General features: G+C 45.4%; 1 protein-coding gene, 1 long non-coding RNA gene and 1 pseudogene across 4 annotated transcripts; 2 read left to right on the top strand and 1 right to left on the bottom strand.

The window, feature by feature from the left end:
• The first annotated feature begins 37,314 nt into the window (after positions 1-37,314).
• Positions 37,315-39,699, top strand: LOC125528988 (DEAD-box ATP-dependent RNA helicase 42-like). Its single transcript, XM_048693403.2, has one exon. It carries the CDS (start codon positions 37,315-37,317, stop codon positions 39,697-39,699), a length of 2,385 nt encoding a protein of 794 aa, XP_048549360.2.
• A 20-nt stretch (positions 39,700-39,719) lies between these two features.
• Positions 39,720-41,566, top strand: LOC147984076 (DEAD-box ATP-dependent RNA helicase 45 pseudogene; annotated as a pseudogene). Of its 2 annotated transcripts, none has more exons than XR_015615835.1 (2): positions 39,720-40,400; positions 40,672-41,566. The product of XR_015615835.1 is annotated as a DEAD-box ATP-dependent RNA helicase 45 pseudogene, transcript variant X2 (transcript). The 2 variants fall into 2 exon arrangements; XR_015615834.1 differs by having other exon boundaries at positions 40,532-41,566.
• A 184-nt stretch (positions 41,567-41,750) lies between these two features.
• Positions 41,751-45,176, bottom strand: LOC125528990 (uncharacterized). The gene is made up of 3 exons (XR_015615836.1): positions 44,666-45,176; positions 43,428-43,608; positions 41,751-43,161 (listed from the first exon to the last, which is right to left on the bottom strand). It is a non-coding gene; the product is annotated as an uncharacterized LOC125528990 (long non-coding RNA).
• Between the last annotated feature and the right edge of the window lie 26,913 nt (positions 45,177-72,089).

Here is a 72,089-nt window from a genome sequence, read left to right as displayed (position 1 = left end):
TAACGGTAACAGTGGCAAAAGTAACAGTAGCAGTTTTGTAGTAATTGTAACAGTGGCAACGGAAAAGTAACTAAGCAATGATCAATATGTGAAAAACTCGTAGGCATTGGATCAGTGATAGATAATTATGTCGGATGCGATTCCTCATGCATCAGTTATAACATAGGGTGACACAGAACTAACTCCAGTTCATCAATGTAATGTAGGCATGTATTCCGAACATAGTCATACGTGCTTATGAAAAAGAACTTGCATGACATCTTTTGTCCTACCCTCCCGTGGTAGTGGAGTCCTATTGGAAACTAAGGGATATTAATACCTCCTTTTAATAGAGTACCGGACCAAAGCATTAACACTTAGTGAATACATGAACTCCTCAAACTACGGTCATCACCGGGAGTGGTCCCGATTATTGTCACTTCGGGGTTACCGGATCATAACACATGATAGGTGACTAATGACTTGCAAAATAGGATCAAAAACTCACATATATTCATGAAAACATAATAGGTTCAGATCTGAATTCATGGCACTCGGGCCCTAGTGACAAGCATTAAGCATAGCAAAGTCATAGCAACATCAACCTCAGAACATAATGGATACTAGGGATCAAACCCTAACAAAACTAACTCGATTACATGATAAATCTCATCCAACCCATCACCGTCCAGCAAGCCTACGATGGAATTACTCACGCACGGCAGTGAGCATCATGAAATTGGTGATCGAGGAAGGTTAATGATGACGATGGCGACGGATTCCCCTCTCCGGAGCCCCGAACGGACTCCAGACCAGCCCTCCCGATAGAGATTAGGGCTTGGCGGCGGCTCCGTATCGTAAAACCCGATGAATCCTTCTCTCTGCTTTTTTTCTCCCCGAACGTGAATATATGGAGTTGGAGTTGAGGTCGTTGGAGCACCAGGGGGCCCACGAGACAGGGGGCGCGCCTAGGAGGGTAGGCGCGCCCCCACCCTCGTGGACAGGGTGTGGGCCCCTGGTCTTGATTCTTTCGCCAGTATTTTTTATAAATTCCAAAAGTATTCTCCGTGAAGTTTCAGGTCATTTCGAGAACTTTTATTTCTGCACAAAAATAACACCATGGCAATTCTGCTGAAAACAACATCAGTCCGGGTTAGTTCCATTCAAATCATGCAAGTTAGAGTCCAAAACAAGGGCAAAAGTGTTTGGAAAAGTAGATACGATGGAGACGTATCACTGTACTAATGTAAAAAAGAGTAGATTTTTTTTGATTTCGCGATCGAGTAGGAGGAGTCAAGGAGTACGATCCGGGATCCCGTTTCAGCGCTCGTCGCTCGATGGCCTCATCGCCTCGAGCCCTCAACTCCAGTTGTTGGGAAACCTAGCATGCAATTTAAAAAAAAAATCCTACGCTCACGCAAGATCTATCTAGGAGATGCATAGCAACGAGAGGGGGAGAGTGTGTCCACATACCCTCGTAGACCAAAAGCGGAAGCATTTGGCAATGCGGTTGATGTAGTCGAACTTTTTCTCGTTCTGACCGATCAAGCACCAAACGTACGACACCTCCGAGTTTTGTACACGTTCAGCTCGATGACGTCCCTCGAACTCTTGATCCAACAAAGGGTTGAGGGAGAGTTTCGTCAGCACGACGGCATGGTGACGGTGATGGTGAAGTGATCCTCGCAGGGCTTTGCCTAAGCACCGCGAGAATATGACCAGAGGCGTAAACTATGGAGGGGGTGCCGCACACGGCTAGGAATCAATGTTGTGTGTTCTAGCGGTGCCCCCCACATATATATAGGTGGGAGAGGGAGAGGGGCAACAAGGGGTGCCCCAAGTAGGAGTAATCCTACTTGGGCGCCTCCTACAAGTTGGCCTCCCCCTTCCATAAGTGTCAGAGGGGGAAGGAAAGAGAGGGGGAGGGGAAGGAAAGGGGGAGGCCGAATCCTCCCCTTTCCTTCTCCCTTCCCTCCTTTCCGTTCCCCATTATTTCGGCCTATAGGGGGCGCACCAGCCCCTTAGTGGCTGGTCTGTCCCTATCTTGGCCCATTAGGCCCATATACTTTGCCGGGGGTTGCCTGGAACCCCTTTCGGTGACCCGATACGTACCCGGTACCCCCGGAACACTTTCGGTGTCCAAATATTATCGTCCTATATATGAATCTTTACCTCTCGACCATTTCGAGACTCCTCGTCATGCCTGTGATCTCATCCGGAACTCCGAACAACATTCGGTCACCAAATCACATAACTCATATAATACAAAATCGTCATTGAACGTTAAGCGTGTGGACCCTACGGGTTCGAGAACTATGTAGACATGACCGAGACACCTCTCCGGTCAATAACCAATAGAGGAACCTGGATGCTCATATTGGTTCCTACATATTATATGAAGATCTTTATCGGTCGTACCTGGATGCTCATATCGCCTAAGCACTATGACGATATGACCGGAGGCCTAAACTGTGGAGGGGGCGCGCCACACACGGCTAGGAATCAATGTTGTGTGTTCTAGCGGTGCCCCCCTCCTCATATATATAGGTTGGAGGGGAGGAGAGGCAGCCAAGGGGTGCCCCAAGTAGGAGGAATCCTACTTGGGCGTCTCCCAATTCGGCCTCCCCCCTTCCATATTCATCCGGAGGGGGAAGGAAGGAGGAGGGAGGAGAGAAGGAAGGGGGAGGCCGAATCCCTCCCCTTCCTTTACCTCTTCTCCCCTTTTCTTCTCCCCTATTTCAGCCTACATGGGGCGCACCAGCCCCCTAGGGGCTGGTCTGTCCCCTTCTTGGCCCATTAGCCCCATGTAGTTGCCGGGGGATGCCCGGAACCCCTTCCGGTGACCCGATATGTACCCGGTACCCCCAGAACACTTCCGGTGTCCGAATATCATCGTCCTATATATGAATCTTTACCTCTCGACCATTTCGAGACTCCTCGTCATGTCCGTGATCTCATCTGGGACTCCGAACAACATTCGGTCACCAAATCACATAACTCATATAATACAAAATAGTCATCGAACGTTAAGCGTGCGGACCCTACGGGTTCGAGAACTATGTAGACATGACCGAGACACCTCTTCGATCAATAACGAACAACGGAACCTGGATGCTCATATTGGTTCCTACATATTCTACTAAGATCTTTATCGGTCGTACCGTAATGACAACATGTGTTATTCCCTTTGTCATCGGTATGTTACTTGCCCGAGATTCGATCGTCGGTATCTTCATACCTAGTTCAATCTTGTTACCGACAAGTCTCTGTACTCATTCCGTAATGCATCATCCCGCAACTAACTCATTAGTCACATTGCTTGCAAGGCTTATTATGATGTGCATTACCGAGGGGGCCCAGAGATACCTCTCCGATACTCGGAGTGACAAATCCTAATCTCGATCTATGCCAACCCAACAAACACCTTCGGAGATACCTGTGGAGCATCTTTATAATCACCCAGTTACGTTGTGACATTTGATAGCACACAAGGTATTCCTCCGGTATTCGGGAGTTGCATAATCTCATAGTCAAAGGAATATGTATATGACATGAAGATGGCAATAGCAATAAAACTTAATGATCATTATGCTAACCTAACGGATGGGTCTTGTCCATCACATAATTCTCCTAATGATGTGATCCCATTCATCAAATGACAACGCATATCTATGGTTAGGAAACTTGACCATCTTTGATTAACGAGCTAGTCTAGTAGAGGCTTACTAGGGACACGGTGTTTTGTCTATCAAGTTTCCGGTTAATACAATTCTAGAATGAATAATAAACATTTATCATGATATAAGGAAATATAAATAGCAACTTTATTATTGCCTCTAGGGCATATTTCCTCCAGTCTGCCACTTGCACTAGAGTCAATAATCTAGATTACATTGTAATGATTGTAACACCCATGGAGTCTTGGTGCTGATCATGTTTTGCTCGTGGAAGAGGCTTAGTCAACGGGTCAGCCACATTCAGATCCGTATGTATTTTGCAAATATCTATGTCTCCCTCCTTGACTTGATCATGGATGGAGTTCAAGCGTCTCTTGATGTGTTTAGTTCTTTTGTGAAATCTGGATTCCTTCACCAAGGCAATTGCTCTAGTATTGTCACAAAATATTTTCATTGGACCCGATGCACTAGGTATTACACCTAGATCAGATATGAACTCCTTCATCCAGACTCCTTCATTCGCTGCTTCCGAAGCAGCTATGTACTCCGCTTCACACATAGATCCCGCCACGACGCTTTGCTTGGAACTGCACCAACTGACAGCTCCACCATTCAATATAAATACATATCCGGTTTGTGACTTAGAGTCATCCGGATCAGTGTCAAAGCTAGCATCGACGTAACCATTTATGACGAGCTCTCTGTCACCTTCATAAACAAGAAACATATCCTTAGTCCTTTTCAGGTACTTCAGGATGTTCTTGACCGCTGTCCAGTGATCCACTCCTGGATTACTTTGGTACCTCCCTGCTAGACTTATAGCAAGGCACACATCAGGTCTGGTACACAACATAGCATACATGATAGAACCTATGGCTGAGGCATAGGGAATGACTTTCATTTTCTCTCTATCATTCAACTTCTTTGATTGATCCATTTTGAACTTTTTCAAAACTTTATCAACGTATGTGCTCTGTGAAAGTCCAATTAAGCGTCTTGATCTATCTCTATAGATCTTGATGCCCAATATATGAGCAGCTTCACCGAGGTCTTTCATTGAAAAACTCTTATTCAAGTATCCTTTTATGATATCCAGAAATTCTATATCATTTCCAATCAACAATATGTCATCCACATATAAATATTAGAAATGCTACACAGCTCCCACTCACTTTCTTGTAAATATAGGCTTCTCCAAAAGTCTGTATAAAACCATATGCTTTGATCACCTCATCAAAGCGTATATTCCAACTCTGAGATGCTTGCACCAGCCCATAAATGCATAGCTGGAGCTTGCACACTTTGTTAGCACCTTTAGGATCGACAAAACCTTCTGTAGGAATCACTAGAACTGATTTCTGTGATGCACTAGTTTCCAATTCGGGAGAAGGTACAATTACCTCATCAAGTTCTACTTTCCTCCCACTCACTTCATTCGAGAGAAACTCCTTCTCTAGAAAGGATCCATTCTTAGCAACAAATATCTTGCCTTCGGATCTGTGATAGAAGGTGTACCCAACAGTTTCCTTTGGGTATCCTATGGAGACACATTTCTCCGATTTGGGTTCGAGCTTATCAGGTTGAAGCTTTTTCACATAAGCATCCCAGCCCCAAACTTTAAGAAACGACAGCTTAGGTTTCTTACCAAACCACAGTTCATATGGTGTCGTCTCAACAGAGTTAGATGGTGCCCTATTTAACATGAATGCAGCCGTCTCTAAAGCATATCTCCAAAACTATAGCGGTAAATCGGTAAGAGACATCATAGATGGCACCATATCTAATAAAGTACGGTTACGACGTTCGGACACACCATTACGCTGTGGTGTTCCGGGTGGCGTGAGTTGCGAAACTATTCCACATTGTTTCAAATGAAGACCAAACTAATAACTCAAATATTCACCTCCATGATCAGATCGTAGAAACTTTATTTTTCTTGTTACGATGATTTTCCACTTCACTCTGAAATTATTTGAACTTTTCAAATGTTTCAGACTTATGTTTCATTAAGTAGATATACCCATATCTGCTCAAATCATCTGTGAAGGTCAGAAATGCCGCGAGCCTCAACACTCATCAGACTGCATACATCAGTATGTATTATTTATAGTAAGTCAATAGCTCGCTCTATTCTTCCGGAGAACAGAGTCTTAGTCATCTTGCCCATGAGGCATGGTTCGCAAGCATCAAGTGATTCATAATCAAGTGATTCCAAAAGCCCATCAGCATGGAGTTTCTTCATGCGCTTTACACCAATATGACCAAAACGGCAGTGCCTCAAATAAGTTGCACTATCATTATTAACTTTGCATCTTTTGGCTTCAATATTATGAATATGTGTATCACTACGATCGAGATTCAACAAAAATAGACCACTCATCAAGGGTGCTTGACCATAAAAGATATTACTCATATAAATAGAACAACCATTATTCTCCGATTTAAATGAATAACCGTCTCGCATCAAACAAGATCCAGATATAATGTTCATGCTCAACCTTGGCACCAAATAACAATTATTCCGGTCTAAAACTAAGCCCAGAGGTAGATGTAGAGGTAGCGTGCCGACGGCGATCATATCGACCTTGGAACCATTTCCGACGCGCATCGTCACCTCGTCCTTAGCCAATCCTCGTTTAATCTGTAGCCCCTATTTCGAGTTGCAAATATGAGCAACAGAACCAGTATCAAATACCCAGGTGCTACTACGAGCATTAGTAAGGTACACATCAATAACATGTATATGAAATATACCTTTCACTTTGCCATCCTTCTTATCCACCAAATACTTGGGGCAGTTTCGCTTCCAGTGACCAGTCCCTTTGCAGTAGAAGCACTCAATTTCAGGGTTAGGTCCAGAATTGGGCTTCTTCCTAGGAGCAGCAACTTGCTTGCTATTCTTCTTGAAGTTCCCGTTGTTCCCTTTGCCCTTTTTCTTGAAACTAGTGGTCTTGTTAACCATCAACACTTGATGTTCCTTCTTGATTTCTACCTCCGCAGCCTTTAGCATCGCGAAGAGCTCGGGAATTGTCTTTTCCATCCCTTGCACGTTATAGTTCATCATGAAGCCTTTATAGCTTGGTGGCAGTGATTGAAGAACTCTGCCAATGACACTATCATCAGGAAGATTAACTCCCAGCTGAGTCAAGTGGTTATGGTACCCAGACATTCTGAGCATGTGTTCACTGACAGAACTATTCTCCACCATCTTGCAGTTATAGAACTTGTTAGAGACTTCATATCTCTCAACTCGGGCATTTTCTTGAAATATTATCTTCAACTCTTGGAACATCTCATATGCTCCATGACGTTCAAAACGTCTTTGAAGTCCCGATTCTAAGTCGTAAAGCATGACACACTGAATTATCGAGTAGTCATCAGCTTTAGTCTGCCAAACATTCATAACATCCGGAGTTGCTCCTGCAACGGGCCTTGCACCTAGCGATGCTTCTAGGACGTAATTCTTCTATGCAACAATGAGGATAATCCTCAAGTTACAGACCCAGACCGTGTAGTTGCTACCATCATCTTTCAACTTAGCTTTCTCTAGGAACGCATTAAAATTCAAGGGAATGGTAGCATGGGCCATTGATCTACAACAACATAGATATGCAAAAACTATCAGGACTAAGTTCATGATAAATTAAAGTTCAATTAATCATATTACTTAACAACTCCCACTTAGATAGACATCCCTCGAGTCATCTAAATGATCACATGATCCATATCAACTAAACCATGTCTGATCATCACGTGAGATGGAGTAGTTTTCAATGGTGAACATCACTATGTTGATCATATCTACTATATGATTCATGTTCGACCATTCGGTCTCAGTGCTCCGAGGCCATATCTGCATATGCTAGGCTCGTCAAGTTTAACCCGAGTATTCTGCATGTGCAAAATTGGCTTGCACCCGTTGTATGTGAACGTAGAGCTTATCACACCCGATCATCACGTGGTGTCTCAGCACGACGAACTGTAGCAATGGTGTGTACTCAGGGAGAACACTTATACCTTGAAATTTAGTGAGGGATCATCTTATAATGCTACTGCCGTACTAAGAAAAATAAGATGCATAAAAGATAAACATCACATGCAATCAAAATATGTGACATGATATGGCCATCATCATCTTGTGCCTTTGGTCTCCATCTCCAAAGCACCGTCATGATCTCCATTGTCATCGGCTTGAAACCTTGATCTCCATCGTAGCATCGTTGTCATCTCGCCAACTATTGCTTCTACGACTATTGCTGCCGCTTAGCGATAAAGTAAAGCAATTACATGGCGATTGCATTGCATACAATAAAGCGACAACCATAAGGCTCTTGCCAGTTGCCGATAAATTTTACAAAACATGATCATCTCATACAACAATTTATATCTCATCATGTCTTGACCATATCACATCACAACATGCCTTGCAAAAACAAGTTAGACGTCCTCTACTTTGTTGTTGCAAGTTTTACGTGGCTGCTACGGGCTTCTAGCAAGAAGCGTTCTTACCTATGCATAAAACCACAATAATTTTTAATCAAGTGTGTTGTTTTAACCTTCAACAAGGTCCAGCCGTAGTCAAATTCAATTCAACTAAAGTTGGAGAAACAGACACCCGCTAGCCACCTGTGTGCGAAGCACATCGGTAGAACCGGTCTCATGAACGTGGTCATGTAATGTTGGTCCGGGCCGCTTCATTCAACAATACCGCCAAATCAAAATAAGACGTTGGTGGTAAGTAGTATGACTATTATCGCCCACAACTCTTTGTGTTCTACTCGTGCATATCATCTACGCATAGACCTGGCTCGGATGCCACCGTTGGGGAACGTAGCATGCAATTTCAAAAAAATCCCTAAGATCACGCAAGATCTATCTAGGAGATGCATAGCAATGAGAGGGGAAGAGTGTGTCCACGTACCCTCATAGACCGAAAGCAGAAGCGTTAGTTTAACGCGGTTGATGTAGTCGAACATCTTCAAGATCCAACCGATCTTAGTACCGAATGTACGGAACCTCCGTGTTCAGCACACGTTCATCTCGATGACGTCCCTCGAACTCTTGATCCAGTAGAGGGTCGAGGGAGAGTTCCGTAAGCACGACGGGGTGGTGACGGTGACGGTGATGTGATCCGTGTAGGGCTTCGCCTAAGCACTACGATGCTATGACCGGAGGAGTAAACTATGGAGGGGGGCACCGCACACGGCTAAGAGAACAACTGATGTGCTATGGGGTGCCACCATGCCCCCGTATATAAAGGAGGGGAGGAGGAGGAGGAGGCACGCGCCATGGGGGGGAGTCCTACTAGGAGTAGGATTCCCCCCTTTCCTTTCTTCACCGGAGGGAAAAGGAAGGAGAGGGAGAGGAAAGGGGGGCCGCGCCCCCTCCTCCTTATCCTATTCGGAGTCCCTAGGAGGGGCGCGTGCCACCCCCCACAGGCTTTCCTCTCTCTCCCTTAGGGCCCATGTAGGCCCAACACTTCCCCGGGGGGTTCTCGTAACCCCTCGGTACTACGGTAAAATACCCGAACCACTCGAAACCATTTCGATGTCCGAATACTACCTTCCAATATATGAATCTTTACCTCTCGACCATTTCGAGACTCCTCGTCATGTCCGTGATCTCATCCGGGACTCCGAAAAACTACGGTCACCAAAACACACAACTCATAATACAAATCGCCATCGAACATTAAGCGTGCGGACCCTACGGGTTCGAGAACTATGTAGACATGACCGAGACACATCTCCGGTCAATAACCAATAGCGGAACCTGGATGCTCATATTGGTTCCTACATATTCTATGAAGATCTTTATCGGTTAAACCGCAATAACAACATACTTTATTCCCTTTGTCATCGGTATGTTACTTGCCCGAGATTCAATCATCGGTATCATCATACCTAGTTCAATAACCGGCAAGTCTATTTACTCTTTCCGTAATGCATCATCCCGTAACTAACTCATTAGTAATATTTCTTGCAAGGCTTATAGTGATGTGCATTACCGAGAGGGCCCAGAGATACCTCTCTGATACTCGGAGTGACAAATCCTAATCTCGATCTATGCCAACCCAACAAACACCTCCAGAGACACCTGTAGAGCATCCTTATAATCACCTAGTTACGTTGTGACGTTTGATAGCACACAAGGTGTTCCTCCGGTATCCGGGAGTTGCATAATCTCATAGTTAGAGGAATATGTACAAGTCATGAAGAAAGCAATAGCAATAAAACTTAACGATCATTATGCTAAGCTAACAGATGGGTCTTGTCCATCACATCATTTTCTAATGATGTGATCCCGTTCATCAAATGACAACACATGTCTATGGTCAGGAAACTTAACCATCTTTGATTAACAAGCTAGTCAAGTAGAGGCATACTAGGGACACTTTGTTTGTCTATATATTCACACATGTACTAAGTTTCCGGTTAATACAATTCTAGCATGAATAATAAACATTTATCATGATGTAAGGAAATATAAATAACAACTTTATTTATTGCCTCCAGGGAATATTTCCTTCAGGTGGACTCATCTAGAATAACTTTGGGTTCAAGGTTTTTGATGTACAAGCAGAGTTCCCACTTAGTACAGGCGAAGGCTAGCAAATAGATTGAGAAGCGGCCAGCTAGAGAGCAACAACGGTCATAAACATGCATTATGCATAAGTAACATTGGACACTAGCATGAGTAGGATATGAACACCATGAACATAAATATCATAGAGGTTATGTTGGTTTTGATTCAACTACACGCATGAACATGTGCCAAGTCAAGCCACTCGAACATTCAGAGGATGATACCATATCATCATACTACATCGCAATCATTTTAACACAATGTTGATATCCAAGATAAATCATTATCCACTCCTAGCTACTTATGCATGGCATGAGAAACTATAATCTCTAATTATCATTGCAAACATGTTTAATCATAATGGTTTGAATCATGGATACTTGGTTAAACATATTTACAGAAACAGAGCAAGTTGAGTTCATGTCTGTTTCTCTCTGCCACGGCTAGTTCATCGAATATCATCATTATTTCCTTTCACTTGCATGGCCGAACGATATGAAAATAATAATAGTGCAAGAGTGCCGTGGACTAAGCTGGAATCTGCAAACATTTTATTCAACAGGAGAAGACAAGGTAAAATGGGCTCTTTATTAGATCAACAGTTATTCATATGAGAGCCACTCAACATTGTCATCGTGGTCTTCTCCTCGGTAGGACTTGAATAAAAAGAAAAGAAATTCAGAGAAACACACTGAAATATTTTTGGAGTTTTTAGTTTTTGAACAAGCAAATAAAAGGGAAAAGCAAAAATGAGAAAAACTATTTACACAGGAAAGCTCCAACAAGCAAAAGAAGCACAAGGAAATCTTTTTGGGTTTTCTTTTTAATATTACTACTCCCTCCGGTCCTTTTTACTCTGCATATTAGGTTTGTCTGAAGTGAATCTCATCTAACTTTGACCAAGTTTATATAAAAAATTATTGACATTTACATAACAACACCAATATCATTAGATTCATCTCGGAATATATTTTCATATTATATTTATTAGATATTATAGATACTAATAATTTCTAATACAAATTTGGTCAAACTTAGCTAAGTTTGACTTCCGGCAAATCCAATGTGCAGAGTAAAAAGGACCGGAGGGAGTACTAAGCATGCATAGAAAGTAAATTAACTACAACTAACTTTTTTGGGTTTTCTATAAGTTTTTTCAAACACACAAGAAGAAAGCAAGAAAATAAATCTAAAGCATGGATGATACAATGGAAAAGTGTGAACACCGACTAATGGAATAAGTGAACATGGATGTAATGTCGATGAGAACACATACTCCCCCAAGCTTAGGCTTTTGGCCTAACTTGGTAGCCGATCAGTAGCCTGGATAGTAGTTGGCGTGGTAGCTCATGGAGGCTCTCTGTGCGGATGCCTCGGCCTGCCGTGCTGCCTCGACTGCTGCATTGTGAGCTCGGGCCTCGCTCTCAAGAACAAAACATCTTCCCTTGCTGTGATTGACAAAAAGAGCAGGCGCAGGCAAATATGTGTGCACAACAAATTTTTGGTTAAACAATAGACTGTAAGTGAAGTTATCAATCTTTCCCTTAAGGATCTTATGGTCTTTTAAGGTGTTAAAATCTAAATACTACATGGGTAGGATGGGATCAAAGGGCAAAGGTGAAACACCCAGCCCTCGTGCTAAACGCGTAGCATATATTCCACCATAGAAATAGCCACTGTTAGCGTTATGCTGAAGTCTGCGTGCAACAATTGCTCTAAGGTTATAATTCCTTTCACCGGTGAGAGCGGTGCGTATGAGGCTCAAGTCTGGAGCACAAAGTGTACTACAATCTTGCTTGCCTACTATGCATTCCCCGTTAAATAATGCAAAGTACTGAATTGCGGGAAAATGAATGCTCTTTATTCTACCTTGTGTCACTCCCCTCGTCTCACCGCAGCAAAGACTAGTTAAGAAAGATTGGTACTCAGCCCGTGGCGGTTCGTCAAGCGAACCCCAGAACAGGAGTTTGCAGTGGTAAGCAAAATTCTCTAGTGAGATGGTAAATGGATTATCATAAAGCATAAACGACACCCTAGACTCACGAGGATGGAATTTAAATCCTTTGACAAACGATTCAGTAAGAATGTGGCGTTGTTCACACTTATCTGAAATGTAGGGACCAAGATCGGCATTGTGAACATATTTCTCAAATTCCTCCTTAATGCCCACACCCACCATATAATCATCGCAAGGCCATAAGCATGTTTTGGTGGCGGCATCTCGTGTGGAACTTTCACTTGGTTCAACATAAGTCCGGCGAGCGGAACTGTCACTAGAAGATGCCCTCGAGGATCTCCTCCTCGAAGAACTCATTCCAAAAAAGTTCATCATGTTCGCGTACAATTTTCTGAAGAAAAAAATCTAGGTGACAAAAATTTGTCAACAAAACTTTATTAAATTGATAGCAACTACTCATAGGGATACATAGAGGCCATAACAAGCATTCAAACTACTTAGAACTCTAAGAATTCAACATGCAAGCTCATCTAGAGCAGCACCAAGAGTAGCTAATTATTCAAAATATAAACCACTAAAACAAAAACTAATAGGACAAACGGTGGAGTCACATACCACGCAACAATCCCTCGAAACTGTTTTGGAAACGGAGCTTCGAGCAAAGAGATCGAAATCCGCGGGTTTGAGAGCAAGAACACGGGAGAGAGAGCAATGGAGATTTTTTTCTGGAGGTAAGTGATGATGTGTGTGAAGAGATAAGCGAGGGGGCCCACGTGGGAACAAAACCCACCAGGGCGCGCCCAGGTGGGTTGTGCCCACCTGGTGCACCTCCCTCTGATATTATTTGCACCAGAAATTCAGAAATATTCAAAAAATATCGTATTAAATTTTTAGGGCATCCTGAGAACTTTTATTTTTGGGTCATTTTTTTATTGCACGGGAAATTCAGAAAATAGACAAAACATGGCATTTTATTTTATTTAACTAATAAAAACAGAGAACAAAACTAAGGACAGAAGGTAGTGCTTACTAAATTCTGAAGGAAATGTGCCCTAGAGGCAATAATAAAGTTGTTATTTACATTTCCTTATATCATGATAAATGTTTATTATTCATGCTAGAATTGTATTAACCAGAAACTTAGTACATGTGTGAATACATAGACAAACAGAGTATCCCTAGTATGCCTCTACTTGACTAGCTTGTTTGTCAAAGATGGTTATGTTTCCTAGCCATAGACATGTGTTGTCATTTGATGAACGTGATCACATCATTAGAGAATGATGTGATGGACAAGACCCATCCATTAGCTTAGCACTATGACTGTTTAGTTTGTTGCTATTGCTTTCATCATGACTTATACATGTTCCTCTGACTATGAGATTATGCAACTCCCGAATACCGGAGGAACACTTAGTGAGCTATCAAACGTCACAATGTAACTGAGTGATTATAAAGATGCTCTACAGGTGTCTCCGATGATGTTTGTTGAGTTGGCATAGATCGAGATTAGGATTTTTCACTCCGATTGTCGGAGAGGTATCTCTGGGCCCTCTCGGTAATGCACATCACTATAATCCTTGCAAGCAATGTGACTAATGAGTTAGTTGCGGGATGATGCATTACGGAACGAGTAAAGAGACTTGCCGGTAACTAGATTGAACTAGGTATGGTGATACCGACGATCGAATCTCGGGCAAGTAACATACCGATGACAAAGGAAACAACGCATGTTGTTATGCGGTTTGACCAATAAAGATCTTCGTAGAATATGTAGGAACCAATATGAGCATCCATGTTCCGCTATTGGTTATTGATGGGAGAGGTGTCTCGGTCATGTCTACATAGTTCTCGAACCCGTAGGGTCCGCACGCTTAACGTTCGATGACGGTTGGTATTATGAGTTTATGTGATTTGATGTAACGAAGGTTGTTCGGAATCCCGGATGTGATCATGGACACGACGAGGAGTCTCGAAATGGTCGAGACATAAAGATTGATATATTGGTCCATGTTGTTCGGACACCGGAAGTGTTCCGGAGAGTTTCGGATAAAACCGGAGTGCCGGAGGGTTACCGAAACCCCCAGGGAAGTTATGGGCCTTAGTGGGCCTTAGGGGAGAGAGAGGGCCGCAGCCAAGAGGTGGCGCACCCCCCAAGGGGAGTCCAAATAGGACTAGGGGAGGGGGGCGCGGCCCCTCTTTCCCTCTCCCTCTCCCTCTCCTTCCTTCCCGTCCTAGTTGGACTAGGAAAGGGGGAAACCTACTCCTACTAGGAGTAGGATTCCTTCCCCCTTGGCACGCCCCTTGTGGCCATCCGGCCTCCTCCTCCCCTCCTTTATATACGGGGGAGGGGGGCACCCCATAGACACACAAGTTGATCTTTAGCCGTGTGCGGTGCACCCCTCCACAATTTTACAACTCGGTCATATCGTCGTAGTGCTTAGGCGAAGCCCTGCACCGGTAACTTCATCATCACCGTCACCATGCCGTCGTGCTGACGGAATTCCTCCTTGGCCTCAGCTGGATCTAGTGTTCGAGGGACGTCACCGAGCTGAACATGTGCAGATCGCGGAGGTGCCGTGCATTCGGTACTTGATCAGTTGGATCGCGAAGATGTTCGACTACATCCACCGTGTTACTTAATGCTTCCGCTTTCGGTCTACGAGGGTACATGGACACACTCTCCCTGCTCGTTGCTATGCTTCTCCTGGATAGATCTTGCGTGATCGTAGGAATTTTTTTGAAATACTACGTTCCCCAATAGTGCCATCTGAGCCAGGTCTATGCGTAGATGTTATATGCACGAGTAGAACACAAAGAGTTGTGGGCGATAATAGTCATACTGCTTACCAACATGTCATACTTTGATTTAGCGGTATTGTTGGATGAAGCGGCCCAGACCGACATTACATGACCGCGTTCATGAGACTGGTTCTACCGACGTGCTTCACACACAGGTGGCTAGTGGGTGTCTGTTTCTCCAACTTTAGTTGAATCCAGTGTGACTACGCCCGGTCCTTGTTGAAGGTTAAAACAACACACTTGACGAAAAATCATTGTGGTTTGATGCATAGGTAAGAACGGTTCTTGCTAAGCCCGTAGCAGCCACGTAAAACTTGCAACAACAAAGTAGAGGACGTCTAACTTGTTTTTGAGGGCTTGCTATGATGTGATATGGTCAAGACGTGATGATATATAATTTGTTGTATGAGATGATCATGTTTTGTAATAGTTATTGGCAACTGGCAGGAGCCATATGGTTGTCGCTTTATTGTATGAAATGCAATCACCATGTAATTGCTTTACTTTATCACTAAGCGGTAGTGATAGTCGTAGAAGCAATAGTTGGTGAGATGACAATGATGCTTTGATGGAGATCAAGGTATCAAGCCGGTGACGATGGTGATCATGACGGTGCTTTGGAGATGGAGATCAAAAGCACAAGATGATGATGGCCATATCATATCACTTATATTTTTGCATGTGAGGTTTATCCTTTATGCATCTTATTTTGCTTAGTACGCCGGTAGCATTATAAGATGATCTCTCACTAAATTTCAAGGTACAAGTGTTCTCCCTGAGTATGCACTGTTGCGACAGTTCGTCATGCCGAGACACCGCGTGATGATCGGGTGTGATAAGCTCTATGTTCATATACAATGGGTGCAAGCCAGTTTTGCACATGCAGAATACTCGGGTTAAACTTGACAAGCCTAGCATATGCAAATATGGCCTCGGAACACTAAGACCGAAAGGTCGAGCGTGAATCATATAGTAGATATGATCAACATAATGATGTTCACCATTGAAAACTACTCCATCTCACATGATGATCGGACATGGTTTAGTTGATATGGATCACGTGATCACTTAGATGATTAGAGGGATGTCTATCTACATGGGAGTTCTTAAGTAATATGATTAATTGAACTTTAATTTATCATGAACTTAGTACCTGATAGTATTTTGCATGTCTATGTTGTTGTAGATAAACGGCCCGTGCTACTCTTCCGTTGAATTTTAATGTGTTCCTAGAGAAAACTAGGTTGAAAGATGATGGTAGCAACTACACAGACTGGGTCCGTAACTTGAGGATTATCCTCATTGCTGCACAGAAGAAGTACGTCCTGGAAGCACCGCTAGGTGCAAGACCCGCTGCAGGAGCAACACCAGACGTTGTGAACGCCTGGCAGAGCAAAGCTGATGATTACTCGATATTTCAGTGTGCCATGCTTTACGGCATAGAACCGGGACTTCAACGACATTTTAAACGTCATGGAGCATATAAGATGTTCCAGGAGTTGAAGTTAATATTTCAAGGAAATGCCCGGATTGAGAGATATGAAGTCTCCAATAAGTTCTACAGCTACAAAATGGAGGAGAATAGTTCTGCCAGTGAACATATACTCAGAATGTCTGAGTACCACAATCACTTGACTCAACTGGGAGATAATCTTCCAGTTGATAGTGTCATTGACAGAGTTCTTCAATCACTGCCACCAAGCTACAAAATCTTCGTGATGAACTATAATATGCAAGGGATGGATAAGATAATTCCCGAGCTCTTCGCGATGCTAAAGGCTGCGGAGGTAGAAATCAAGAAGGAGCATCAAGTGTTGATGGTCAATAAGACCACTAGTTTCAAGAAGAAGGGCAAATGGAAGAAGGGGAACTTCAAGAAGAATGGCAAGCAAGTTGCTGCTCAAGTGAAGAAGCCCAAGTCTGGACCTAAGCCTGAGACTGAGTGCTTCTACTTCAAAGGAACTGGTCACTGGAAGCGGAACTGCCCCAAGTATTTGGCGGATAAGAAGGATGGCAAAGTGAAAGGTATATTTGATATGCATGTTATTGATGTGTACCTTACTAATGCTCGCAGTAGTGCCTCGGTATTTGATACTGGTTCTGTTGCTCATATTTGCAACTCGAAATAGGGGCTACGGATTAAGCGAAGTTTGGCTAAGGACGAGGTGATGATGCGCGTGGGAAATGGTTCCAAAGTCGATGTGATCGCCGTTGGCACGCTACCTCTACATCTACCTTCGGGATTAGTTTTAGACCTGAATACTTGTTATTTGGTGCCAGCGTTAAGCATGAACATTATATCTGGATCTTGTTTGATGAGAGACGGTTATTCATTTAAATCAGAGAATAATGGTTGTTCTATTTATATGAGTAATATCTTTTATGGTCATGCACCCTTGATGAGTGGTCTATTTTTATTGAATCTTGATAGTAGTGATACACATATTCATAGTGTTGAAGCCAAAAGATATAAGTTTAATAATGATAGTGCAACTTATTTGTGGCACTGCCGTTTAGGTCATATTGGTGTAAAGTGCATGAAGAAACTCCATGCTGATGGGCTTTTGGAATCACTTGATGCTTGCGAACCATGCCTCATGGGCAAGATGACTAAGACTCCGTTCTCTGGAACAATGGAGCGAGCTACAGACTTGTTGGGAATAATACATACTGATGTATGCGGTCCAATGAGTGTTGAGGCTTGCGGCGGGTATCGTTATTTTCTGACCTTCACAGATGATTTGAGCAGATATGGGTATATCTACTTGATGAAACATAAGTCTGAAACATTTGAAAAGTTCAAAGAATTTCATAGTGAAATGGAAAATCAATGTAACAAGAAAATAAAGTTTCTAGGATATGATCGTGGAGGTGAATATTTGAGTTACGAGTTTGGTCTTCATTAGAAACAATGCGGAATAGTTTCGCAACTCATGCCACCCAGAACACCATAGCGTAATGGTGTGTCCAAATGTCGTAACCGCACTTTATTAGATATGGTGCGATCTATGATGTCTCTTACTGATTTACCGCTATCGTTTTGGGGTTATGCTTTAGAGAAGGTTGCATTCACGTTAAATAGGGCACCATCTAAATCCATTGAGACGACACCATATGAACTGCGGTTTGGCAAGAAACCCAAGTTATCGTTTCTTAAAGTTTGGGGCTGCGATGCTTATGTGAAAAAGCTTCAACCTGATAAGCTCGAACCCAAATCAGAGAAATGTGTCTTCATAGGATACCCAAAGGAAACTGTTGGGTACACCTTCTATCACAGATCCGAAGGCAAGATTTTCGTTGCTAAGAATGGATCCTTTCTAGAGAAGGAGTTTCTCTCGAAAGAAGTGAGTGGGAGGAAAGTAGTACTTGATGAGGTAATTGTACCTGCTCCCTCATTGGAAAGTAGTTCATCGCATAAATCAGTTCCAATGATTCCTACACCAATTAGTGAGGAAGCTAATGATGATGATCATGAAGCTTCTGATCAAGTTACTACTGAACCTCGTAGGTCAACCAGAGTAAGATCCGCACCAGAGTGGTACGACAATCCGGCTCTGGACGTCATGTTACTTGACCATGACGAACCTACGAACTATGAGGAAGCGATGATGAGCCCAGATTCCGCGAAATGGCTTGAGGCCATGAAATCTGAGATGGGATCCATGTATGAGAACAAAGTATGGAATTTGGTTGACTTGCCCGATGATCGGCAAGCCATAGAGAATAAATGGATCTTCAAGAAGAAGACTAACGCTGACGGTAATGTTACTATCTACCAAGATCGACTTGTTGCGAAAGGTTTTTGACAAGTTCAAGGAGTTAACTACGATGAGACTTTCTCACCCGTAGCGATGCTTAAGTCTGTCCGAATCATGTTAGCAATTACTGCATTTTATGATTATGAAATTTGGCAAATAGATGTCAAAACTGCATTCTTGAATGGATTTCTGGAAGAAGAGTTGTATATGATGCAACCAGAAGGTTTTGTCGATCCAAAGGGTGCTAACAAAGTGTGCAAGCTCCAGCGATCCATTTATGGACTGGTGCAAGCCTCTCGGAGTTGGAATAAACGTTTTGATAGTGTGATCAAAGCATATGGTTTTATACAGACTTTTGGAGAAGCCTGTATTTACAAGAAAGTGAGTGGGAGCTCTATAGCATTTCTAGTATTATATGTGGATGACATATTGCTGATTGGAAATGATATAGAATTTCTAGATAGCATAAAAGGATACTTGAATAAGAGTTTTTCTATGAATGACCTCGGTGAAGCTGCTTACATATTGGGCATCAAGATCTATAGAGATTGATCAAGACGCTTAATTGGACTTTCACAAAGCACATACCTTGATAAGTTTTTGAAGAAGTTCAAAATGGATCAGTCAAAGAAAGGGTTGTTCCCTGTATTACAAGGTGTGAAGTTGAGTGAGACTCAATGCCTTGCATAAGATAGAGAAAAAATGAAAGTCATTCCCTATGCCTCAGCCATAGGTTCTATCATGTATGCAATGCTGTGTACCAGACCTGATGTGTGCCTTGCTATAAGTATAGTAGGGAGGTACCAAAGTAATCCAGGAGTGGATCACTGGACATCGGTCAAGAACATCCTGAAATACCTGAAAAGGACTAAGGATATGTTTCTCGTTTATGGAGGTGACAAAGAGCTCGTTGTAAATGGTTACGTCGATGCAAGCTTTGACACTGATCCGGATGACTCTAAGTCTCAAACCGGATACGTATTTATATTGAATGGTGGAGCTATCAGTTGGTGCAGTTCCAAACAGAGCATCGTGGCGGCATCTACGTGTGAAGCGGAGTACATAGCTGCTTCGGAAGCAACAAATGAAGGGGTCTGGATGAAGGAGTTCATATTCAATCTAGGTGTCATACCTAGTGCATCGGGTCCAATGAAAATCTTTTGTGGCAATACTGGTGCAATTGCCTTGGCAAAGGAATCCAGATTTCACAAGAAGACCAAGCACATCAAGAGACGCTTAAATTCCATCCGTCATCAAGTGTCGGAAGGGGACATAGAGAATTGCAATGTACATACGGATCTGAATGTTGCAGACCCATTGACTAAGCCTCTCTCACGAGCAAAACATGATCAGCACCAAGACTCCATGGGTGTTAGAATCATTACTATGTAATCCAGATTATTGACTCTAGTGCAAGTGGGAGATTGAAGGAAATGTGCCCTAGAGGCAATAATAAAGTTGTTATTTACATTTCCTTATATCATGATAAATGTTTATTATCCATGCTAGAATTGTATTAACCGGAAACTTAGTACATGTGTGAATACATAGACAAACAGAGTGTCCCTAGTATGCCTCTACTTGACTAGCTTGTTTGTCAAAGATGGTTATGTTTCCTAGCCATATACATGTGTTGTCATTTGATGAATGGGATCACATCATTAGAGAATGATGTGATGGACAAGACCCATCCGTTAGCTTAGCACTATGATCGTTTAGTTTGTTGCTATTGCTTTCATCATGACTTATACATGTTCCTCTGACTATGAGATTATGCAACTCCCGAATACCGGAGGAACACTTAGTGTGCTATCAAACGTCACAACGTAACTGGGTGATTATAAAGATGCTCTACAGGTGTCTCCGATGGTGTTCGTTGAGTTGGCATAGATCGAGATTAGGATTTGTCACTCCGATTGTCGGAGAGGTATCTCTGGGCCCTCTCAGTAATGCACATCACTATAAGCCTTGCAAGCAATGTGACTAATGAGTTAGTTGCGGGACGATGCATTACGGAACGAGTAAAGAGACTTCCCGGTAATAAGACTGAACTAGGTATGGTGATACCGACGGTCGAATCTCGGGCAAGTAACATACCGATGACAAAGGGAATAACGTATGTTGTTATGCGGTTTGACCGATAAAGATCTTCGTATAATATGTAGGAACCAATATGAGCATCTAGGTTCCGCTATTGGTTATTGACTGGAGAGCTGTCTCGGTCATGTCTACATAGTTCTTGAACCCGTAGGGTCCGCACGCTTAATGTTCGATGACGATTGGTATTATGAGTTTATGTGATTTGATGTACTGAAGGTTGTTCGATGTCCCAGATGTGATCACGGACATGACGAGGAGTCTCCAAATGATCGAGACATAAAGAATAATATATTGGACCATGTTGTTCGGACATCGGAAGTGTTCCGGAGAGTTTCGGATAAAACCGAAGTGCCGGAGGGTTACCGGAACCCCCTGGGAAGTTATGGGCCTTAGTGGGCCTTAGGGGAGAGAGAGAGGGCCACAACCAAGAGGTGGCGCCCCCCCACAAGGGGAGTCTGAATAGGACTAGCGAAGGGGGCGTGGCCCCTCTTTCCCTCTCCCTCTCCCTCTCCTTCCTTCTCCTCCTAGTTGGACTAGGAAAGGGGGAAACCTACTCCTACTAGGAGTAGGATTCCCCCCCTTGGCGTGCCCCTTGTGGCCGGCCGGCCTCCTCCTGCCCTCCTTTATATACGGGGGAGGGGGCACCCCATAGACACACAAGTTGATCTTTAGCCGTGTGCGGTGCCCCCCTCCACAGTTTTACACCTCGGTCATATCGTCGTAGTGCTTAGGCGAAGCCCTGCGCCAGTAAATTCATCATCACCACGCCGTCGTGCTGACGGAACTCTCCCTTGGCCTCAGCTGGATATAGTGTTCGAGGGACGTCACCGAGCTGAACGTGTGCAGATCACGGAGGTGCCGTGCGTTCGGTACTTGATCGGTTGGGTCGCGAAGACGTTCGACTACATCAATCGCGTTACTTAACGCTTCCGCTTTCGGTCTACGATGGTATGTGGACACACTCTCTCCACTCATTGCTATGCTTCTCCTAGATGGATCTTGCGTGATCGCAGGAATTTTTTTGAAATACTACGTTCCCCAACAAATTCATCAACTTCATACCTCTCAAAAATGATTCATTAATAAGGTTGATCAGGTCTTATTGACAACCACTTTTGATTAGCATGAAACTGAAGAACTTTCATAAATCACTAAGTTACCTCAATGGGGATATGAATGTCCCCAACAATAAGCATTTCATATTTATTTTTGACAATAGGTAGAAGTATTTGAAAACTTCCAATAGTGATTGTCGAAGATTTTTAATAACATTAATACCATTCACTTGGAATTGTTTCTTTGGAAAGTGCACCGTATGCTCATTACCATTGATATGAAAAGTGACCTTGCTTTTATTGCAATCAATAACAGCTCCTGCAGTATTCAAGAAGGGTCTACCAAGGATAATTTACATGTTGTCATCCTCGGGCATCTCAAGTATAACAAAGTCAGTCAAAATAGTAACATTAGCAACAACAACGGGCACATCCTCACAAATACCGATAGGTATGGCAGTTGATCTGTCAGCCATTTGCAAAGATATCTCAGTAGGTGTGAGTTTATTCAAATCAAGTCTTTTATATAAAGAGAAAGGCATAACACTAACACCAGCTCCTAAATCACATAAAGCAGTTTTCACATAATTCTTTTTGATGGAGCAAGGTATAGTTGGTATTCCCGGGTCTCCAAGTTTTTTAGGTACTCCATCTTTAAAAGTATAATTAGCAAGCATGGTGGAGATTTCAGCTTCCGGTATTTTTCTCTTATTAGTGATGATGTCTTTCATATACTTTGCATAAGGAGGCATTTTAAGGATATTAGTCAAGCGAGTACGCAAAAAGACTGGCCTCAGCATTTCAGCAGAGCGTTCAAATTCTTCATCATCATTCTTTTTAGTTGACTTGGGTGGAAAAGGTATAGGTTTTTGAAACCACAGTTCTCTTTCTTTACCATGTTTTCTAGCAACAAAGTCTCTTTTGTCATATCTTTTATTCTTAGGTTGTGGCTTATCAAGATCAACAGATGGTTCTATCTCAACATCATTATCTGGTTCTTTATTATTTATTTGAGTATCTTCATGAACCTCATCATTATCTTTTTCATTATCAGAAGGTGAGTGTTCATTACCAGATTGAGTTTCAGCATCAGAGATAGAAGTTTCATTATCATTATCAGGAGGTTTTTCTATTTCAGGTTCACTAGAAGTATGCAAAGTCCTATCATTTTTCTTCTTCTTTTTCTTTCTAGAAGGACTAGTGCATCAGTGTTAACTCTTTGTGAATCTTGTTCAATTATTTTTGGGTGTCCATCAGGATAAAGTAGTTCCTGAGTCATTTTACCTCCTCTAGTTGCAACTCTAACAGCAAAGCCATGTATATAATTATTCATTTCATCAAGCAATTCTCTTTGAGATTTAGCAACTTGTTCTAACTGAGTTTGAACCATAGAAGCATGTTTTCCAACACCTCTAACATCATTTGAAAATCTAAATAACAAGTCACTCAAGCAAGCAATCATATCAGAATTGTATTTCAATTGTTTCATAACATTGCATTGAAGTGATCTTGTTTTCTAATATAGTTTTCAAACTCATAAAGGCATTGGCTAGGGTGCATATTGTGAGGATTATCATTATCATTGAACTTCATTAGAGAATTTACCTCTACCACCTTAGGCAGTGGTGGTGTATTAAGCCGATGTATTTCTTCAATAGGAGGTAAAATTTTAACATCCTCAGCTTTAATACCTTTTTCCTTCATAGATTTCTTTGCTACTTGCATATCTTCAGGACTGAGATATAATATACCCCTCTTCTTCGGAGTGGGTTTGGGCGGTGGTTCAGGAAGAGTCCAATAATCATAATTTTTCAATATATTATTCAATAATTCTTCAGCTTGTCCAATAGTTCGTTCCCTGAAAACACAACCAGCACAACTATCTAGGAAGTCCCTAGAAGCATCGGTTAGTCCATTATAGAAGATATCAAGTATTTCATTTTTCTTAAGAGGATGATCAGGCAAAGCATTAAGTAACTAGCAAAGCCTCCCCCAAGCATGTGGGAGACTCTCTTCTTTAATTCGCACAAAGTTAAATATTTCCTGTAAGGCAGCTAGTTTCTTATGAGCAGGGAAATATTTTTTAGAGAAGTAATAAATGATATAATGGGGACTACGCACACAACCAGGAGTAAGAGTATTGTACCAAGCTTTAGCATCAACCTTTAATAAGAACAAAAATAATTTGAAAATAAAGTAATAGCGAGTCTTCTCATCATGAGTAAAAAGGGTGGCTATATCATTCAACTTAGTAAGATGTGCCACAACAGTTTTAGTTTCATAACCATGGAAAGGATCAGATTCAACCAAAGTAATTAACTCTGGGTCGATAGAGAATTCATAATACTCATCATCAATAAAGATAGGTGAAGTAGCAAACTTAGGATCATATTTGATTCTAGCATTCAGAGATTTTTCTTTATACTTGCATAAAAATTTCTCTAGATCATCTCTATCCTTACAAGCAAGAATATCTCTAGTTGTCTCCTCATTCATAATATAACCTTCCGGTACCTTAGGCAATTCATATCTAGGAAGGCTAGTTCTAGCAGATGTTTCAGGAGTTTTAGTTTCAAGCTCATCATCAGATTCAACAAGATCATGTTGTATTACTCTAGCAATTTTTTCATCAAGAAATTCACCAAGTGGCACATCATCATTATCAAGCAAGGTACTAGCATCATCATAAGAATTATCCATAGCAGAAGTAGCATCATCAATAACTTGCGACATATTAGAATTGATAGCATGTGGTAGTGTTGCAAGTTTACTTATAACAGAAGGTGAATCTAAAGCAGAACTGGATGGCAGTTCCTTACCTCCCCTCGTCTTTGAGGGAAATATCTTAGTCTTAGCATCCTTCAGATTCTTCATAGTGATAATATGATAATAATCCCAAGTGACTCAATAAATATAGCTATGCTCCTTGACAACGACACCAGAAAAAGGTCTTGATAACCCACAAGTATATGGGATCACAATAGTTTTTGAGGGTAGAGTATTCAACCCAAATTTATAGATTCGACACACGGGGAGCCAAAGAATATTTGAAGGTATTAGTAGCTGAGTTTTCAATTCAACCACACCTGGAGATTAATTATCTGTAGCAAGTAATCAGTAGCAAAGTAATATGATAGTTTTGATAATAATAGCAGCAACAACAATAACGGTAACAGTGATAGCAGTAATTTTGTAGCAAGTGTAACAGTGATGATAGCAGTAGTAACTTAGCAAGGACAATATAAGATAAATTCGTAGGCATTGGATCGGTGACTTGTTGGATGATATTCATCATGAGACAGTTATAACCTAGGGCGATACGACACTAGCTCCAGTTCGTCAATATAATGTAGGCATGTATTCCGTGAATAGTCATACGTGCTTATGGAAAGAACTTCCATGACATCTTTTGTCCTACCCTCCCGTGGCAGCGGGATCCATATTGGGAATCAAGGGATATTAAGGCCTCCTTTTAATAGAGAACTGGAACAAAGCATTAACACATAGTGAATACATGAACTCCTCAAACTACGGTCATCACCGGGAGTGGTCCTGACTACTGTCACTCCGGGGTTGCCGGATCATAACACGTAGTAGGTGACTATAACTTGCAAGATCGGATCTAAAACATGGATATAATTATGATAACATAAATGGTTCAGATCTGAGTTCATGGCACCCGGGCCCAAAGTGACAAGCATTAAGCATGGCAAAGTCATAGCAACATCAATCTTAGAACATAGTGGATACTAGGGATCAAGCCCTAACAAAACTAACTCGATTACATGATGAATCTCATCCAAATCCTCACCGACCAGTGAGCCTACGAAGGAATTACTCACTCCCGATGGGGAGCATCATGGAATTGGCGATGGAGAAGGGTTGGTGATGATGAAGAACGAAGATCCCCCTCTCCGGAGCCCCAAACAAACTCTAGATTTGGCCTCCCGATGAAGAACAGGAGGTGACGGCGGTACCGTCTCGTGGATCGCAATAATTCTTTCTCCCTGATTTTTTTATAGAATAATGTGATTTTATAGCATCAGTTTCAGGGTCAGCGGGGCCACCAGGTGGGGACAACCCACCTGGGCGCGCCAGGAGAGGGGGGCGCACCCTGGTGGGTTGTGGCCACCCAGGTGCCCCTCTCCGGTAGGTCTTGGCTCCAGAAATTCTTATTTATTATATAAAAATTCCTCACAAAGTTTTGTTCCATTCCGAGAACTTTTATTTCTGCACAAAAATAACACCATGGTAGTTCTGCTGAAAGCAGCGTCAGTCCGGGGTTAGTTTCATTCAAATCATGCAAATTAGAGTCCAAAACAAGAGGAAAAGCATTAGGAAAAGTAGATACGTTGGAGACGTATCAGCGTGAGTTGTGAAACTATTCCACATTGTTTTAAATGAAGGCCAAACTCGTAACTCAAATATTCCCCTCTACGATCAGATCGTAGAAACTTTATTTTCTTGTTACGATGATTCTCCACTTCACTCTGAAATTCTTTGAACTTTTCAAACGTTTCAGACTTGTGTTTCATTAAGTAGATATACCTATATCTGCTCAAATCATCTGTGAAGGTTAGAACATAACGATACCCGCCACGAGCTTCAACACTCATCGGACCGCATACATTGGTATGTATTATTTCCAATAAGTCATTAGCCCGCTCCATTGTTCCGGAGAACGGAGTTTTAGTCATCTTGCCCATGAGGCATGGTTCACAAGTATCAAATGATCATAATCAAGTGATTCCAAAATCCCATGTGCATGGAGTTTCTTCATGCGCTTTACATCAATATGACCTAAACGACAGTGCCACAAATATGTTGCACTATCATTATCAACTTTGCATCTTTTGGCATCAATATTATGAATATGTGTATCACTACGATCGAGATTCAATAAACCGTTTACATTGGGTATATGACCATAGAAGGTTTTATTCATATAAACAGAACAACAATTATTCTGTGACTTTAAATGAATAACCGTATTGCAATAAACATGATTTAATCATATTAATGCTCAACGCAAACACCAAATAACTTTTATTTAGGTTCAACACTAATCCCGAAGGTAGAGGGAGTGTGCGATGGTGATCATATCAACCTTGGAATTACTTCCAACACACATCGTCACCTCGTCCTTAACTAGTCTTTGTTTATTTTGCAACTTTTGTTTCGAGTTACTACTCTTAGCAACTGAACCAGTATCAAATACCGAGGGGTTGCTATAAACACTAGTAAAGTACACATCAATAACATATATATCAAATATAGCTTTGTTCGCTTTGCCATCCTTCTTATCCGCCAAGTATCTAGGGCAGTTCCACTTCCAGTTACCATTTCCTTTGCAGTAGAAGCACTCAGTTTCAGGCTTGGGTCCAGCTTTGGGCTTCTTCATGGGAGTGGAAACTTTCTTGCCATTATTTTTGAAGTTTCCCTTTCCTTTTTTTCTTGAAACTAGTGGTCATGTTAACCATCAACACTTGATGCTATTTCTTGATTTCTACCTTCGCTGATTTCAGCATCGCGAAGAGCTTGGGAATCGTTTTCGTCATCGCTTGTGTATTATAGTTCATCATGAAGTTCTAGTAAGTTGGTGATAGTCACTAGAGAACTCTGTCAATCACTATCTTATCTGGAAGATTAACTCCCACATGATTCAAGCGATTGTAGTACCCAGACATTCTGAGCACATGCTCACTAGCTGAGCTATTCTCCTCCATCTTGTAGGCAAAGTACTTGTCAGAGGTCTCATACCTCTTAACACGGGCATGAGTCTGAAATATCATTTTCAGCTTCTTGGAACATCTCATATGCTCCATGGCATTCAAAACATTTTTGAAGTCCTGGTTCTAAGCCGTAAAGCATGGTGCACTAAACTATCAAGTAGTCATCATACCGAGCTTGCAAAACGTTCATAACGTCTGCATCTGCTCCTGCAACAGGTTCGTCACCTAGTGGTGCATCAAGGACATAATTATTCTGTGCAGCAATGAGGATAATCCTAAGATCACGGAGCCAATCCGCATCATTGCTACTATCATCATTCAACTTAGTTTTCTCTAGGAACACATCAAAAAAATAAAACAGGGAAGCTATACGCGAGCTATTGATCTACAACATAGATATGCTAACACTATCAGGACTAAGTTCATGATAAATTAAGTTTAATTAATCATATTACTTAAGAACTATCAACATAGACATCCCTCAAGTCATCTAAATGATCATGTGATCCATATCAACTAAACCATGTCTGATCATCACGTGAGATGGAGTAGTCTTCAATGGTGAACATCTCTATGTTGATCATATGTACTATATGATTCATGTTCGACCTTTCGGTCTCCAGTGTTCCGAGGCCATGTCTGTACATGCTAGGCTCGTCAAGTTTAACCCGAGTATTCAGCATGTGCAAAACTGTCTTGCACCCATTGTATGTGAACGTAGATCCTATCACACCCGGTCATCATGTGGTGTCTCATCACGACGAACTGTCGCAATGGTGCATACTCAGGAAGAACACTTATACCTTGAAATTTTAGTAAGGGATCATCTTATAATGCTACTGTCGTACTAAGCAAAATAAGATGCATAAAAGATAAACATCACATGCAATCAAAATATGTGACATGATATGGCCATCATCATCTTGTGCCTTTGATCTCCATCTCCAAAGCACCGTCATGATCTCCATCGTCACCGGCTTGACACCTTGATCTCCATCGTAGCGTCGTGGTCGTATTGTCAACTATTGCTTCTACAACTATCGCTAACGCATATTGATAAAGTAAAGCAATTACATGGCGTTTGCATTTCATACAATAAAGCGACAACCATAAGGCTCCTGCTAGTTGCCGATAACTTTTACAACACATGATCATCTCATACAATAACGTATATCACATCATGTCTTGACAATGTCACATCACAACATGCCCTGCAAAAACAAGTCAGACGTCCTCTACTTTGTTGTTACAAGTTTTACGTGGCTGCTACGGGATTTTAGTAAGAACTGTTCTTAACTACGCATCAAAACCATGTGGTCATTTATCAGGTTTGCTGTTTTAACCTTTAACAAGGACCGGCCGCAGTCAAATTCGATTCAACTAAAGTTGGAGAAACAGACACCCGCCAACCACCTTTATGCAAAACTAGTTGCATGTCTGTCGGTGGAACCGATCTCATGAACGTGGTCCGAGCCGCTTCATCCAACAATACCGCCAAATCAAAATAAGACATTGGTGGTAAGCAGTATGACAATCACCGCCCACAACTCTTTGTGTTCTACTCGTGCATATCATCTACGCATAGATCTCGCTCGGATGCCACTGTTGGGGAACGTAGCATGCAATTTCAAAAAAATTCCTATGCTCACGCAAGATCTATCTAGGAGATGCAAAGCAATGAGAAGGGAAGAGTGTGTCCACGTACCCTCGTAGACCGAAAGCAGAAGCGTTTGACAATGCGGTTGATGTAGTCAAACTTCTTCTCATTCCGACCGATCAAGCACCGAACGTACGACAGCTCCGAGTTCTGCACACGTTCAGCTCGATGACGTCCCTCGAACTCTTGATCCAGCAAAGTGTTGAGGGAGAGTTTCGTCAGCACGACGGCATGGTGACAGTGATGGTGAAGTGATCCTCGCAGGGCTTCGCCTAAGCACCGCAAGAATATGACCGAAGGCGTAAACTGTAGAGGGGGGCGCCGCACATGGTAAGGAATCAATGTTGTGTGTTCTAGCGGTGCCCCCCACATATATATATAGGTGGGAGAGGGAGAGGGGCAGGAAGGGGCGCCCCAAGTAGGAGTAATCCTACTTGGGCGCCTCCTACAAGTCGGCCTCCCCCCTTCCATAAGTGTCGGAGGGGGAAGGAAAGAGAGGGGGGACGGGAAGGAAAGGGGGAGGCTGAATCCTCCCCTTTCCTTCTCCCTTCCCTCCTTTCCTTTCCCCCTTATTTCAGCCTATAGGGTGTCCCTCTCTTGGCCAATTAGGTTCATATACTTTGCCGGGGGTTGCCCGGAACCCCTTCCGGTGACCCGATACGTACCTGCACAAAACACTTCCGGTGTCCAAATACTATTGTCCTATATATGAATCTTTACCTCTCGACCATTTCGAGACTCCTTGTCATGTCCGTGATCGCATCCAGGACTCCGAACAACATTCGGTCACCAAATCACATAACTCATATAATACAAAATCGTCATCGAACGTTAAGCGTGCGGACCCTACACTACTAGGAAAAGGGCTATAGATAGGATTGATACTAATGGCGCACCAAGGAAGCAGTGCGCCACTACTATATACTAATGGCGCACCGGTTGGTGATGCACCATTAGTGTGGAAGACACTAATGGCGCACCAGAAACTGGGTGCGCCACTAGTATTAAATTATTATTTTTCCATTTTCCCATACATACTAATGGCGCATCAGGTCAGGGGTGCGCCATTACTAGTTCTAAGTAGTAATGGCGCACCAAGCAGACAGTGCGCCATTACTGTAAATTTTTTTATTCTTTTTTTTGCAAAACTACTAATGGCGCATCGTTTCACAGTGCGCCATTACTAGTTTAAACTAGTAATGGCGCACTATTACCCGGTGCGCCATTAGTATATATATTTATTTTTTTACTTCAAGATTCACGCGTTTCACTCGTTGTTTAAACTAGTAAAGAGCACAACTCATGTTTCACGCGTTGGTTCAAGCAGAAGCTTCTGTCGTACCCTTTACATGAAGATTCTTCCGCGAAAGAACAACTCATATTCGCCTTGTCACAGGGCGCCGAGCACAACCTGATGACCTATGAGGCGTACGATATCAAATTTGAACTCATGCATATTTTTAAACTCATGAATATTTTTAAATTTCATGGGCACTTTTCGAATTCATGAATATTTTTTCAAATTTGATGAATATTTTTAAATCTCGATCGCTACCCCCCTTCATCTCGATCTGATCCCCCCCCGCACCCTCCCCCGCTAGCTCCACCGCTGCCGACGACCCACCGCACCCTCCCCCGCTCCACCGCCGCCGCCGACCCACCGCACCCTCCCCCGCTCCACCGCCGCCGCCGACCCACCGCACCCTCCCCGGCCCGCTCCACCACCGCCGAACACCCCCCGCACCCTCCCCCGCTAGCTCCACCGCCGCCGACGACCCACCGCACCCTCCCTCGCTCCACCGTCGCCGCCGACCCACCGCACCCTCCCCGACCCGCTCCACCGCCGCCGAGCACCCCCATTTGATGATATTTTTTCATATTCATAAAAAATTATTACTGTTTTTATAAAAAAATATCAAAAAATAGCAACAAAAAATAATAATAATAAACATACTAATGGCGCACCGCTCGTGTAGTGCGCCATTGCTATCTAAAAAAACATTCTAATGGCGCACCGCTCTGGGATGCGCCATTGCTATCTAGAAAAAACATTCTAATGGCGCATCGCTCAGGGGTGCGCCATTAGTAATCTTCCCCCCTAGCCCGACCCCTTCGTCCCTCCCTCTCGCCAGATCTAGTCCCCCCCCCCCCCCCCCCGCGCGCTGCCCCGCCCCACGTCGCCGCCGCCCCTACGTGCGCCGCGGCCCCCGCGCCCCCACCACTGCAGCTCCGCCATAGCCGACGCCTCCGCGACCTCGCCGTCGCCGACAGCCTCCCCGCGTCGGCCCCTGCCCTGCGCCGCCTCTACCTCAGTCCGGGCACGGGGTGCAGGACGACGACTGCGGGCGCCGGCCTCCCCACGACCAACCGAGGCGCCCAGGAGGCCTCCCCGACGACCAATCGAGCCATCCCTTCGACGCCGCCGCTGCCAACCCCAACCCTGACCCCAACCCTCCGGCGACCGGCCGCGCCCGCCCAGGTACCTCTCCTCCTTCCTCCTTCCTCCCTCTCCTCCTTCCCCATGGAGAAAATGATATAGCTCCTCCTACAACATGTATAGATCAATCAGTTCAGTTCTAGTGCTGCTGGACTTTTGCACCATACAAAAATGTACTACTAGTTGAAAATCTTTACTTGAGAGAGCTTCATAAGTAGAAGGTTCCAAAGAATAAAAACCAGTACTAGCACACTAGCACAGTAGTACTGCCACCTCCCAGAGTGTTGAAAATCTTTACTTGAAAGCCTGCAAATGCATGTACACACAGGTAGGGAATGTAAGATGAAGCATGTACTTTACCAACTAATCTAATGGGCTGGCACAAAGTGAAAACCAAAACAATAGTTAATCAAGCAGAGGTAGATTAGATTAGATGGCAAAAAGCACAAATGTCCCTGCCTATCCATTTTTTTTCTCAAGTTGAGCTGGTAAGTTTCAGATGTTCAATGATGCTGTAGGAAAAATTGGATGAAGAAAGATGTGTGTGGCTGCCTGAGAGAAGTATTTGCACAAACAAATTATAATTAATGTGTTGATGAAATTTTGGGTTTTCAAATTGGAACCAAAAACCAACCCATACCTTTTGACTCTTTTGGAATTTCCCGAACATTTTTTTGTTTGTTCCCTTTCACTGTTTGGGGACTTTTGACTTCAGAATGAACCTTACTAAGATTCAACTAAGACTAATTAACTGCATTTGATGTCACTATATTCTATGAATAACTTCAGTTATGATCTGTACTGGAAAACTTCAGTTAACACTCATTTTTCAGTTAACTCCTTACAGTTCAGATCATATTTTGATTGTCAATAATAGTGGACTTTTAAGGCTTTCTTAGAGGCAATACTAGTGGATTTTAGGCTTTTTTACATGCAATAATAGTGGAATTTTAGGCTTTTTGGAGGAGTGTGTTTCATGTCGGCCTACAGTGATGAATTAGTCAGAGGATTGTGCCTTATGATTGTGCCAAAGCTACCCATTGTATCTATTTGCTTGTCCTTCAAACAGGGGCAAGACTGTTACAGAAAAATTACTTGCAAGCATATTGTGATTTACTTGCAAGCATATTGTGCCTTAGTTACAGAAAAATTACTTGCAAGCATATTGTGGTGACCCACACTCTGTTGGTTCACACTCATTGAGTTCGCTCGTGAAGGGCCGCTGCTGCTTGAGGCCCTTGAGAGGCCCTTTGTGTCGTGATGATTTTGCAGGTACCCCGAGAGGCCCTTGAGTTTGCCGGAATGTTGATTAACTTCCGTTCCGGCAAATTCGGGTACTCCATATGTCCTATTTTCAGCAAAGGTCATGCTGAAATTTTCCGTGAATTTTAGCATGACTTTGCTAAAAATCGGACATATGGGGTACTTGCTACTAATGCATGGGCCGGGGTATCTTAGTACTTAATTAAGTAGGATCAACTGCCCCTTTATTCTTGCTGTATTAAACCATAGGTGGCAATAGAGCCAAGTGATTAGTGCCAAGTGATTAGGCCCAACCTAGGGTGCCTCGGCATCGATAAACCCTAAATGATGAAAACTTAACTTGGCTGCCCCGGATGCCTCGGTGTCGATGAGAACCTAAATGATGTACGCTTAGGCTTTTAGGGTGCCTCGGCGTCGACAAACCCTAAATGATGAAAGCTTAGGCTTTTAGGGTGCCTCGGTGTCAACAAACCCTAAATGATGAGACCATGATCTTGTTCCTTGACAATAACCAACTTTTTGACCAAACTTTTTTCCTATTTGGAGCGAAACATGGCCCACAACGATGAGGCCAGTGGTTCGGGCGGCAAGAAATTCTGGGAGCTGTCCCAGGATATGTCGTCATCATCATCGGACGAGGAAAGTCTCCCGGCGGAGTGCGACTGGTGCCACGACAATCGAGGTCTGTGCGACATGCCTCACCTGGACGATGATCGGCGCTTCAGCATTAAGCTCGAGGAGACCTTCGAAGTTGAAACGGTACACAATGACGACAAGTGTTATTTTCATAATTAAGCATGACTTCAACTATTTCAACGTGTAATTTTCATCTTTTACAATTCGAGTATAGCTTATCCCATGCCATGCAAGACGCCATGTCTTAGAGAGGATGGATTTTGAAGACCATGAAATTTATAAAACAAAGAAAATTCACCTAAGGACTCATCACGATGTGGACTTTGAAGTAAATCTATATAATTCTGAGAGCGTAACCCATTTTGGTTGCAAAAATTGGGAAGCGTTTTGCAAGATGTATGGTTTTGATGAGGGTATGCTTATCACCATGGATCTTGGTAATCCTGACATCAACCAAGACAATATGGACATTTGGGTCCTTGTTGATACGCCTCTAGTTCTACCGCTATGTGAGTTTCTCAAACATAGTTATTAGCTAATTTATATTGTTTATTTCAAAATAGTTGACAACTTATTTCCATTGACAGCTTATTTTTATTGTTCAAAGAATGTGCGGGAGATGGTAGACAAAACCCACTACACCGATGGCTCCGAATTAACAACTTATAAGGAGAAAAATCATCTGGTCGGATTTTGTACTGACATTGAGAATTACACTATCCACAAACAAACTCCTGAACATTATGGTAAATACATGCCACTAGTGCATGTGTTCAACTACGGTAACTACCATGGAGATACCCTGGTAAGATTTTTACTATTACGATATCCGTGCATCTTTTGCATACTTCTAAAACTAGTACATCATTGCTAACTATGAAGTTATTACTATGTTTTTCAACAGATAATCCCAGAGAATTGTGTGCCTCATATGATGTATCTGAAAGGTAGTGTTAATGTTTTGAACATACAGCCAGGTCGTCCTACGAATCTCAACTGTCCATACAAGATTTCTAAAAGAAATGGAGACATGAAAATCAAAGGATGGAAAAAATGTATGGACAGTCGTAAGGAGCTTCTTGGAAGCAAAAGGAAGCGAAGCGCAAGAATTGGAGATAGGATGTTCTCCATTCTCCATAATGGAGAGTCAGGGTCTATATTGGTTTATGCTATTTTAGCTTAAATAGGGTATTTAGGTCCTGCCTAATACTGATGATCATGTGCTAAGAACAATTAAGTAGGGTTGGTTCGAAGACTATCAAGATAATGATTGTATGACTTGTTATGAATAACGAGTATAAGTTGTATGATGATGATTAGTAGGACTTGTTAGGATTAGTATTACTTCCGACAAACTCGATACTCGCAGTCTTGAGACTTGTAATGTTTTATCTTTGTTCGGTCTTTTGAATTCGGAGACTAATATGATGAATTGTATTCGGAGACTAATCTTCTATTGTATTCAATGAATCTGATGTTGCTGTGTGCTGCTGTCTATATTCTGTCTAATAATATATTTTATATTCTGTCTAATAATATATTTTGTAACCTGCGCAAAAATCAGAAAAGGAAAAAAACCAAATATTCATACTAATGGCGCATCACCACCAGATGCGCCATTAGTATGCCAAAGGATACTAATGGCGCATCAACAGAGAATGCGCCATTAGTATGACAAAGCCATGCTTACGTATGGCCCCCGGGAGGCACACTAATGGCGCATGCTATTACATACTAATGGTGCACTAGTTGGTGCGCCATTAGTATACCAGATACTAATGACGCACCTGTGGTGCGCCATTAGTAAGATATACTAGTGGCGTGCTACTAATGGCGCACTGGTAATGCGTCATTAGTAGGCAAAACCAGTGCGCCATTAGTAGGCCTTTTCCTAGTAGTGCTACGGGTTCGAGAGTTATGTAGACATGACTGAGACACCTCTCCGGTCAATAACCAATAGAGGAACCTAGATGCTCATATTGGTTCCTACATATTCTACGAAGATATTTATCGGTCGTACCGCAATGACAACATACGTAATTCCCTTTGTCATCGGTATGTTACTTGCCAGAGATTCGATCGTCGGTATCTTCATACCTACTTCAATCTCGTTACCGGCAAGTCTCTTTACTCGTTCCGTAATACATCCTCCCGCAACTAACTCATTAGTCACATTGCTTGCAAGGCTTATCATGATGTGCATTACTGAGAGGGCCCAGAGATACCTCTCCGATACTCGGAGTGACAAATCCTAATCCCGATCTATGCCAACCAAACAAACACCTTCGGAGATACCTGTAGAGCATCTTTATAATCACCCAGTTACGTTGTGATGTTTGATAGCACACAAGGTATTCCTCCGGTATCCGGGAGTTGCATAATCTCATAGTCAAAGGAATATGTATATGACATGAAGAAAGTTATAGCAATAAAACTGAACGATCAACATGTTAAGCTAACGGATGGGTCATGTCCATTACATCATTCTCCTAATGATGTGATCTCGTTCATCAAATGACAACACATGTCTATGGTTAGGAAACTTAACCATCTTTGATTAACGAGCTAGTCTAGTAGAGGCTTACTAGGGACACTGTGTTTTGTCTATGTATCCACACATGTATCAAGTTTCCGGTTAATACAATTCTAGCATGAATAATAAACATTTATCATGATATAAGGAAATAGAAATAATAACTTTATTATTGCCGCTAGGACATATTTCCTTTAGAGCCTGGTCGGGCATCATCCCTGTCCCTGATGTAGACTTGATATGCTAACTTTACCGAGAAGATCCCTTTGTTGTCATAGTGCCAGGCATAATAGTGTTTGGAAAATCTTCCCGAATAGGTTTAGCTAGGATATATAATGTCTGCATCCGCTTGCCAGAATATATCTCGGACCAGCAGCTCATCCCATTCCATCGTGACAGGGTCGATCAGTTTCGAGACCCGTGTGAGAACACATTGGCCTTGGCCTTTCGGTGTACAGGGACACCTAGAGCCATCTCTTGCAATCCACCGGTCACTCAATATCCTTATATTTGTGCCATCTCCAACCCTCGAGATCACCCCTTCTCTCAATAACGCAACTCTCTTTATGATACTACGCCATGTGTAGGAGATTCCTGGTTTTGCTTCGGCCTCTAGATTGTGCAATCGGGGAAATATTTCGCCTTAAGAACTCGTGCACACAAAGAGTCAGGAACAGTAAGCATGCTACATGCTTGTCTTGCAAGCATTGCTAAATTGAATCCATAAAAATCTCTGAACCCTAATCCTCCTTTACTTTTTGGCTTTGTTAGCACTCTCCAACTCGGCCAGTTTTAGTTTTTCTACCATGGCAATTGGGGTGTTCGCTGATAGATCTACGTAACAAATGTTTGTCAGATAAACGCGTCCTATATCTTTTCCCGTGAATTCTTTTTTTTTGGACATTTTCCCCCATGAATTCCTTTTTTTTTTTGAGAAGTTCTCCATGAATTCCTGTGCGACCGATTCGAACTGGGTATGTATTCGGGTCACGCTTCTGTCGCGTAAACAATCCGTATCCGTCTCTGTGTTTGTTTTGCAGCCCAATCAATAGTCGGCGGCCTGCCGAGGCCCGGCACCGCCTATATAACTTTCTCCTCCTAGTAATTCCCCAACCAACGCACCACACAAATCAAGCCGCCGCCATGTCGTCCGGCGACGATGAGCGCGTCTCCAGGCTCTACCACCGGGGACAGGACAAGGACCGCGACCGCGACCACTCCTCCTCGCGCCGCCGCCACGACATGGACCGCGACCACTCCTCCTCACGCCACCACAGGGACGGCGAGCGGGAGCGGGAGCGCGATCGCGATCGCGACCGGCACCACCGGGACAAGGAGCGGGATCGGGAGGAGCGCAAGGCGCGGGAGCGAGCCGAGAAGGAGCGCGAGAGGGAGAGGCAGCGTCGCGAGGAGCACCACACGGAGAAGAGGTCGAGGAGGCGGGATGAGCTCGATGAGGAGAACGAAGACCGTGAACGCGATCGTAAGAGCCGCCGCCGGTCCTCGCACCACCACCACCGCGATCCGGAGCCGGAGGCGGCGCTGCTTAGCACCAGGGACGGGGAGGAGGCGGAGAGGCAGCGGAAGAAGAAGACGGAGGAAGACGTGGAGGCCGAGCAGCGGCGGCAGAAGAAGAAGATAGAGGAAGACGCGCAGGCCGAGCGGCAGGGGCAGAATCAAAAGGTGGAGGAAGACACGGAGGCCGAGCATCAGCGGCAGAAGAAGAAGATGGGGGAAGACATGGGGGCCGAGCAGCAGCGGCTCGAGGACGAGATGGAGCGGCGCCGGCGCCGCGTTAGGGAGTGGCAGGAGAAGAAGCGCCGTGAGCAGCAAGAGGACGCTGCCGGCAGTGCTGTGGCTGATGGCCCCGGCAAGTCCGGGATGAAGTGGAGCCTGAACGGCGAGGAGTCGGATGAGGATGGCGGCGCCGGGACAGGTGCCATGGACGTCGACAAGTCGAACGGGGGAACTAGCGGTGCTGGCATGGAGGAGGATGAGATTGACTCCCTCGACGCGTTCATGAACTCGATACAGTTGCCGCCGGCGACAACATCGACGGAGAGCGTGATTGCTTACGGGGATTATCATGAAGGCGGCATGGTCTCCAACGATGCAGCACCAACGGGGAGAATCATGCAAGGGGATGAATCTGACTCAGATTACGACGACGACAACGACGACCCTGAGGGTGGATCAGGTCTGATAGACCATGTCAAGAAGACCAAGGCGGAGAAGCTGGTCACCGCCGACCACTCCAAGATCGACTACCAGCCATTCCGGAAGAACTTCTACACGGAGGCCAAGGACATCAAGGAGATGCCGGCCGAGGACGCCGCCGCCTACCGCGAGCAGCTGGACCTCAAGGTGCGGGGCAAAGGCATCCCCAAGCCGATAAAGACGTGGATCCAGAGCGGCCTGACCAGCAAGCTGCTCGGCACCATTAAAAAGCTTGGATTCCACAAGCCGATGCCGATCCAGGCGCAGGCGCTGCCGGTGATAATGAGCGGGCGCGACTGCATCGGCGTCGCCAAGACCGGGTCGGGCAAGACCCTGGCGTTCGTCCTGCCCATGCTGCGCCACGTCAAGGACCAGCCGCCCGCCGCGCCCGGGGACGGCCCCGTCGGGCTCGTCATGGCGCCCACCAGGGAGCTCGTGGTGCAGATTTATTCAGACATCAAGAAGTTCTCCAAGGCGTTCGGCGTCAACTGCGTCGCCGTGTACGGGGGCTGCGCCGTCGCCCAGCAGATCAGCGAGCTCAAGCGCGGCGCCGAGATCGTCGTCTGCACGCCGGGCAGGATGATCGACGTCCTCTGCACCGGCGCCGGCAGGATCACCAACCTCCGGCGAGTGACGTTCCTGGTGCTGGACGAGGCCGACAGGATGTTCGACATGGGGTTCGAGCCCCAGATCACCCGGATCGTCCAGAACACCCGGCCGGACCGGCAGACGGTGCTCTTCTCCGCCACGTTCCCGCGGCAGGTGGAGACGCTGGCGCGCAGGGTGCTGGCCAGGCCCGTGGAGATCCAGATGGGCGGGCGGAGCGTGGTGAACAAGGACATCACGCAGCTGGTCGAGGTGCGGCCCGACGGCGAGAGGTTCCTCAGGCTGCTCGAGCTGCTCGGGGAGTGGTCTGCCAAGGGCAAGATCCTCGTGTTCGTGCGCGCGCAAGACAAGTGCGATTCCCTGCTCAAGGAGCTGTTCCAGCACGGGTACCCCTGCCTCTCCCTCCACGGCGGGAAGGATCAGAACGACCGCGAGTCGACCCTCGCCGACTTCAAGAGCAACGTCTGCAGCCTGCTGATCGCCACCAGTATCGCCGCGAGGGGCTTGGATGTCAAAGATCTCGAGCTCGTCGTCAATTATGATGTCACCAATCACTACGAGGACTATGTCCACCGTGTCGGGCGGACCGGCCGGGCCGGCAGGAAGGGCTGCGCCGTGACGTTCATCTCCGACGAGAGGAGCGGTACGCGCCGGACCTCGTCAAGGCTCTGGAGCTGTCCGGACAGGCCGTGCCGGAGGACCTGAAAGCCCTGGCGGACCGGTTCATGGCCAAGGTGAAGCAGGGCACGGAGAAGGCACACGGAACAGGCTACGGTGGAAGTGGTTACAAGTTCGATCACGAGGAGGACGAAGCGCGACAGTCGGCAAGGAGGGCATACGGGTACGAGGAGGACGAGCCCGAGCCGGATTCAGACCACCCCGACGAGGAGGAGGAGGACGGAGGCGCCACCGCTCTGCCAGCACCACCCACCATGGCCGCCCTCACCGCTGCTAGCAATGCCGGCGGGCCAGCATTGCTCCCTCCACCGGCTGCTCCTAACCAGCAGAACATTGCCGCTGCTGCGGTGAACGTGCAGAGCGTTCTGGCGAGGATACAGGCGCAGGCAGCGCCGGAGCACTACCAAGCCGAGCTGGAGATCAACGACTTCCCGCAGCACGCGCGCTGGAAGGTCACCCGGAGGGAGACGCTGGCGCCCATCGAGGAGTGGACCGGAGCGGCGGTCACCACCAGGGGCACCTTCATTGCCCCCGGCCAGATCGTCGCCGCCAACGAGCGCAAGCTCTACCTGTATATCGAGGGCCCCAACGAGTCGTCCGTCAACAAGGCGAAAGCGCAGCTGAAGAGTGTCGTCGAGGATTGCGCCAACCAGGCGCTCAATCTGCCCGCCGGAAAATACTCCGTCATCTGATCCGCAGATGTTGGAATTCACTCCTGCTTGACAAAGGTATCATAGATTTGAAACAATACTGGATGCTTGTGTGTAGACCCGATATGCAAACATTACCAAGTTCTATGTTGCTTTTTGTGTGTAATACATTTTTTTTATTTACTAACTATGCTTTGGGTACATTGCAGATCACAATCCTGGACTTCCCAGACATGCCACTATTCTTTTTAATCTATAAGCCATTATATACTTCTGGAAATTTACTAGCATGCAACTTTTTGATGATTTCTATGATTCTTTTAACAAATTTTGGTGTTCTTTTGGACAGGAAGCTTAAAATGCTGCTGGTGGCGGCTGCCTTTCTGTTTTCTGGTGCAATTTTAAAGCTGTGCCCTTCGGAGTGATGATGGAAGGAAGCACAAGATTTGGATCTGTTTACGTTATTATTGTTCTGCACTTATGGAAGCTATGAAAAAGACTACACCCTATATTTTAGTTTGGATTATATTATGCAACACTTTTACCTTGTGAATTGTGATTCAGTTCATTCCATACATGTTAAAAAGTTCAGGCATGATGCTTCCGGAATATGATGTTCTTGTTTTGATCTTCAGATGTGTGTTCAAGCCAAGGACCGTGTTTGCGAGGTGGCGGAGCTGCTGGTGGTCAAAGGAGCTAGATCTCATATTTTCATGGGATAAGTATATTTTTCGTCCTCGAACTCTGGCGATAGTATAGAAATCGTCCTTCAACTCCGAAACCACTAAAACTCAATCCCTCTACTATTTAAACTGGATATTTTTCGTTCCTTGCGACGCTTAAAGTGGTTTTGGTACGATGTGTACCCGGTTTTGACTAAAATCGTCCACGTGGCCTGGTTTTGACTGAAAATGTGACCGTAAATGTGCAGTCTAGTTCATCATTTACAGTAAATGTGCAGTAATATTTTGGATGTCTGCTTCAAGTTCAAATGTGGCAGTAAATGTGCAGTCTAGTTGATCATTTACAGTCAATGTTACATCTGGTGCTGCAAGTTTTCAAGTTGCAGGAAATAAAAGAGCAAAGAAATTCCCAGCAAAACTACTGGACTAGTGTACGTGTACTCATGTTTGTGGTTATCCCTTGTGGTTATGTCAGAATTCATGTTTGTGGTTGCTTGTAGTATTTCTCACTTACTTTGTCAGACTTTGAGAATTCCCTTGTGGTTTGCTTGTGGTTTGAGAATTCCCTTGACTAATATTACAATCATATATAAAAATTGTAAAAATATTTTCTTCATTCACAAATATAATATGTTTTTGAATATTTTAATATAGACATACGGATTGCAATAAGTAAACAAACATACTAAAACATGTCTATATATATCCGATTCACAAACCACAGTTCGAAAACCAGTATGTAGACAAAGAGGAAAGAAAATAAACAGAAGAGGAATTGAATTCTGTACGTGCCTTTATTCTTTTCTTCTCGCATCTATGAAGTTCACATGCAGCCTCCATGGTTTAAAAAAACGCAGAGAAACTCATGAAAGCCTGGAACTCGTCCAACATGATCTTCTCAGAGGACATAAAAGGATGCCTATAATCTCCAACTCATTGTTGGCGACGGTCTTAAATGTAATTAGTATAGCAGTGCCAATCTCATGTCATGTCTCATGAGGAACTTCTTCCATCCTTGCTTGAAGAATAGACTGTCGAGTGAGGTGTCATAAACGGTCCTCCTGAAGTTTTTTTTTGCCCAATCTTAGTCTTGCCAGCCCGTGCTTCGGGGTGTCCAAACAAGAGGCAACTTCTTTTGGAATTTTCTAGGTGGCCCGTAATGTACACACACAAAAAATGTGTGAGGACCCAGTTAGAAAACCGTGGAAAAACAAAAAGACCAACTGAGGAAATAGTGAAAACTTACATACCATCATCTGTACTTCGGCGTTAGTCCTAGTGAAGCAGTGTATGAAGGATGGCCATGTGACCCATGGCAGAGCGGCCATAGGTTGCACAATTTAGCTATGGCATAATAACAATTAGCTAATTGAACTGTGTATGACAAAATACAAGACAAAATGGGGAAATGAATCAACCCAATATGTCCCAAAAAAGGACCAGCCACTCTGCGAACCGAGTTTCGAAAACAATTGACAACTTTGAAACTTTCAGCTAGAATACTGATTAATGGAGCTAGAATACCGATTAATGGACAGATTATAGCAAGACAAAAAATGAAATGAAAGTTCTAGGATTGGTGAAGCGCTGTGAGCATGTATGTAGCTCTGAACATAACACTCAGTCACAAATTCCTACGTGCATCAATCTAGTTTGGAACACCCTACTCTGAATTTCCATTAGAGCAAGAACACCGCTATGTTTTCGCAAAAATATTCTCAAGCTAAAATCCACCCCTCAGAAAGCGGCAAGTAGCCAGTGGAAACACATATCATAGCTGATCAACAAACAGGTCATTTTGTCTACTAATACACTCAAGCATCAGTCGAATTGACAAATTGACAATACAGAGAATGACAAGACTGGTAAATGAATAGTCATTTCTCTTAGTTCCTTTCAGGCTCGTCTGGTTTGACAGTCTGGCAAATGAGCAGTTCATCAACATGTAATACCAAACCCATATCCATCTCACCGCCCTTATGCAGGAACAGGGAGCATGCCAACTTATCTTGGGGAGAGAAAAAAGAAAGGACAAGGATGCAGGTCGAGGGGAGGTTCTAGTTGACGCTGATGGAAATGGGCTTGATCTCCTTCGGTGCAGTGAAGATGGCAGTGCCAATCCGTTCACGTGCATCATCCATATGTCTCACAGATGCCTACAATTTATGGAATAAGATCATATCGCTGGAAAAAAAACAAATAGACTGAAGAAAGAATACAGTAAGGACATATTTTGTTGAGGGAATATGACTAAAAATACTGATTGACAAAGAGAAAAAAATAAAACAAGAGGGTCTGAAGACTGATATATAACTAAAATCTCATAACTAAAAGACTGAAGAATAATGATGCATTTATTGTCCTAACACTTTTACATTCAGTCAAGGAAGTGTTCTGATATCTAGATACAATAGATGGATACCCTGTCCCGCATCATGCGTTCATGCGTGTCGATCTGTAGCGATGGCGTCGTTGCCATGATCGTCCCTTCCATAACTCCAACTTGTCATAGCCGGATTCGTGCAGATCGAGGTCACCGTCACCGGATCCGTGCAGATCGAGGTCGTGTTCACCAAATCCCTGCACATCCAACTTCCAGATACCTATTGACAATGGTATTAATTCTTGTCCTTTTCTGACTTTCTGGAGCATAACATTTAGGTATATTCTTGTTGTCAAAGTGAAACTGCAGATTATGCCTCTTCTTTATGTGTTCCTAACAGCTTAGACTCGCCTCGTTATTCTCCTTCTAATTATAAGGAATCTGTTTAGTCTTGCAAGTTGCTCTTTCCAAATACAACCGCACTGTTATGAATATTTATTTGCTTCATATACCATACATTTTCTTTTTTGTAATGCAACAATTGTTTGTGCCGTAACTAACATGTTTGAAGCAGAAATATTGTTTCCCATGCACCCATTACATTTTCCTGACACTAATAATATTTTTTTGTTGCGTGTGAACAAAAAAATTGGATAAAATTTACATATCTACATAAGAACAGTATATTGACTATTTCTTTTTCATACTGGATCAATTATTCCTTGTCTTGCACCTATTATTAAATTTTGCAGTGTAGTTTGTTGCTTCCTGGGTTTCTGTATTGTCAGAAAATTTTCAGCATTTATCACTGGTATTACTGTAGAGTCCATTTCTATCCTGGAAAGCATGCATTCTAAAGCGTAAACATGCATTTCCTTACCTGCCCCGCTGTTGGCCGTCTACGAGCTGCGTATTTGCATGGGATCGAGGCCGCCCACCCCATCTGAACAGCCCATGGCTGCTGTTGATTTAGGTGATTTCCCTGCATAATTTTTTGTTTGTCTAGGGCTCTGGGCCGTAACTTTTTGGCTGATTCATTCAACTTTATAGCTGCATAGAATCGATGAACTCAGGGCACTAACAGATTTCTCCTCGATTGGAATATTCAGACCATCAAAATAGAGAATGAAAAGCTTTGTTGTGAGCATAAACACAAACAGTTGGTGGTCAGGCTTTTTGGATTATCCTATTTATGCTAGATCTGAGGCATGAATCAACGAAAATAATGCTTATGCGCCAACGCAAGGATCCGAGATCATTCCACGGTATGGTATAGTGGGCGAGATAATTTATTAATCTACTCTCGGCTTCAAGGAAAAACGAATGAAACTACTAACCTTTCTCTGGCCAGCGGGCAGAGGCCATGGGATGGTGTTGTGCATGTCCAGCGGCGGGAGGAAGGAGGAGCTGGCATCAGGGAGCACGACGACAGCAGGGAAGTCCATGCCGCGGCTCGCCGGAAGCCAGAGGAAAGCGCTGCCTTCACGCACGTGCCCTCCACCCCACAGCCGACATGGCACCGTCGCACCCCCGTGCCGCAAGGACCGGTTCCCTCAGCTTCGTCGCCGCGCCCTGCACGCAACGCCACATCCCTGGCCGCCTGTTGCGCTCGGTGCTGCCGCCGATGGTCGAGGGAGGAGAGCGACCCCACCGCCGACGACGAAGGCCGAGTCCGCTGCGTCCCGTGCCGCAGCCGCTACTCCGATGGAGGAGAGTGACCACGCACCTCGCTCCGCTGCCGCTGCTCGAGAAAGGAGGGTCGTGCGTCGTCGCCCGTCGGGCGTGTGGGTTTTATTTTAGCGAGGGGCGGCGGCAATAGGTGCGAAACATCACGAAGAGACGTCAGGAAGCTACAGTGCAAAACGAAGAAGGGTTATCATGGACACTATAGCAAAGACACTGTGCGTAAATACTGTTCATAGAAAATAAAATCTGAAATTAATTTTATTGCATCATAATGTTGTTTGTATGTAATTTTTGTAAATGTATACAGTAGATTTGTAATTTGCAAATTAATTCAAGTTATTTTAGGCTTAATAATATGGATGTGAAGAAGGGATGTCAGGGTACTGTAGCTTCCCTGACATCCCTTCGTGATGTTAGAGGATCTCGTTCCGCGAGGAGGCAGGGACTAGAAGAGATGCAATCAGGGAGAAGTTAGCGATTAGATTTGCGTGATTGTAGGGACGTCGGATGCGTAGGAGGAATATTTCTCTGCACACCATAGAGGTATTAGATCAATGATGGCTGTTAGATTCAGATTTGTGGGACTAATCGTGTGGTGGTGAATGAGTCGACCGGTGTAATGGGGGTAATTGCGGGGTGTACTTAAGAAAGTTCTTGTTGGATTGTTTAATTGTAGTGGAGACTAATCAGTACTATGTTTGTGGTTGTCATACTATGTTTGTCATGCAATATGTTCGGTTCAGTTCTTTGTCCAATCATCTATTGACAAGTGAACAATCTGCAATGCATTCAGTTTACACAATTGTCTAAAATCATGTGAACAATCTGTTATGAATCCCATTCAGTTTATAAAATGGTCTGGAACTGAAACCATCTAGTTAGCATACAATTTGCTGTTACCAAACTGGACAAACATGCGACTCAAATGCTCCGAGCAAACCCAATTTTTCATAAATAACATAGGTCAGATTACATGCAGGTCAAAACTAGGCCGTGTGGACGGTTTTAGTCAAAACCGGGTCCACGTCATACCAAAACTACTTTAAGTGTCGTGAGGGACGAAAAGTATCCGGTTTAAATAATTGAGGCATTGAGTTTTAGTGGTTTCAGAGTTGAGGGACAATTTCTATACTATTGCCAGAGTTTGAGGGCGAAAAAATATATTTATCCCTATTTTCATCGATACATAGAAAGATTGTCGTATAAACTAGATCATGATTGGCGCGTGTTGCTGCGCGTCTTTTTTGCGATGAAATAATATGAATTCCCATAGAAGGGCCCCAAAGATGGACATGATATTCTGTTAAAATTTAGACATCGTGAATAGTTGAAAAATCTTTTACTACTTGCAACCAACATAATTTAGATCTGTCTTGAGCCAACTAATCTTATATTGAATCCAAACACTTGGAAAGTAGCCCAGCGCCCAAATTAGGATAATACAGAGTAGTAATACAACAGAGTAGCAACATGTGCAAACCAGGCCAAAATAGAGTAACCCTAATTATAGTTCAGATGCCATAAGATGAAATCTTGCATTGAGTAAATAGACAGATCCTAGGTGACTGCGTTTGGCAGCAAAGTTTTTTTTGAAGTTTTTTGAGAATACCACGGTTTTTGAAAAAAGCCATGGTTTTGAATATTTTGATGCGTTTGGCTTAAGAAAAAACTGGAGTTTTGTAAACCATGGTATGCCAGAAACCAAGGTCTTTTTGCAGTTTCTAGAAAAGAGGTCCCGACCTCTTTTTTTAAAACAGAACAGAGAGACATCATCGTGGAGATCGCACTTGACTTTGACGTCTACAATGAGATAAGAATATCCAGCTGCTATCCCATTATATTTTCTCTCTTTTCGTTATATGATAAATGACCATATTATATCTCCTGGTTATAGTCGATTGGTCCTTTGAAGAACACTCGTTCGCAACAAGCTATTTCTCGATTGCTGGGCTGCCTATGTATTTCCGGCGAGTAGCGCATGGATTAGATCCATTGATCCTTTTGGAGAACACTAGTACGCAGCAGGTTATACATGCTATCTAGCTAGCCGATTCAGTATAAATAGCGCATGTACATGCACAAAAAGTTTAGGACCGGCTGGAAGTACATGCACGTATATAGACACATAATGGCAACACGCTCTTAGGATTGTATTACTTCAGTCTAGTTGAATTATCCTAAGATGGTATTTCTTCAATCTAGTTGACTGCTCTTAGAATGGTACTCTCTCTGTTCCTAAATACTTGTCTTTCTAGGCATTTCAACAAATGACTACATACGGAGTAAAATGAGTGAATCTACACTCTAAAATATGTCTACATATATCCGTATGTAGTAGTTATTTGAAATGTTTAGAAAGACAAATATTTAGGAACGGAGGGAGTATTACTTGTGCATGGCAGCTGCATGCAGTCGGCCGCCGTTAGCAGCCGCTAATACTCAATCATTCACGCTAAAATACTTGGTCAAAACTTTGGTTAAACAACACCAACCAAACACATGTAAAATTGAGGAAATCTTCGTTTTAGGAAACTGTAGTATTCCTTAACCACCCAGAGTAATACTGTGGTTTTCAATTACCACAGTTCTAGAAAAACTTTGCTGCCAAACTAGGTATTTCTAAGTTGTACATAACCATAGACCCAAGCTGTTAGTTGATATCTTTTGTTGTTCTGTAAGGTGTACAAGATATTGTCTGTGGGGCGTATGCAAACTATTTTGAGGCAAAACCATGTCTGCATATGGGTGTGCCACTTCGAATCAAAATTAATCAAGATAACATGGAAAGCAACATGTAAACCAGTAGTAATTGATGGCATCATTGGACTGTAATTTAAGGAGGCTTCCTAAAAATAGACGTTTGCTCAATAAAGTAAGGAAAAACTTCATATCTAAGCATCGGTTTGCTAGATCATTGACGGCATGCTTTGCCGCACCAGTCCATTGGTCCAATGTAATGACAGGAATATGTAAATGTATGGTGCCATGAGCGAGGCCCAATATGCTCCATATTTAGTTGGGTCACCAGACAGACCAGCAACTGACTGGCGACATCAAGGCACCACAAGATGATGCCACCCTGCCGGGCTTGTCAACTACCAAACTCACATTACACTAACCATACACTGACTGCACTTGTCAACTACCAAACTCACATTACACTAAACATACACTGACTGCACTCGTCCCCGTTTCCGAGCGTGATGTCTGCACATAAGGTCTTCGACATTTTGATTCGCCCAAATCGAACCCTACAGGAGAAGGACATGCTGGCAGCAGAGGTGATGGCAACACGCACGAGACCTCTGGCTTCCCCATCAAGGGTTTGTGATCAGTCCGCTTGCCTCCCCAAAGGTCTTTAGAATTGTAGAAATCGCACGAAGCTCATCCTTGACTAGGTTCGCAAAAATGCCTGCATCGTCCGCGTAAAGGGAGATCCTGCATCTTGCCGTCCTTGCACGAATGGGCTTGAGGATGCCTTGCCGGGAGGCGAGCTGAAGGATCTGCTGTAGAGGGTCAATGGCCAGGATGAAAAGCCTCGGAGATATTGGGTCGCCGTGACGGAGGCCCTTTGCGTGTTTAAACTTCCTTCTGGGGTTTCCATTAACATCCTGTTTGGTTGGGGGGAAGTAAAACTAGGGAATGGCAATTGAGAGGACATGAGAGTAAAACTCCCTTGTATGGTTTAGGGGCAGAGGAGTTTAGGAGGGAAGCGGATGGGGAATTGAGAGGGCCAACTCCCTGATTTTTTTTCAAAACTATGATATATTTTATAGCATTTTCGAAAACTATAGCATGATTTGCATAAAAATCAAAAGTAGTAGCCCGTCGGCCTTCTCTTGGCCGAAATGGGAGTTTTCGCCCAACACTAGGCCGAAGTAACCTTTTCGGCCATCTCTTGGCCGAAGTGGTGGGGACCTGGCCGAAAAGGGACTTTTTGGTCAAGTGTAGGCCGAAATAGACTTTTTGGTCGAGTCTAGGCCGAAAAGTCCTTTTTGGTCTCGTGTAGGCCGAAGTTGCATGGCTCATACATTAGGCTGAAATGTATTTTCCCGCCACCCGTTTCCCGCCAACCCCTTCCCGCCATATGTTCCCGCCACCTGTTTCCCGCCAACCCCTTCCCGCCTTATTTTCCCGCCAACCCTTTCCCGCCATACCGCAGTTATTCTTTCCCGCCATTTTCTCCTCTGTATCTATAAAACCCCCTCCAGGCGGAGGTGGATAAGAATTCCAGTGTAGTGTAGTCGAGATGTCCCATTATCCATTCGATCGTAGTTTTCACCCTGGGATGAGCAGCACTCTTCTGAGTCTAGCTACCGATTTCAGGATGGACAATAGGATAGTTCCATGGGACGAACTCACCGGTAGTGACACCATAATGAATGAGTTGGCTCACCAATTACACAGGTCTGGGTGGCCTGAAAGGACCTATGAGGAGGTACGTAAAGAACTTCTTAGTTTGCATGAAAGGTGTAAGAAGGTAGTGGAGCTGAAGAGTGAAACTTTCAGAAAGACTGCAGCAAAGAATACATTTTTATGGACCGAGGAGAGCGAGGCCGACGATGATATCTTCATGCCGCCGCTTCCGGGTTCTGCATCGTCGAAGGGCAAGAGTTCTACAACATCCAAAGGCAAGAGTTCTGCATCCTCGAAGGGCAAGAGTTCTGCATCGACCAAGGGCAAGAGTTCTGCATCGACCAAGGGCAAGAGTTCTGCATCGACGGAGGGCAAGAGGACCGCATCGTCGAAGGGCAAGAGGGCTGCATCAACGGAGGATGATGATGATGACTTCATGTAGTATGTAAGATGTATTCCAATTGTACCGTTTCATTCAGATGTATTTGCATTATTAGTTTGTATTGTATTATAGTAGGGCATTATGTTCTATCTGAATTTCATTTTGTAGTATGTAAGATGTATTGCACAAGTTCAGCCGCACCGTTTAATTCAGATGTACTTGTATCTTAATTATCGGTTGTAGTCTCTTTGGAAATGTGACTAGAATAAGAATGCGAATTAATAGTAATATGTCTCTCGCATACATAAAACAATATATGTCTCTTGATCAGATAGAAGCAAGTGCGATAGTAACACATACATGAAGCATGTCTCATACATAAATACTGACACACAGCTGCGAATAGTCTGAAACTAACATAGATAATGAGTCATACATAGATAGATAAGCATATCACTGCGGGGGGCGACGACGAGTCTGGGTCTTCCTCGGGCGAGGACAGGAAAGCGATAAGCACTGAGGCGGTGAACGAGGCTCGCGATAACCACGACCATAATTAACCTCATCTGTCACGGTCTGTGTCTCCTGCGTCAGTGGTGGTGGTGGAGTGTGAAACACTGTCTGCGAGAAGCCATAAATGTTTGTAGCTTGGTCATCATCCTCGCCGTCGCCCTCACTATGAAGCACCACCACTAAGGATCGGTGACTACTCTGAATGCATGAACGGTTGCGATTGGTTGCCGCCTGCGGTAAAGTAAAACATGTAAAATTGATACAAATGCAGAAACGATTACTACACTATTGAAAAGAATGTAGTGAGTAGTGTTACATAGTTCCATCTGCTGATGCCAGTAAGCGCTCCCTAGCTGTGAAGGAGGTGGCTGATGCCAGGAAGAGCTCCCTGGTTGTGAAGGAGGTGGCTGATGCCAGGAAGAGCTCCCTGGCTGTGAAGGATGAGGTTCTGCACGGTGCACAGAAGGTCGTGGCTCTGAATGGTGCACAGAGGGTCGTGGTTCTGAATGTCGTACAAAGGGACGTGGCGGACGATGTCCTGGAGGAGGAAGTGCAACATCCGAAGACCGTCTACACGTAACAGCTGCGTAAATCCCGCGTAACTTGTCATCAAGACGCCTTAACCATGAGACGACCTCTCGCGGTGGGATAGTTTCTCCCCTCTGAAAGCGCTGCATTAAGGCGGAAACCTCCTCTCGCGCATGTACTGTCAAGTCACCCTTTACACGAAGAGTTAACCAATTATATCCTCGTTGTATGATAGAAACCACGAATAGATAACCAAGCGAATATGTCCAGGTTAACAAAAGACTAAACATATGAGAACCAAGGCACGTACCGCGTGGTGTCTAGTTCCCACAACAGAGGCAGTTGGGTACATATCGCTGGTGAGAGGGGCTTCGATCTGATCAGGAGCAGCTGATGGAACCAAGTAGATCCTCGTTGTATGCCGGTAACGCTACAGATACAACCCGAACATTTCCCAGTTGAAGGGCCGAACCTCACCCCAGATAGTTGTCGGCGCGGTAGTCCATTTGTCAACGTAAGGGGTAATGCTCTTAAGCCAATAAGCCATGGACTTGTTTCCTCCTAGGTGACTGTCCCTGAGATTGACATGCACGATACATGATTAGGTATATTATGAATGCAGAGCTGACAACTAAAATAGTATTAGTACTTACTTGTGCACGTGTTCTAGCAAATGTGGAATATCTGGAATCTCAGGCTCTTGATATAGACCGAACTGTCTCATCACCCTATGAAGAGACATCTCCTCAACCGTCACGTCGAACACCAACTTGGCCTTGGTCATCCAATAGTGGCGATCTCTAGTGCACAATCCAGAAATCCTAACTGGGCACCTTGATGATATAGCCTGAGGCGAGTATGGCTCCCAGATAACTTGATCCTCGTGCAAACTATCAAACTGCGTCGTGAAGGACGGGTAGCATCCCCTAACCTGGCTATGCGCAAACTGTCTCTGTGCATGACAACAATTAAGCATTAGTAATACTATTGAATGGCAAGAAATAATGAAATTAATTGTTACTTAATATAAAAGTACCTCTCTCCGTGCCCAAACAGATCCCATAGTAGGCAAGTCGCCGATAGCTGATAATCCCCAAGTGCAAGGAATCATCGTAGCACTTTCCAAAGATGGAAGTGATAAGTATGGAGTGTCGAACCCACAAGGAGCTAAAGGTAAGATCAATATTCTCTCAAGCCCTATCTGCCACCGATACGACTCTACGTGCACCGAACGTTTGCTTCCAACTAGCAACGAGAAATAAAACTACGTTGTGGGTATGAAGAGGATAACTTTGCATGGCAACGGAGAGCTAAAACATAAAAGTAGGTGATGTTATCATAAAGTTAGAATATATTACTTAGTATTATAAATAGCGAGTGTGAGATAATGGTGGATCGGTGTGCGGAATTGTCCTAGGCAATTGTTAACAAGACCGGCAATCACTATTGCAGTTTCATATGAGGGAGAGGCATAAGCTAACATACTTTCTCTACTTGGATCATATGCACTTATGATTGGAACTCTAGCAAGCATCCGCAACTACTAAAGATCATTAAGGTAAAACCCAACCATAGCATTAAAGCATCAAGTCCTCTTTATTCCCATACGCAACAATCCCTCTTACTCGGGTTTGTGTTTTAGTCACTCACCAACCCACTATAAGAGAATCATGAACGTATTGCAACACCCTACAACGGGAATCCCTCACGCTTGTGCGACATGGAGGGCTGAAGGAAATATGCCCTAGAGGCAATAATAAAGTTATTATTTATTTCCTTGTATCATGATAAATGTTTATTATTCATGCTAGAATTGTATTAACCGGAAACATAATACTTGTGTGAATACATAGACAAACTGAACGTCACTAGTATGCCTCTACTTGACTAGCTCCTTAATCAAAGATGGTTATGTTTCCTAACCATAGACATGTGTTGTCATTTGATTAACGGGATCACATCATTAGGAGAATGATGTGATTGACATGACCCATTTCATTAGCTTAGCACCCGATCGTTTAGTATGTTGCTATTGCTTTCTTCATGACTTATACATGTTCCTATGACTATGAGATTATGCAACTCCCGTTTACCGGAGGAACACTTTGTGTGCTACCAAACGTCACAATGTAACTGGGTGATTATAAAGGATCTCTACAGGTGTCTCCAAAGGTACATGTTGGGTTGGCGTATTTCGAGATTAGGATTTGTCACTCCGATTGTCGGAGAGGTATCTCTGGGCCCTCTCGGTAATGCACATCACATAAGCCTTGCAAGCATTGCAACTAATGAGTTAGTTGCGAGATGATGTATTACGGAATGAGTAAAGAGACTTGCCGGTAACGAGATTGAACTAGGTATTAAGATACCGACGATCGAATCTCGGGCAAGTAACATACCGATGACAAAGGGACAACGTATGTTGTTATGCGGTCTGACCGACAAAGATCTTCGTAGAATATGTAGGAGCCAATATGAGCATCCAGGTTCCGCTATTGGTTATTGACCGGAGACGTGTCTCGGTCATGTCTACATTGTTCTCGAACCCGTAGGGTCCGCACGCTTAAGGTTTCGATGACAGTTTCATTATGAGTTTATATATTTTGATGTACCGAAGTTTGTTCGGAGTCCCGGATGTGATCACGGACATGACGAGGAGTCTCGAAATGGTCGAGACATAAAGATTGATATATTGGAAGCCTATGTTTGGACATCGGAAGTGTTCCGGGTGAAATCAGCATTTTACCGGAGTACCGGGAGGTTACCGGAACCCCCCGGTAATCTAATGGGCCTTATTGGGCCTACTGGAGGAAGAGGAGAGGAGGCCTAGGGGCTGCTGCGCGCCCCTCCCCCCAAGTCCGAATTGTACAAGGAGGGGGGGCGGTGCCCCCTGAGGGAGTCCTGGATTAGGGGGTGTTCGGGTAGCCGGACTATACCTTCACCGGACTCCTAGACTATGAAGATACAAGATTGAAGACTTCGTCCCGTGTCCGGATGGGACTTTCCTTGGCGTGGAAGGCAAGCTTGGCGATGCGGATATTCAAGATCTTCTACCATTGTAACCGACTCTGTGTAACCCTAACCCTATCCGGTGTCTATATAAACCGGAGGGTTGTAGTCCGTAGGACAATCAACTCCATATACAACAATCATACCATAGGCTAGCTTCTAGGGTTTAGCCTCCTTGATCTCATGGTAGATCTACTCTTGTACTACCCATATCATCAATATTAATCAAGCAGGAGTAGGGTATTACCTCCATCGAGAGGGCCCGAACCTGGGTAAAAACATCGTGTCCCTTGTCTCCTGTTACCATCCGGCCTTGACGCACAGTTCGGGACCACCTACCCGAGATCCGCCGGTTTTGACACCAACATTGGTGCTTTCATTGAGAGTTCCTCTGTGTCGTCGCCTTTAGGCCCGATGGCTCCTTTGATCATCAACAATGATGCGGTCCAGGGTGAGACTTTTCTCCCCGGACAGATCTTCGTCTTCGGCGGCTTCGCACTGCGGGCCAATTCGCTTGGCCACCTAGAGCAGATCGAAAGCTACGCCCCTGGCCATCGAGTCAGGTTTGGAAGCTTAAACTACACGGCTGACATCCGCGGAGATTTGATCCTCGACGGATTCGAGCCACAGCCAAGCGCGCCGCACTGTCTCGTGGGGCATGATCTAGCTCTGCCGCCGAACAGTGCCCTGGAGGCCGCAAACACACCGGTTCTGATCCTTAATTCGGAGTCAGTTGCGTCACTCGAGGATGAGCAGTTGGACGTCACCTCAGGGGCTGCGATCTCAAAGGCGATCGAGCCAAACGCCAGCCCCGCACTCCGCGTGACTCATGACTCTGAGGATCCGGACTCTTCTCCGGACTCCGAACCCCCCGCGCCCCTGCCGATCGAATCCGATTGGGCGCCGATAATGGAGTTCACCGCCGCGGACATCTTTCAGCACTCGCCTTTTGGCGATATCCTGAACTCTCTCAAGTCTCTCTCTTTATCAGGAGAGCCCTGGCCGAACTACGGTCAGCGAGGATGGGATACGGACGATGAAGAAATTCAAAGCCCACCCACCACCCACTTTGTAGCCACTGTCGACGATCTAACCGACATGCTTGATTTCGGCTCCGAAGACATCGACGGCATGGACGACGATATAGGAGACGAACAGGAACCAACACCTGTAGGGCGCTGGAAGGCCACCTCGTCATATGACATATATATGGTGGATACTCCAAAAGATGGAGATGGCGATGGAACAGTAGGGGATGACGCCCCCAAGAAACAGCCAAAGCGCCGGCGTCAGCGGCGCCGCTCTAAATCCCGCCAAAGCAAAAACGGTGATTCCGGCACGGGAGATAATACTACCCCGGATAGCGCCGAAGAACACCCACCTCAGCAAGATTCGGCACAGGAAGATGGAGAAGCCAGCCCTCATGAGAGGACGGCCGACCGAGAGGTCGAGGATGATAACTATACGCCTCCCTCCGAAGACGAGGCAAGCCTCGATGACGACGAATTCATCATACCATCAGACCCCGCCGAACAAGAGCGTTTTAAACGCAGGCTTTTAGCCACGACAAGCAGCCTCAAGAAAGAGCAGCAACAGCTTAGAGCTGCCCAAGATTTGCTAGCTGACAGATGGACTGAAGACCTTGCGGCCGAAGAGTATGAACTCGAACGCCCCTCCAAGAGTTACCCGAAGCGCAGGCCACTACCCCGATCAGAGGAGGAAGCACCTACATCACCAGCGCATGACATGGCAGACCGGCCACCTCGCGGCCGCGACAGAGAGGCCTCTCGGCCCTCCACCCAAGCCATGCCCCGATGCCGCTCAACTAAGGCACAAGAAAATGCGCCCGACCTGCGAGACATACTGGAGGATAAGGCAAGACAAACAAGATCGATCTATGGATCACGCAGGCGCCCTACGGCATGTGACAATGATCTTCACTCCAGATACAATAAATCCGGCCGGGCCGAACACAACAGACATAGCTCTTCCGAGCTGCATCGTGATATAGCCCAGTACAGAGGCGCCGCACAGCCGCTATGCTTCACGAATGAAGTAATGGATCATAAAATCCTAGAGGGTTTCAAACCCGTAAACATCGAATCATACGACGGCACAACAGATCCGGTGGTATGGATCGAGTATTATCTCCTTCACATCCACATGGCACGCGGCGATGATCTACACGCCATCAAATACCTCCCGCTCAAACTTAAAGGACCGGCCCGACATTGGCTTAACAGCTTGCCAGCAGACTCAATCAGTTCTTGGGAGGACCTGGAAGCCGCATTCCTCGACAACTTCCAGGGCACTTATGTGCGACCACCGGATGCCGACGACTTAAGCCACATAATTCAGCAGCCAGAGGAATCGGCCAGACAATTCTGGATACGGTTCCTCACAAAGAAAAACCAGATAGTCGACTGTCCGGACGCAGAGGCCCTAGCAGCCTTCAAGCATAACATCCGCGACGAGTGGCTTGCCCGGCACCTGGGACAGGAAAAGCCGAAATCCATGGCAGCCCTCACGACACTCATGACCCGCTTTTGCGCGGGAGAAGACAGCTGGCTAGCTCGCAGTAACAACTTATCAAAGAACCCTGGTAATTCGGATACCAAGGACAAAAGTGGCAGGACACGTCGGAATAAGCAAAAACGCCGCGTTAGCAGCGACAGCAATGAAGACACGACAGTCAATGCCAGATTCAAAGGCTATAAATCCGGTCAGCGGAAAAAGCCATTCAAAAAGAATACTCAGGGCCCGTCCAGTTTGGACCGAATACTCGATCGCTTGTGCCAGATACATGGCACCTCCGAAAGGCCAGCCAATCACACCAACAGGGATTGTTGGGTGTTCAAGCAGGCAGGCAAGTTAAGAGCCGAAAACAAAGACAAGGGGCTGCATAGCGATGACGAGGAGGAGCCCAGGCCGCCGAACAACAATGGACAGAAGGGCTTTCCCCCACAAGTGCGGACGGTGAACATGATATACACAACCCACATTCCCAAGAGGGAGCGGAAGCGTGCGCTACGGGACGTATACGCGAAAGATCCAGTCGCCCCAAAGTTCAACCCATGGTCCTCCTGCCCGATCACTTTTGATCAAAGGGACCACCCCACTAGCATCCGTCATGGCGGCTTTGCCGCATTGGTTCTCGACCCAATCACCGACGTATTTCATCTCACAAGAGTCCTCATGGACGGCGGCAGTAGCCTGAACCTGCTTTATCAGGATATAGTGCGGAAAATGGGCATAGATCCCTCAAGGATTAAGCCCACAAAAACGACCTTTAAAGGCGTTATACCAGGTGTAGAAGCCAACTGTACAGGCTCAGTAACACTTGACGTGGTCTTCGGATCCCCGGACAATTTCCGAAGCGAAGAGTTAATCTTCGATATAGTCCCGTTTCGCAGTGGCTATCACGCCCTGCTCGGACGAACCGCATTCGCAAAGTTCAATGCAGTGCCTCACTACGCATATCTCAAGCTCAAGATGCCTGGCCCTCGAGGAGTAATCACGGTCAACGGAAACACCGAACACTCCCTCCTACGGAGGAGCACACGACGGCTCTCGCAGCGGAAGTACAAAGCAGCCTTCTTAGGCAATTCTCCAGTCCGGCCGTTAAAAGGCCAGACATTGCCAAGCGCGCCCAGAGTAACCTACAACAAGACCGCTTGGCATGTTCTGAGCAGGCGTAGCAATGCGAGCCCTCGCGACATGGCGAAACCAGTGCCTCGCGTACATAACTACACCCTTGAAATACCATGGGCACAGAGGAAGGGGCACAATAACGGCATGCTCAAAATACGGCTTAAAACGTACTAGGGGCTGCCGGATTCTTTTTTTTTTATTTTTTCTTACTTTCAGGACTCCACACTTCAGACGACCTGTTCGGCAATTCGACTGCCGCACAAACGATGCAAGATCCAGGGAGGCAGACAAGCCATGCTGCATTATGGAACTCCCAGGTGGTCTCTGTTACGAGCATTATACCTGTTTTGAATATAATCCCGCGGCCTGCCCCTAGTCAGGACATGTTAAATAGTCCAATATCTTTTTGCTTATCGCACTACTTGTATCGTTCGGCTTTGATAAATAGCCTCTTTATAAACAATGCATAGCTTTTTGTCTATTTTTTGCATTATCTTATTCTCATACATATGTTTATTAAATGACATGATTGCACCCGTACATCATGGTACGGCAAACACGCCAGGGGCTTCAGTACCCCTTATTATGGTGTGAGAAGTCCGTACACTTTCACAAGTGCGGCACCCCGAACTTATAGCACTATATGCATCGGCTCCGAATCATGATTTGGGTCAATAGTTGGATTTGCCCGGCTCCTATCTTTTGCTGCCTTACGTTCCGCTATATCGACTAAGGTAGCACTAGGAGAACCACTGCGATTGTGCCCCGGTTCAGCTGGGTTAAGCACCTCAGTGGAGAAAGCTAAAACTGACTGTCATGATGAGGCGAGAGACCGGTCGCTGTTCGAGAGGTTTTTCGAGTCCCTAAAGACTTATGCCGCTTCGAGCGAGGAGTTGGCTCTGTCCGGCCAAGGCGAGGATAGCGCCCCGAACTCGGTCTTCCGAACTAGGGGTTGTTGGGGAACGTAGCAGAAATTCAAAATTTTCCTACGTGTCACCAAGATCTATCTATGGAGTCATCTAGCAACGAGGGAGGAGTGGATCTACATACCCTTGTAGATCGCGCGCGGAAGCGTTCAAGAGAACGGGGTTGATGGAGTCGTACTCGTCGTGATCCAAATCACCGATGATCCTAGCGCCGAACGGACGGCACCTCCGCGTTCAACACACGTACGGAGGAGCGACGTCTCCTCCTTCTTGATCTAGCAAGGGGGAAGGAGAGGTTGATGGAGATCCAACAACACGACGGCGTGGTGGTGGAAGTAGCGGGATTCCAACAGGGCTTCGCCAAGCGCTGCGGGAGGAGGGAGATGTGTCATGGGAGGGAGAGGGAGGCGCCAGGGCTTGGATATTGTTGTCCTCCCTTTCCCCCACTATATATAGGGCCAAGGGAGAGGGGGAGGGCGCAGCCTTGCCCCTTCCTCCAAGGAAGGGTGCGGCCAAGGGGGGAGGAGTCCATCCTCCCCAAGGCACCTCGGAGGTGCCTTCCCCCTTTAGGACTCTCCCCTTTTCCTCTTCTCATGGTGCATGGGCCTCTTGGGGCTGGTGCCCTTGGCCCATATAGGCCAAGGCGCACCCCCTACAGCCCATGTGGCCCCACCCGGTGGACCCCCGGGACCCTTCCGGTGGTCCCGGTACAATACCGGTGACCCCGAAACTTGTCCCGATGGCCGAAATAGCACTTCCTATATATAATTCTTTACCTCTGGACCATTCCGGAACTCCTCGTGACGTCCGGGATCTCATCCGGGACTCCGAACAACTTTCGGGTTACCGCATACTAATATCTCTATAACCCTAGCGTCACCGAACCTTAAGTGTGTAGACCCTACGGGTTCGGGAGACATGCAGACATGACCGAGATGACTCTCCGGTCAATAACCAACAGCGGGATCTGGATACCCATGTTGGCTCCCACATGTTCCACGATGATCTCATCGGATGAACCACGATGTCAAGGACTTAATCAATCCCGTATACAATTCCCTTTGTCTATCGGTACGATACTTGCCCGAGATTCGATCGTCGGTATCCCGATACCTTGTTCAATCTCGTTACCGGCAAGTCTCTTTACTCGTTCCATAACACATCATCCCATGATCAACTCCTTGATCACATTGTGCACATTATGATGATGTCCTACCGAGTGGGCCCAGAGATACCTCTCCGTTTACACGGAGTGACAAATCCCAGTCTCGATTCGTGCCAACCCAACAGACACTTTCGGAGATACCCGTAGTGCACCTTTATAGTCACCCAGTTACGTTGTGAAGTTTGGTACACCCAAAGCACTCCTACGGTATCCGGGAGTTGCACGATCTCATGGTCTAAGGAAATGATACTTGACATTAGAAAAGCTTTAGCATACGAACTACACGATCTAGTGCTATGCTTAGGATTGGGTCTTGTCCATCACATCATTCTCCCAATGATGTGACCCCGTTATCAATGACATCCAATGTCCATGGTCAGGAAACCGTAACCATCTATTGATCAACGAGCTAGTCAACTAGAGGCTTACTAGGGACATGGTGTTGTCTATGTATCCACACATGTATCTGAGTTTCCTATCAATACAATTCTAGCATGGATAATAAACGATTATCATGAACAAGGAAATATAATAATAACTAATTTATTATTGCCTCTAGGGCATATTTCCAACAGTCTCCCACTTGCACTAGAGTCAATAATCTAGTTCACATCGATATGTGATTAACACTCAAGGTCACATCCCCATGTGACTAACACCCAAAGAGTTTACTAGAGTCAATAATCTAGTTCACATCACTATGTGATTAGCACTCAATGAGTTCTGGGTTTGATCATGTTGCTTGTGAGAGAGGTTTGAGTCAACGGGTCTGAACCTTTCAGATCCGTGTGTGCTTTACAAATCTCTATGTCATCTCCTAGATGTAGGTACCACGTTTCTATTTGGATCTATTCCAAATAACTGTTCTACTTGGAGCTATTCTAAATTGTTGCTCCATTATACGTATCCGGTATCTCTACTCAGAGCTATCCGGATAGGTGTTAAGCTTGCATCGACGTAACCCTTTACGACGAACTCTTTTACCACCTCCATAACCGAGAAACTTCCTTAGTCTACTTGTTACTAAGGATAACTTTGACCGCTGTCCTGTGATCCATTCTTGGATCACTCTTGTACCCCTTGACTGACTCATGGCAAGGCACACTTCAGGTGCAGTACACAGCATAGCATACTGTAGAGCCTACGTCTTAAGCATAGGGGACGACCTTCGTCCTTTCTCTTTATTCTGCCATGGTCGAGCTTTAAGTCTTAACTTCATACCTTACAACTCAGGCAAGAACTCCTTCTTTGACTGATCCATCTTGAACACCTTCAAGATCATGTCAAGGTATGTGCTCATTTGAAAGTACTATTAAGCGTTTTGATCTATCCTTATAGATCTTGATGCTCAATGCTCAAGTAGCTTAATCCAGGCTTTCCATTGAAAAACACTTTCCAAATAACCCTATATGCTTTCCAGAAATTCTACGTCATTTCTGATCAACAATATGTCAACAACATATACTCATCAGAAATTCTATAGTGCTCCCACTAACTTCTTTGGAAATACAAGTTTCTCATAAACTTTGTATACACCAAAAATCTTTGATCATCTCATCAAAGCATACATTCCAACTCCGAGATGCTTACTCCAGTCCTTAGAAGGATTGCTGCAGCTTTGCATACTTATTAGCATCTTTCAGGATTGACAAAACCTTCCGGTTGTATCACATACAACCTTTCCTCAAGAAAATCGTCGAGGAAACAATGTTTTGACATCCTATCTGCAAGATTTCATAAATAAAGCAGTAATCGCTAATATAATTCCAACAGACTCTTAGCATCGCTACGAGTGAGAAAGTCTCATCATAGTCAACTCCTTGAACTTGTCGGAAAACATCTTAATGACAAGTCGAGCTTTCTTAATGGTGATACCTACCATCATTGTCCGTCTTCCTTTTAAAATCCATTTGCACTCAACAGCCTTACGACCATCGAGCTGTTCTGCCAAAGTCTACACTTTGTTTTTCATACATGGATCCTCTCTCGGATTTTATGGCCTCGAGCCATTTATTGGAATCCGGGCCCACCATCGCTTCTCCATGGCTCGTAGGTTCATTGTTGTCTAGCAACATGACTTCCAAGACAGGATCACGTACCACTCTGAAGTAGTACGCATCCTTGTCATCCCACGAGGTTTGGTAGTGACTTGATCTGAAGTTTCATGACCACTATCATAAGCTTCCACTTCAATTGGTGTAGGTGCCACATGAACAACTTCCTGTGCCCTGTCACACACTAGTTGAAGAGACGGTTAGATAACCTCATCAAGTCTCCACCATCCTCCCACTCAATTCTTTCGAGAGAAACTTTTCCTCGAGAAAGGACCCGATTCTAGAAACAATCCCTTATTGCTTTCGAATCTGAGACAGGAGGTATACCCAACTGTTTTGGGTGTCCTATGAAGATGTATTTATCCGCTTTGGGTTCGAGCTTATCAGCCTGAAACTTTTCCACATAAGCGTCGCAGCCCCAAACTTTTAAGAAATGACAGCTTAGGTTTCTCTAAACCATAGTTCATACGGTGTCATCTCATCGGAATTACGTGGTGCCCTATTTAAAGTGAATGTGGTTGTCTCTAATGCCTAACCTATAAACTATCGTGGTAATTCGATAAGAAACATCATGGTATGCATCATATCCAATAGGGTGCAGTTATGATGTTCGGACACACCATCACACTATGGTGTTCCAGGCTGTATTAGTTGTGAAACAATTTCCACAATGTCTTAATTCTGTGCCAAACTCGTAATTCAGATATACATCTCTATGATCATATCATAGATCTTTTATCCTCTTGTCACGACGATCTTTCAACTTCATCCTGAAATTACTTGAACCTTTCAATAATTTAGACTCGTGATTCATCAAGTAAATATACTCAACATCTACTCAAATCATCTGTGAATAATTATATCCACTACACGCCTCAGCACTCATTGGACTGCACACATCAAAATATATTACTTCCAACAAGTTGCCTTCCAGTTCCATTTTACTGAAACCGAGGCTTTCAGTCATCTTGCCCATGTGGTATGATTTGCATGTCTCAAGTGAGTCCAAACGCTCCATTTGCATGGAGTTTCTTCATGCATATACACCAATAGACATGGTTCGCATGCCTCAAACTTTTCAAAAACGAGTGAGCCCAAAGATCCATCAACATGGAGCTTCTTCATGTGTTTTATACCGATATGACTTACGTGGCAGTGCCACAAGTAGGTGGTACTATCATTACTATCTTATATCTTTTGGCATGAACATGTGTATCACTATGATCGAGATTCAATGAACCATTCATTTTAGGTGCAAGACCATTGAAGGTATTATTCAAATAAACAGAGTAACCATTATTCTCCTTAAATGAATAACCGTATTGCGATAGACATAATCCAGTCATGTCTATGCTCAACGCAAACACCAAATAACAATTATTTAGGTTTTAATACCAATCTCGATGGTAGAGGAAGCATACGATATTTGATCAACCTTGGAAATACTTCCAACACATATCGTCATCTCACCTTTAGCTAGTCTCCGTTTATTCCGTAGCTTTTATTTCGAGTTACTAACACTTAGCAACTGAACCGGTATCTAATACCCTGGTGCTACTAGGAGTACTAGTAAAGTACACATTAACACAATGTATATCCAATATATTTCTATCGACCTTGCCAGCCTTCTCATATACCAAGTATCTAGGGTAATTCTGCTCCAGTGGCTGTTCCCCTGATTACAGAAGCACTCAGTCTCGGGTTTGGGTTCAACCTTGGGTTTCTTCACTAGAGCAGCAGCTGAATTGCCATTTCATGAAGTCTCCCTTTGTTCCCTTGCCCTTCTTGAAACTAGTGGTTTCACCAACCATCAACAATTGATGCTCCTTCTTAATTTCTACTTTCGCGGTGTCAAACATCGCGAATATCTCAAGGATCATCATATATGTCCCTGATATATCATAGTTCATCACGAAGCTCTAGTAGCTTGGTGGTAACGACTTCGGAGAACCATCACTACTTCATCTGGAAGATCAACTCCCACTTGATTCAAGTGATTGTTGTACTCAGACAATCTGAGCACAAGCACAACAATTGAGCTTTTCTCCTTAGTTTGCAGGCTAAGAAAATCGTCGGAGGTCTTATACCTCTTGACGTGGGCACGAGCCTGAAATCCCAATTTCAGCCCTCAAAACATCTCATATGTTTCGCGACGTTTAAAAATGTCTTTGGTGCCTCAACTCTAAACCGTTTAACTGAACTATCACGTAGTTATCAAAATGTGTATGTCAGATGTTCGCAACATCCATAGATGACGTTCGAGGTTCAGCACACTGAGCGTTGCATTAAGGACATAAGCCTTCTATGAAGCAATGAGGACAATCCTCAGTTTACGGACCTAGTCCGCATAATTGCTACTATCAACTTTCAACTAATTTTTCTCTAGGAACATATCTAAACAGTAGAACTAAAGTGCGAGCTACGACATAATTTGCAAAATCCCTTTTGACTATGTTCAGGATAAACAAGTTCATCTTATGAACTCCCACTCAGATAGACATCCCTCTAGTCATCTAAGTGATTACATGATCCGAGTCAACTAGGCCGTGTCCGATCATCACGTGAGACGGACTAGTCAACATCGGTGAACATCTTCATGTTGATCGTATCTACCATACGACTCATGCTCGACCTTTCGGTCTTCTGTGTTCCGAGGCCATGTCTGTACACATGCTAGGCTCATCAAGTCAACCTAAGTGTTTGCATGTGTAAATCTGTCTTACACCCGTTGTATGTGAACGTTTGAATCAAACGCCCGATCATCACGTGGTGCATTGAAACAACGAACTGTCGCAACGGTGCACAGTTAGGGGGAACACTTTCTTGAAATTTTAACGAGGGATCATCTTATTTACTACCGTCGTTCTAAGCAAATAAGATGTATAAACATGATAAACATCACATGCAATCAAATAGTGACATGATATGGCCAATATCATATTGCTCCTTTTGATCTCCATCTTCGGGGCTCCATGATCATCATCGTCACCGGCATGACACCATGATCTCCATCATCATGATCTCCATCATCGTGTCTTCATGAAGTTGTCACGTCATCTATTACTTCTACTACTACAGCTAACGGTTAGCAATAAAGTAAAGTAATTACATGACGTTTATGTTGACACGCAGGTCATAAATAAATTAAGACAACTCCTATGGCTCCTGCCGGTTGTCATACTCATCGACATGCAAGTCGTGATTCCTATGACAAGAACATGATCAATCTCATACATCACATATATCATTCATCACATCCTTTTGGCCATATCACACCACATAGCATACCCTGCAAAAACAAGTTAGACATCCTCTAATTGTTGTTTGCATGTTTTACGTGGCTGCTATGGGTTTCTAGCAAGAACGTTTCTTACCTACGCAAAACCACAATGTGATATGCCAATTGCTATTTACCCTTCATAAGGACCCTTTTCATCGAATCCGATCCGATTAAAGTGGGAGAGACAGACACCCGCCAGCCACCTAATGCAACTAGTGCATGTCAGTCGATGGAACCGGTCTCACGTAAGCATACGTGTAATGTTGGTCCAGGCCGCTTCATCCCACGATGCCACCGAATCAAGATAAGACTAGTAACGGCAAGCATATTGAACAAAATCAACGCCCACAACTACTTTGTGTTCTACTCGTGCACAGAAACTACGCATAGACCTAGCTCTGATACCACTGTTGGGGAACGTAGCAGAAATTCAAAATTTTCCTACGTGTCACCAAGATCTATCTATGGAGTCATCTAGCAACGAGGGAGGAGTGGATCTACATACCCTTGTAGATCGCGCGCGGAAGCGTTCAAGAGAACGGGGTTGATGGAGTCGTACTCGTCGTGATCCAAATCACCGATGATCCTAGCGCCGAACGGACGGCACCTCCGCGTTCAACACACGTACGGAGCAGCGACGTCTCCTCCTTCTTGATCCAGCAAGGGGGAAGGATAGGTTGATGGAGATCCAACAACACGACGGCGTGGTGGTGGAAGTAGCGGGATTCCAACAGGGCTTCGCCAAGCGCTGCGGGAGGAGGGAGATGTGTCATGGGAGAGGGAGGCGCCAGGGCTTGGGTATTGTTGTCCTCCCTTTCCCCCACTATATATAGGGCCAAGGGAGAGGGGGAGGGCGCAGCCTTGCCCCTTCCTCCAAGGAAGGGTGCGGCCAAGGGGGGAGGAGTCCATCCTCCCCAAGGCACCTCGGAGGTGCCTTCCCCCTTTAGGACTCTCCCCTTTTCCTCTTCTCTTGGCGCATGGGCCTCTTGGGGCTAGTGCCCTTGGCCCATATAGGCCAAGGCGCACCCCCTACAGCCCATGTGGCCCCCGGGGCAGGTGTCCCCACCCGGTGGACCCCCGGGACCCTTCCGGTGGTCCCGGTACAATACCGGTGACCCCGAAACTTGTCCCGATGGCCGAAATAGCACTTCCTATATATAATTCTTTACCTCCGGACCATTCCGGAACTCCTCGTGACGTCTGGGATCTCATCCAGGACTCCGAACAACTTTCGGGTTACCGCATACTAATATCTCTATAACCCTAGCGTCACCGAACCTTAAGTGTGTAGACCCTACGGGTTCGGGAGACATGCAGACATGACCGAGATGACTCTCCGGTCAATAACCAACAGCGGGATCTGGATACCCATGTTGGCTCCCACATGTTCCACGATGATCTCATCGGATGAACCACGATGTCAAGGACTTAATCAATCCCGTATACAATTCCCTTTGTCTATCGGTACGATACTTGCCCGAGATTCGATCGTCGGTATCCCGATACCTTGTTCAATCTCGTTACCGGCAAGTCTCTTTACTCGTTCCGTAACACATCATCCCGTGATCAACTCCTTGATCACATTGTGCACATTATGATGATGTCCTACCGAGTGGGCCCAGAGATACCTCTCCGTTTACACGGAGTGACAAATCCCAGTCTCGATTCGTGCCAACCCAACAGACACTTTCGGAGATACCCGTAGTGCACCTTTATAGTCACCCAGTTACGTTGTGACGTTTGGTACACCCAAAGCACTCCTACGGTATCCGGGAGTTGCACGATCTCATGGTCTAAGGAAATGATACTTGACATTAGAAAAGCTTTAGCATACGAACTACACGATCTAGTGCTATGCTTAGGATTGGGTCTTGTCCATCACATCATTCTCCCAATGATGTGATCCCGTTATCAATGACATCCAATGTCCATGGTCAGGAAACCATAACCATCTATTGATCAACGAGCTAGTCAACTAGAGGCTTACTAGGGACATGGTGTTGTCTATGTATCCACACATGTATCTGAGTTTCCTATCAATACAATTCTAGAATGGATAATAAACGATTATCATGAACAAGGAAATATAATAATAACTAATTTATTATTGCCTCTAGGGCATATTTCCAACAGGGGCTTCGCCGAAATTTAAAATTATAAAGTTCTATGGCTAAGTGAGAATGTTCAAGCATTATAGTCTGATTGCCTGGTTCGTTGTGCTGAGCGCCTCCCTCGAAGGACCCAACCATGGGAAAAAGAGCGCTCAGGTTTATCCCGAACACCCCTTACTAGTGGCACGGGGGCAGAAGCCGACGACTGGCCATCTCTCAATTTTTGATAAACGGCCGCACAGAAAATAATATTTTAAATTCAATAAGCATTGCTTAGCGCATATGAACAAGTTTTCAGCGCACAGGATAAACACGAGCGAGTTCATTCAAAAATTACATCTTTGGTGCATTCATCCGCCACAAGGCGGGCACCCGCAAGAACATCCTTGTAATAGTTCTCGGGCTTGCGATGGTCCTTCCCCGACGGCGGCCCGTCCTTCACAAGCTTCTCACCGTCCAGCTTACCCCAGTGCACCTTTGCACGGGCAAGGGCCCGACGGGCACCTTCGATGCAGACGGACCGCTTGATGACCTCGAACCTTGGACAGGCCTCCACCAGCCGCCGTACCAGCCCGAAGTAGCTCCCAGGCAGGGCCTCTCTGGGCCACAGCCGAACTATGAAGCCCTTCATGGCTTGTTCGGCTGCCTTGTGGAGCTTGACCAGCTGCTTCAGCTGGTCGCTCAAGGGCACAGGGTGTCCGGCCTCAACATATTGAGACCAGAACACCTTCTCTGTCGAGTTGCCCTCTTCGGCTCGGTAGAATGCGGCGGCGTCGGATACGCTGCGGGGAAGATCTGCGAACGCCCCTGGAGAGCTCCGGATTCGGGTAAGTGACAAGTAGTTTACTTTTATATTTCTGCTTTGCATTAAGAATGCCTTACCCGCTGCTATCTTTCTCATCTCCTCCAACTCTTGGAGGGCCTTTTGGGCTTCGCCCCTGGCGGACTTGGCAGTCTCAAGGGCCGCTGCGAGCTCGGACGCTTGCGTCTTTGACTCAAGCTCCAAACTCTCATGTTTTTTCATGAGAGCCTGAAGCTCCTGCTGCGCCTCACCGACCTGGGCCCCAAGTTTCTCTCGCTCGGTGCGCTCCGCGGCCGCTTTCTTTTCGGCCTCGGACAGCGCCTGCTTGAGGGTCGCCACCTCTGTCGTGGCCCCTACAATAAGCAGTACGATCCTATTATTTTTTGCAATCACGCCTTTCTATAGGCACTTTTTTCTGTAGGGTATTTCTTACCTTCTTTTTCCTCGAGCTGCCGTTTGGCAAGGCCGAGCTCTTGCTCGGTCCGCCCGAGGTCCTGTTTCAGGACACGCACCTCCGCAGTCAGTGCGGCGGTGGATAGCAGCGAAGCCTGCATACGCATATTGACTCTTCATTGTTAGACTCCTGCGAATTTAATAGATCCTCTATCCAGCTTTTCTTTCCGAACGCCAAACAGAGCATCAGGGGCTACTGTCTATGCGGTAATATTTTTACATATTTTTACTTACCTCGAAGCCTGTCAGAAGGCTAGTGCAAGCTTCAGTCAGTCCGCTCTTGGCGGAATGAACCCTCTGGATCACCGTCCTCATGATAGTACGGTGCTCCTCGTCGATGGAGGCGCTGTCAAGCACCTCCAGCAGATTGTCCGGCGCCTCCGGTTGGACGGAGGCCGCCGGCTTAGAAGGCTTGCTCCTCTCGGAAGGAGTTCGCCTACCGCGGTCCGGAACTGTTGAAGATTCCGGCATGGTGTCCGGCTCAAAGCCGGACTTGGAGCCCTGGGGGGCCTTATCTCCTTCACTCCTGGAGTCCGGGAGGTTGCCTTGCAGCTCCTCCAGGACCACCTCCTCCTGCCCCGGAGCTTGTCACGACGCCACTTCGGCATCGTCTGTAGTGCGGGGGGAGACAGCGGGCGGAACTGAGTTCACGTCCGATGAGTCCAGGGAGCCGCCGACGATTCGTCGAATTCGGCCCGGGGCGGACTGCATAATTACATTCGACATTAGGGAAAGCTGTGCAACAAAGGAACATCATGAGTTACTCTGATATCCGAACTTACGATTTCGCCGGACGCTTGGCCCTGTTTGGCCACTCCTCCTTGCCCTCTTCGGCGTTGGGGGAGTAGTCCGTTGAGGGGTCTTCCTTTTCCTAGACCCCTCGGCCTCCCCCGTTGGGGCGGCCTTCCTCTTCTCTCCTCCCTTCGCTGGGGGGGAGAGTTTTCTTCCTCCTCCTCCTCGTTTTCGCGGGAGGAGGGCATCTCAGACTCGTCGGATGACGAGTCCGACACCACCATGCTGCAGGCACTCTTTCGAGTCCCCGTGGTCTTCTTCTTCTTGGCCTTCTTCTCCGGCACCACATAAGGCGTCGGAACCAGCAGCTTCGCTAGTAGAGCTGGGGCTGGGTCTTCAGGCAGCGGAGTCGGACAGTTAATCGGTCCGGATACCGCCCGCCAAGCCTGTCAAAGGTAAGGGAGTTTAGATCCTGCATAGAGTCAAACTATGAAGAAAGCTTAACATCCTGTAAAAGGTGTAGATGGCATACCTCGCTAGCATGACGCTGCGAGCTGTATCCGCGGTCCTCGGAAGCGGATGCGGGAGCCTCGGCGCCCTTGAATAGCATCTTCCAGGCGTCTTCGTACGTCGTGTCGAAGAGCCTGCTGAGGGTTTGATGCTGCGCCGGGTCGAACTCCCACAAATTAAAATCCCGTTGTTGGCACGGGAGGATCCGGTGGACGATCATAACCTGGATTACATTAACAAGCCGGAGTGGCTTGTTCACCAGGGACTGGATGCATGTTTGCAATCCAGTCACCTCTTTTTCGTCACCCCACGACAGGCCCGTCTCTTTCCAGGACATAAGCCGCGTGGGGGGTCCGGATCGGAACTCGGGGGCTGCGACCCATTTCGGATCGCGTGGCTCGGTGATGTAAAACCACCCAGCTTGCCACCCCTTTAGGGTCTCCACGAAGGAGCCCTCGAACCATAGGACGTTGGCCATCTTGCCCGCCATGGCGCCTCCGCACTCCGCCTGGCTGCCACGCACCACCTTGGGCTTGACGTTGAAGGTCTTGAGCCAGAGGCCGAAATGGGGGCGGACGCGGAGGAAGGCCTCACACACGACGATAAACGCCGAAATGTTGAGGATGAAGTTCGGGGCCAGATCGTGGAAATCCAGGCCGTAGTAGAACATGAGTCCCTGGACAAATGGGTGGAGTGGAAAGCCCAGTCCGCGGAGGAAGTGGGGAAGGAACACTACCCTCTCATGGGGCCTTGGTGTGGGGAGAAGCTGCCCCTTCTCGGGAAGCCGGTGCGGGATGTCCTTGGACAGGTATCCGGCCTTCCTTAACTTTTTCACTTGGACCTCCGTGACGGAGGAGACCATCCACTTGCCTCCCGCTCCGGACATGGCTGGAGAAGGTTGAGGTGAGAAGTGCGGGCTTGGGCGCTGGAGCTTGAGTGCGCAGGAGATGGATAGGCAGAGGAGGAGGAAGGCGTAGGTAAAAAAGGTGGATCCTTATCCCCTTATATGGGCGGATGCGGTTATGCGTCCCCACCTGCCTAATAAAACTCGCTTGCCTCCCAAGCGCCGTGATAAGTGGCGCGGTTGGGTTACCCACGTCCGTATTGATGAGAATCCCATAAAAAGGGCACACGATCTCTGCTTTGACAAGACGTGCCAAGGAAACCGCCTCGCAAAACGTGCTGAGGTGGAAAAGTAAAAACAATTCGAGTGAAGGACTTGGCCGTAGTGTGATGACGCACTGCGGAATACGTCAGCAGATTTGATCTGTGTTAATATTATTCTCTCTATGGCAATATGTGGAAATTTATTTTGCAGAGCCGGACACTATTCTTGGTGTTTATAATCTTCTATGAAGGACTTGGAGGAGGAACCCGCCTTGCAATGCCGAAGACAATCTGTGCGCCGGACTCGTCGTCATTGAAGCCTGGTTCAGGGGCTACTAAGGGAGTCCTGGATTAGGGGGTGTTCGGGTAGCCGGACTATACCTTCATCGGACACCTGGACTATGAAGATACAAGATTGAAGACTTCGTCCCGTGTCTGGATGGGACTTTCCTTGGCGTGGAAGGCAGGCTTGGCGATACGGATATTCAAGATCTCCTACCATTGTAACCGACTCTGTGTAACCCTAACCCTATCCGGTGTCTATATAAACCGGAGGGTTGTAGTCCGTAGGACAATCAACTCCATATACAACAATCATACCATAGGCTAGCTTCTAGGGTTTAGCCTCCTTGATCTCGTGGTAGATCTACTCTTGTACTACCCATATCATCAATATTAATCAAGCAGGAGAAGGGTATTACCTCCATCGAGAGGGCCCGAACCTGGGTAAAAACATCGTGTCCCTTGTCTCCTGTTACCATCCGGCCTTGACGCATAGTTCGGGACCCCCTACCCGAGATCCGCCGGTTTTGACACCGACACCCCCCTTTCCTTTCCCCCCTCTCTTCCTCCCCCCCCCCAAGTCCTAATCCAACTAGGGAAAGGGGGGGGAGTCCTACTCCCGGTTGGAGTAGGACTCCTCCGGCACGCCTCCTCCTAGGCCGGCCGCACCCCCCTTGCTCCTTTATATACGGGGGCAGGGGGGCACCTCTAGACACACAAGTTGATCTTCGTGATCATTTTCTTAGCCGTGTGCGGTGCCCCCCTCCACCATACTCCTCGATAATATTGTAGCGGTGCTTAGGCGAAGCCCTGCGACGGTAGAACATCAAGATCGTCACCACGCCATCGTGCTGACGAAACTCTTCCCTGACGCTTTGCTGGATCGGAGCCCGGGGATCGTCATCGAGCTGAACGTGTGCTAGAACTTGGAGGTGCTGTAGTTTCGGTGCTTGGATCGGTCGGATCGTGAAGACGTACGACTACATCAACCGCGTTGATATAACGCTTCCGCTTTCGGTCTACGAGGGTACGTAGACAACACTCTCCCCTCTCGTTGCTATGCATCACCATGATCTTGTGTGTGCATAGGAATTTTTTTGAAATTACTACGTTCCCCAATAAGGGCACCATAGGACAGCACCAAAGTAAAACATACAACTCATACCAATCTAGATCATCAATCAACCCAAAGACAAAAGATATCTACTCAAAAC

The sequence above is a fragment of the Triticum urartu genome, chromosome 2A, assembly GCF_056163025.1.
Source record: "Triticum urartu cultivar PI428250 chromosome 2A, HENAU_Tu73, whole genome shotgun sequence".
NCBI classification, from domain to species: domain Eukaryota; kingdom Viridiplantae; phylum Streptophyta; class Magnoliopsida; order Poales; family Poaceae; genus Triticum; species Triticum urartu.
Note: the sequence above shows the minus strand (reverse complement) of the source record. Positions and strands in the feature narration are given on the sequence as shown.

Bases quoted from the DNA above. Each gene is read 5' to 3' on its own strand.
- LOC125528988 (XM_048693403.2), top strand. From the start codon at position 37,315: ATGTCGTCCGGCGACGATGAGCGCGTCTCCAGGCTCTACCACCGGGGA.